At 45.1% G+C, this 60,948-nt stretch overlaps 1 protein-coding gene across 1 annotated transcript; it reads right to left on the bottom strand.

Annotated features, from left to right (window-relative positions):
- Window positions 1-944: 944 nt before the first annotated feature.
- chfr (checkpoint with forkhead and ring finger domains, E3 ubiquitin protein ligase) lies at window positions 945-45,216 on the bottom strand. The gene is made up of 16 exons (XM_072517332.1): window positions 45,150-45,216; window positions 43,623-43,719; window positions 39,765-39,874; window positions 37,456-37,515; window positions 35,951-36,403; window positions 27,960-28,116; window positions 26,622-26,776; window positions 25,020-25,182; window positions 23,205-23,323; window positions 20,239-20,358; window positions 18,872-18,955; window positions 12,731-12,801; window positions 8,235-8,322; window positions 6,750-6,857; window positions 4,387-4,459; window positions 945-1,328 (listed from the first exon to the last, which is right to left on the bottom strand). The coding sequence occupies exons 1-16, from the start codon at window positions 45,214-45,216 to the stop codon at window positions 1,286-1,288; spliced, it is 1,968 nt and encodes a 655-aa protein (XP_072373433.1). The 3' UTR covers window positions 945-1,285.
- Window positions 45,217-60,948: the final 15,732 nt, after the last annotated feature.

Here is a 60,948-nt window from a genome sequence, read left to right as displayed (position 1 = left end):
TTTGAGTGCCCTGCCATTTAAGTTGGCCAGGAGCAGGTTCAGGTATTTGGGTATTCAGGTGGGCCAATTTTCTTTTTTCCAATTAAGGGTCAATTTAACATAGCCAACCGATCTACCTTGCAAATCTTTAGGGTTGTGGGAGTGAGGCCCACGCAGACACAGGGAGATATTCTTGTCTTGTTTGTTGCCAGAGAGTGGGGAGGGTTAAGGGGAGAAAATGTCAAACTGTGGGGATTGTGCTGTGATTCTGAATGATTAATGATTGTGTTTACGTATGCCCTGGTTTGGATGAAAACATTTAAAAAAAATTTTTTAAAGAGTGGATGTTGGACAAGGAATGGTTCAGGGTTGTTCACAATGCTCTCACTGTCCAATAGCATATTGATATTCACTACTAATATGTCTCCTTAAATGAAGGAAAGTCCCTTGATCAAGAAGGTGTAGGGTGTCCAACGGATCATAACTCAGGTAAGGAACCTCAGCAGAGGAGGGGAGAAAATCAAAGAAAGCCCTCCAAACTTTGGAGAAAGCCCTGAAGAAAATCACTCCAAACAATTCAGAACGATCTTTTTCTTTCTGCAGCCAGGCAATGTTTGCATTGGGAGACGTTATGCAGTCAAAAGTAAGAGCAGGCCCCGAATATAAACTTAAGGGAATCTTTCGCTAAAAATTAATCTGTAGTAATTCTAATTTGTACAATGCTTAGCTTCTATAAAAGATACTGTTCAAATATGTTCAGAGGGTCATCTCAGTGGGGAATGCTTGAGAAAGCAGCAAATGTTACTTTGCAACTCAGCATTTTTTCGAAGCTCAAGTCGTTGAGTTTCCCCAGACAATGGTCCAATAAAAGCAATGTTTTTTTAAAAATGTTTCAGCTCCAGTTGTTCCAAGCTTAAATAAAAAATATACTCCTATATTGACTGCACAGCAGTAAGAAAAGAACATCAAGAATAATCAATTTTATGTGGAAAATGTGATATTACAGTAGTTTACAGCAGAGCAAACATTTGCATGCTTTGCTCTGAAACTGCGCACTTTTTTTAATATAGAACTTTTTTTTTTAATAAATGTTTAAGCACAAGATTCCTACCACATGACAGAAAAATGGGTGAACTCCCTGCCAATCGGCTGATCTTGGTCTCATCTTTTAGGTATAATACATTTTACAATGGCCCATAACCTCACAGGTTGATTGTATAAAAAAGATCCCTAAAGACAACTCTTGAAGTTCAAATGCAGTCCACCTTCGCCTCCAGGGGCTGCATGGCTTTGATGTTGAGAGACCTCAGTTCTTGAAACGTGTTTGCTCACAGATGTGGTTAAATTTCCTGGAACGAAAAAGACAAAGGTTTCTGAAAAAGTGGCAAAAGTTCTTTAATTTAACTTATTTCAAAGCAACCTACTTTCCCAGTCAATATTAACTCCAATTTATATTACAAGAATCAATCTATCTATATATATATATATATATATATATATATATACACACATCTTGTGCAACCCGGCTGTTCAATGCAATGGGTATACTTGGTCACAAGTAACAACTGCATTTATAGCACCTTTTAAGTTGCAAAATGTCCGAAGGTGCTTCATCAAACAAAAGACGGCATTAAAATGTGACTAAAAGCTTGGTCGAAGAGGCAAATTTTAAGGATCTTGAAGGCAGTGAGGGAAAAGGATATATTTAGGGAGGGATTCCAGATCTTGGGGTTTGATAAGGTGCCACATAAAAGTCTGATCCAGAGGGCAAGATTACAGGGGATTGGGGGTAGAGTGTTAGATTGGATTGAGGATTGGCTGACTGACAGAAAGCAGAGGGTCGGGACAAATGAGTCTTTCTCTGGCTGGTGAACTGTAACCACCGGGGTGCCACAGGAGTCAGTCCTCGGACCTCAACTGTTTACAATCTACATAAATGATCAGCAAGCAGGAACAGAGTGTAACATAGCAAAATTTGGGGATGATACTAAAATAGGTGGGAAAGCAGGCAGTGGAGAGGAGATAAAGATTTTAGAGACAGATATGGATAGGCTAGGAGATTGGACTAACATTTGGCAGATGGAGTTTAAGTAGTAAGTGTGAGATTATCCATTTTGGCCAAAAAAATAAAAAGTCAAATTATCAAAATGGAGAGCAGATTTAATATGCGCCTTGGCAGAGGGATCTGGGTGTCTTTGTTCGTGAATTGCAGAAAGTTGGTTTGCAGGTACAACATGTAATTAAAAAGGCAAATGGAATGTTAGTGTTTATTGCAAAAGGACTGAAGTATAAAAGTAGAGAAGTGTTGTTGCAATTGTATAGGGTGTTGGTGAGACCACATCTGGAGTATTGTGTCCAGTTTTGGCTCCTTATTTGAGAAAGGATGTGGTGGCTTTGGAGACAGTTCAGAGGAGATTCTTGTAGGTTTTATAGGAGAATGGGGATGAGAAACATATCAGCCATGATTGAATGGCGGAGCAGACTCGATGGGCCGACTGGCCTAATTCTGCTCCTATGTCTTATGGTTTTATTTCGGGAATGAAAGGGTTGACGTACGAGGAGTGATTAAACAGTTTGGGCTCATACTCGCTAGAGTTTAGAAGGATGAGAGGGGATCTAGTTGAGATGTATAAAATACTAGATGGGATTGATAAAGTAAACGTAGACCAAATGCTCCCCCTTGTGGGGCAATCTAGAACAGGAGGTCACAGATACAGGTTGAGAGGCGGTAGATTTAGAACTGAGATGAGGAGGTACTACTTCTCGCAGAGGTTGTGAATTTGTGGAACATAGTGCGGTGGAATCTGAATCATTAAATGGTTTCAAGAAGGAGACAGATATACTTCGGATAAAAACAGGTTAAAGGGATATGGGGAACAGGTAGGGAGGTGGATTTGAGACCAGGAAGAGATCAGCCATGATATGATTGAATGGCGGAGCAGGCTCGAGGGGCTAAATTGCCTACTTCTGCTCAGAATTCCTATGCTCTTACAACATCAATGGCGGAATGAAGAAAATTAGAGTTGACTGAGAAGCCAGAATTGGGGAAAAACAGCATTATAACATGGAAATGCAAACTACAACTGAATAACCTATTCACAAAAACTCTTGGGTTTCCAAAATGGAGGCGTTGAGAATTTTCAATCAGACGTGAATTGGAAGTACCTGGGAAGCCAATCAACCATACTTTTCAGATTAGTCTCAGATTGAGCATTAGCATTTATTGCTGCCTCAAATTTATTTTATTTATAAACATCCCTCAGCAATGAGCTCATTTCAGATCATTCTCCGCAGCAAACCAATATTTGATCAGGCCTCTGCTTTGGTTTGGTGAAACTGAGGCCCTAAATGGACGGGCCATTAAACACAGCTCCTCCACAGCTACAAACAGCGTTCCCTTCTGCCTATTAGACAAGTGTTATCAACATAAACACCCATTTTATTCTATAATATACTGACTGGAACATGGCACAATGATCCTTTTGTAATAACACATCCTCCGACGTATTATGAGCAATGCCACTAGACATCCACTAACTGTGTAACCTTTTTTGTTCAAACTCATAGAGACCCACAAAACCCCTCTTGTATCATCCCTGTCCCACCCATCCCCTCTCTCCATGTCATCCTGTTCCACATTCCACATCTTTCATGCCAGCTCTCTGCCCCCTTGCATAGCCCCTCTCCCCAAGTCATCTCCACATCCACACTTGCTGACCACTTCACCCCCTCCACTCTGTCCAGTTTCTCTTCCCCCTCATTCCAGAGTCGTCACCCATCCCTTCTGTGCCAAGCCCTCCCCCTCAATCCCCACCGCCACCTCACCCCCTCAAAGCTATTCCACTCCCCCCTCCATCCCGTTTCTTCCCCTTCCTGTATCACCCCTCCAGCCCATTCTCTTGTGCTGCCTCCCCCTCACACAGTCCCATGCCTCCCAACACATGCAGCCACCTCTCTTCCCTCAGGCTCTCTCCACCACATACCCCTGCTCTCCGACGCCATGTCCTTGTCGTCAATCATCATGAAGATCCCATAATCAAGGCTGGGGAACATGGAACACCAAGGGCTCGGCGGCAATAAGTAAGGTCACGGAGAAGGGGCGAAGGGCCAATAAGCAAGACCAGGAAGCAGTGAGAGCAGAACCCAGTCACTGAGGCCATGGAATTGCAAGAGCAGACGGCCAGTAAGTCAGCTGGGTGTGCCAGGCTCCACCCATCAAATCAAACCATTGATCAATCAGAAAATGCAGACCGACAAAAACTGTGCATTACTATTATGGATTACTAAGTGGCCGTGGCAGATTTCATTAAATTGTAGCTAGACATTAAGGCAAGCTGTAAAATGATAGGCAAATGTTCACGTTTTTCTCAAGACTAGAGATGAATTTAATCTGTGTTTGGTACTTACATGGCATGATGTGCTTTAACCTGTGTGCGACAGTTTCGACCCCAGTAGCAATTTGGACGTGCAGTTACAGACTCTACAAGATCAATTAGTTGTAATTTAAACCAAAATTTCTTAAAGAGTAGACAAGATAATTTTGAAAGAATCCTACATTTTCACAGTAACATCATTACCTGTGACACTAATAAAGATTATTATTATAGCTCTTTTCACTGCACAGAAAAAACGTGAGAAATAAACACATTCTCCCCGTGTTTGCATGGGTCTCACACCCACAACCCAAAGATGTGTAGAGGCGAAATGGCCACACTAAATCACCCCTTAATTGGAAAAAAAAAAGAATTGGATACTTTAAATTTAAAAAAAACAAAGAGAAATAAGCCTATGAGGGTGTCCTTCTGAAAATCAGTGCACAAACAACAGTGCTCTTTTTAATATACACAGGTCGGGGCACATACTTGTTATGGGCCAGGGTTTAGAAAACTCCAAAGTACATCATGGAGTTCACCTGACCTACAACTGTTTATTAATTTTGGTTACGATGAGCACAAGAGCCTGTCTTTCACGTGTTATCAAACAGAGTTCTTTGGCGCTTTTAATCAAAAAAACAAGCTTTATTCTACAAATTTAGTTAACATTTGTATAAACACCACAGTAAGAATTTTTTTCTCTCCAAATTTAGAGCAGCCAATTCATTTTTCCAATTAAGGGGCAATTTAGTGTGGCCAATCCACCTAGCCTGCACATCTTTGGGTTGTGGGGGCGAAACCCACGCAAACACGGGTTGAATGTGCAAACTCCACACCGACAGTGACCCAGAGCCGGGATCGAACCTGGGACCTCGGCGCTGTAAGGCAGCAGGGCTAACCCACTGCGCCACCGTGCTGCCCCACAGTAAGAATTTTTTATCAACTACAAACATAAAGGCCCCACACAGCTACAGTATTCTTAATGATTCCCTCTTAACTGTTCCAATTCAATAACAAGATCCCATAATCCCAAAAAAATCTTTTTACCAAAACAGTAGGCAAGTATAATCATTGGGTTTCTTCCTTGTTATAACCTTTTTCAAATTGAAAATAGAGAGACACTTCTTTCAACCTGTGCAGTTCAAAACCAGTCCAAACTCAAAGCGAAAGTAAAACCCACAGAGCCACAAACCAGCTCCAAACTCAAAGCGAAAGTAAAAACTCAGAGCCACAGCCCAGCTCCACCCACAAAATGACATCACTGAAGCCATGTGATAAGACAAAAACATTTCTTAAAGGGACACTCCCATGACATATAAAACTATAATACACTGGGACTCAAATTAAATGAAGTACAATTCATGCCGAATTTAGGAATATCTACTTGAGTATTGGTATAAAAGAGACATGAAGTTTTCATTCATCAGGACACTTTGCAAGAATATATATGAGAAACAACAATCCATACTGTATGAGAAGATAATGTTGATTGGTTGACAATTGGACTCTGATGGTAGAGTCGCTGCGATGCAACAGTCGATAGTGACTGACAGATAATTGGCAAGCATCATTTGAAATTTAAACCAGGCAGCTTGCCCCCGACTGATCGAGGCATTGCCCGGAATCAGCAAATGGCTGTTGAAAAACCTGACTTCTTTTGAAAACAAATGTTCTGTTGATTACCTTCAATCTGATCCTTAGAGCCCCGAGGATTTATCCAGCCAGTGCTCTTATTTTCTAACAAATGTTTTGGAAATAAATTCCATTTAGATCAATGCATTAATTTGTCCGATTTGCCAGATGATCCTAAGGCTGTTTAGGAAGATACATTTACTTTCGCTTTGAGTTTGGAACTGGTCTGTGGCTCTATGGGTTTTATTTTCGCTTTGAGTTTGGGCTGGTTTTGAACTGCACAGGTTGAAAGAAGCGTCTCTCTATTTTCAATCTTAAAAGAATTATTACAAGGAGGAAACCCAATGATAAGATGCATTTATTGATAGTTTTCCTCAATGCTCACACTGTGATATTTATCTTCACACAAGTGCGGAACTTCAAAATTTCCAATAAGCAGCAACAGTAAATGCTTCTCATTATGGGCGGCACATTAGCACAGTGGTTAGCACTGTTGCTTCACAGCACCAGGGTCCCGGGTTCGATTCCCGGCTTGGGTCACTGTCTGTGCGGAGTCTGCACGTTCTCCCAGTGTCTGCAAGTAGGGGCTTTTAATAGTAATTTCATTTCAGCATTATTGTAAACCTACTTGTGACGCGAATAAAGATTATTATTATTATGGTCCTCAAGTGCGTCGAGACATCCTGAGGATGGGACTAGGAATGACATAAAATGTGAGCTACAGCTTCTTTACAAACTGCTGACCAGTCTTTAAATGGAACTAACCTGGAAGTTCTGCAGCAGGAATATTCTGCCTGTACTGATAGGCCAGCTCACGGAAGCTGTGCAGTCCACAGCAGTAACAAAGGATAACATTTGTTGTAACATGATAATCTATTTTTTTGAAAAAAAAGATAAAAATAATGCACAGTGCTTGTCGATGGAATTAAAGCCCCCATTGTCTTTAGTTTACAAGTTAAACTTTGTAAATTATTCTGATTATTACGCTTCGCAAAATGTCAAATTTAAAAGAATTGAATATTAGCCAACAGTACTTCCCCCCCCCCCAAGTAAAAGCTCCCATGAGGTCTCTTCATTGTCATTTAAATGTCTATGATGGTTTTGTTTTTTTACCCAATAGACAACATGACTGCCATATAGACAGTAGATAAGCAGCACTGAAGAATTCAAGAGACAATATGCATTGTTATATCAAAGGGCAACCAAATAAAATTTGGCTCTGGCTCCCTGTGTCTCCGTGGGTTTTCTCCGGGTTCTCCGGTTTCCTCCCACAGTCTAAAGACGTGCAGGTTAGGTGGATTGGACATGTTAAATTGCCCTTAGCGTCCAAAAAGATTAGATGGGGTTATTGGGTTATGGGGATAGGGTGGAAGTGAGGGCTTAAAGTGGGTCGGTGCAGACTCGATGGGCCGAATGGCCGCCTTCTGCACTGCATGTTCCATATTCTAATGGAGAGTCACATTACTAGTTCCACTCTTGAGACTTAACCACAAAAGCCGAGGCTGACATTCCAGTGTAATGTACGGTCTTTCGGACTCGCGGCGGCACAGTAGCACAGTGGCTAGCACTGTTGTTTCACAGCACCAGGGTCCCGGATCCGATTCCCAGCTTGGGTCACTGTCTGTGCGGAGTCTGCATGTTCTCCCCGTGTCTGCGTGAGTTTCCTCCGGGTGCTCCTGATGCCTCCCACAAGTCCAGAAAGACGTGCGGTTAGGTAACCTGGACATTCTGAATTCTCCCTCAGTGTACCCGAACAGGCGCCGGAATGTGGCGACTGGGGGCTTTTCACAGTAACGTCATTGCAGTGTTAATGTAAGCCTACTTATGACAATAAAGATTATTATGTTAAACTCATGTCCAGTCAGCCCTGTCAGGTGGAAACAGAAGATCCCATGGCACTATTTTAAAGGGCAAGGTCAGTCTCTTGGTGCCCTGGCCAATATTTACCCCTCATACATCATCACTAAAACAATTATTTGGTCATTATCACATTCCTATTTGTGGGATCTTGCTGTGTGCAAATTGGCTGCCACATTTCAACAGTGGATAAACTTCAGATACTTCAAAACATTTGCAATGACAGTAACATCTTTATTTTAACAGCACTTCTTCCTCAGGTTAATATCACTGACTTCATTGGCTACAAAGCATTCAGCAATTTCCTGTGGTCATGAAAGATGCTTTAGAGAAATGCAACTCTTTCTTTAAATAGTTTTTACCATAAATAGTTTTGGTAGCTTTTACACACACCTGCAAGGGCAAACTTGCCTCTCTGAAGAGCCAAAAGACTTTCTTGCAGCATCTCTTTCCAGGTAAGGCCTCTAGATGCAAGGTAGTTCTGAAAGATAATGCCAAGCCATACAAGATTAAGGTTAAATCAAGTATCATTACATGTAAAGGCATGTCTGGTATCCAGTTCCAAACTTATTCTGCTCCTGAAATCAGTGTCTAGTTTAAAGTTTCACTGGTTCAGCACACACCAGTACACAGAGAGCAATTCTCCAAAAAGATGAAGCTGCTTTTTGATGATGGGGATTAAAGGTTGTTAGGTGTGGGCAGCACGGTGGTGCAGTGGTTAGCACTGGGACTACGGCACGGAGGACCCGGGTTCGAATCCCGACCCGGAGTCACTGTCCGTGTGGAGTTTGCACATTCTCCTCTTGTCTGCGTGGGTTTCACCCCCACAACCCAAAGATGTGCAGGTTAGGTGGCTTGGCCATGCTAAATTGCCCCTTAATTGGAAAAAATGAATTGGGTACTCCAAATTTACATCATAAAAAAAATGTTAGGTAACTCTCATTAGATTACCACAATCTGTTCAAACTTTAAAAAAATTAATTTCTGGGATGTGGGCGTTGCTGGTTAGGCATTTATTATCCATCCCTAGTGAAAAAAATAATTCCTACACTGATGAATCTGATGATAACACTTTAAGGGAATGATAAGCGAAAGGGTTGTTTGTGCAGCCCACAAGACGAGTTGTGATCAGGCAGTTTTACACAATTGAGGGAAGTCATATGGAGCAGAATAGGAGGCCTGGAAGTAGGTAACCTGCCTGTGCCCTCAACCAGGGTAGGTATGTAGTCTCAGGAGAAAACGCTAAAACACACTGACTTACCAAAGTTCTAACTTTCTACTAATTAACCTCACATCTTGGCACATTTGGTATCAGTCTTAACCGCTCAAGTCTTTCTTAAAAAAAATAATTTTTATTAAAGGTTTTCATAAAATATCAATAACAAAATAAGAAAAAAGAACCCAACAGGGTAAAGTACAAAACACAATCTAAAAAAGCAACCCCCCAAACCCCTCCCCCTGTACCTAAATAATAAATTAACATTAACACCCCGACTTAAGACAACAGGTGTATACACCCCCTCAGACCCTCCAGTGTAAATAACATAAACAAAAATAAAGTAACACCCCCCCCCCCCCCCCCGAGCTGCTGCTGCCATTGACCAATGTCTATCGTTCTGCCAGAAAGTCTAAGAACGGTTGCCACCGCCTAAAGAACCATTGTACCGACCCTCTCAAGGCGAATTTCACCCTCTCCAATTTAATGAACCCTGCCATATCACTGATCCAGGATTCCACGCTTAGGGGCCTTGTATCTTTCCACTGAAGAGAATCCTTCGCCGGGCTACCAGGGACGCAAAGGCCAGAATTCCAGCCTCTTTCGCCTCCTGCACTCCCGGCTCCTCTGCAACCCCAAATATTGCGAGCCCCCAGCCCGGTTTGACCCTGGATCCTACCACCCTCGACACCGTCCTTGCTACGCCCTTCCAAAATTCCTCCAGCGCTGGGCATGCCCAGAACATATGGGTGTGATTTGCTGGGCTCCCTGAGCACCTAACACACCTGTCCTCACCCCCAAAGAACCTGCTCATCCTTGTCCCAGTCATGTGTGCCCTGTGCAGCACCTTAAACTGTACAAGGCTGAGCCTCGCGCACGAAGAGGATGGGTTCACCCTCCCTAGGGCATCTTCCCACGTCCCCTCTTCGATCTCCTCTCCCAACTCCTCCTCCCACTTACCTTTCAACTCCACCACCGAGGCCTCCTCCTCCTCCTGCATCACCTGGTAAGTTTCCGAGACCCCCCCCCCCCCCCGAGAGCACCCTGTCCTGTACTGTGTGTGGCAGTAGCCGTGGGAATTCCACCACCTGTCATCTGGCAAATGCCCTTACCTGTAAGTCTTCCCCGGGGGGAGCCCGTACTTCTCCTCTAGCTCACCCAAGCTCGCGAACTTCCCGTCCACAAACAGGTCCCCCAACATTCCTATCCCTGCCCTGTGCCACTCCGAAAACCCTCCACCTGTTCGTCCTCGGGCGAGCCGGTGGTTCCCCCGTGATGGGGTCCACGCCGAGTCCCTAACTTCCCCCCTATGTCGCCTCTACTGCCCCCAGATTTTGAGGGCCGCCACCACCACCGGGCTCGTGGTATACCTCCTTGGAGGGAGCGGCAGCGGCGCCGCTGCCAGCGCCCCCAGACTCGTACCCACACAGGACGCTGTTTCCAGCCTCTTCCATGCAGCCCCCTCCCCCTCCATCACCCACTTGCACACCATTGTCGCATTGGCGGCCCAGTAGTACCCACAGAGGTTGGGCAGCGCCAGCCCCCCCCTATCTCTACTCCGCTCCAGGAACACCCTTCTCACCCTCGGAGTCCCTCGCGCCCACACAAGCCCCATTATACTCCTGTTAACCTGCCTGAAAAAAGCCTTCGGGATAAACACGGGGAGGCACTGGAACAGGAACAAAAACCTTGGGAGCACCATCATTTTGATTGACTGCACCCTACCCGCCAGGGACAGCGGCAACGCGTCCCACCTCTTGAACTCCTCCATTTGCTCCACCAGCCTTGTAAAGTTAAGCCTATGCAGGGCCCCCCAGCTCCTGGCCACCTGGACCCCCAAATATCTGAAGCTCCTCTCCGCCCTTTTTAGTGGGAGCTCACCAATCCCCCTCTCCTGGTCCCCTAGCTGAACTACGAACAGCTCACTCTTCCCCATATTGAGCTTGTACCCCGAAAGTCCCCGAATTCCCTGAGGATCCTCATTACCTCTGGCATTCCTCCCACCGGGTCCGCCACATACAGCAGCAGGTCGTCCGCATAAAGCGACACCCTATGCTCCTCCCCACCCCGCACCAACCCCCTCCAGTTCCTCGACTCTCTCAGTGCCATAGCCAGGGGTTCAATCGCCAGTGCGAAGAGCAGGGTGACAGGGGACACCCCTGTCTCGTCCCTCGGTGCAACTGAAAGTACTCGGACCTCCTCCTGTTTGTGGCCACACTCGCCATCGGGACCTCATACAACAGCCTAACCCACCTGACAAACCCCTCCCCAAACCTGAACCTCTTCAGCACCTCCCACAGGTACCCCCACTCTACCCTATCGAAGACTTTCTCAGCGTCCATCGCCACCACTATCTCCGCCTCCCCCTCCCTCGCCGGCATCATGATAATGTTCAAAAGCCTCCGCACATTCGCGTTCAACTGTCTCCCCTTCACAAACCCCGTCTGGTCTTCATGGATGATCTGCGGCACACAATCCTCGTGGCTAAGACCTTCGCCAGCACCTTGGCATCTACATTTAGCAAGGAAATCGGTCTGTAAGACCCACATTGCAGGGGATCCTTGTCCCACTTCAGGATCAAGGAGATCAGTGCCCGGGACATCGTCGGGGGTAAAGCACCCCCCACCCCCCCCTTTGCCTCATTGAAGGTCCTAACTAACAGTGGGCCCAACAGGTCCATATATTTTTTATAGAACCCGACCGGGAAACCGTCTGGCCCCGGTGCCTTCCCCGCCTGCATGCTTCCTATCCCTTTGATCAGCTCCTCCAGCCCAATCAGGGCCCCCAGTCCCGCCACCCGTCCCTCTTCCACCTTTGGAAACCTCAATTGGTCCAGGAAACGGCCCATCCCTCCCTCCTCCGTGGGGGCTCGGATCGGTACAATTCCTCGTAGAAGTCCCTGAAGACCCCATTCCTTAACCGCTCATGTCTGATGGGTTCAAATCCTACTAAGGGATGCCTGACTGGAATACTCAGGACTTCCCCTGGTGCCTTGGCCAACATTATTTTCTCGACCAACACCATGAACAGATTACACGGCTGATTTGTCTGTTTGGAAGACCACACTCTGCACAAAATGCTGCTGTTTAGTTAGAAACAATAACTTCCTTCAAGAGTGCTTTCAGGTGTTCGATTAAGCACGATCCATTCATCCTTCTTCATATTTTGGGTAATAAATTTCCAAATCATGAAGTGGATAGTGCAGCACATTATCAATGCCTACTCTTCACTGTTGCTTCACAGCGTTTGGGCCACTGTCTGTGCGGAGTCTGCACGTTCTCCCCGTGTCTGCGTGGGTTTCCTCCGGGTGCTCCGGTTTCTTCCCAATAGTCCCGAAAGACGTGCTTGTTAGGTGAATTGGACATTCTGAATTCTCCCTCAGTGTATCTGAACAGGCGCCGGAATGTGGCGACTAGGGGATTTTCACAGTAACCTCACTGCAGTGTTAATGTAAGCCTACTTGTCACACTAATAAAGATTATAATTGAATGGGAAATATTAGAGGCAGTCCAGGTCACTCTTCCACACCTCTCCACAACACCATCAACAAAGGCACGAGAAACAGCAATCCACCTGCCTGGTTGCAGCATGGACACCATGCACTCCAGGGTCAACCAAAGACAGGCATCGAAAATGAAAGCATTTTTTAAAAAATGGAAGCTGGGCATCTTACCTTCAGAATGTCCGATTCGTAGCTATTGCTGTTTAGTATTCCATCCAGACATTTTTCTCCAAAGTTTACATCTGTCAAAAATATATTATCCAGTTAGAACTCTCTCAAAGTTCAGATTGAGAATTCATAAAAGCCACTGAACAAAAGGTTCTTATAAGGTTTGCTCCTCGGAGGGGGCCCCGCATCAGGTTCTGGAAAACCTAACTTGGAATACAGGACAATGGGGCGGTAGGACAGCAAGGCTAGTTTCATTTCGTCCTAGAAAAAACACAGATAGAATGGGGCAAATAGCTCTGCCATACTGTAAACGTCTACGATGGTTAACATTGGGGAAGATTAAACCAGAAGGGAATCCCCCCTGGATACAGATGGAAAAAGGAGAGGAAAGTGGCCGGTTTGCGGTGGATCCTCTAGAGCAGCGGCAAGGAAGGCAAGCAAAAACCAAGATGGCGTCGGAAGGTGGCAGTTTAACATGGGGCCCTGAACAACAAGAGTTCTTGAAACGCTGCGTGGAAGAGCTTAAAAAGGAGATGAAGAAGGAGCTGTTGGCCCCGATATTACAGGCGATTGAAGGGCTAAAAGATGAGCAAAAGACCCAGGAGCGGGAGCTTCGGGTCGTGAAGGCAAAGGCTGCCGAGAACGAGGACGATATACAGGGCCTGGTGGTGAAGACGGAGATCCACGAGGCACACCATAAACGATGTGTGGAAAGGCTGGAGGTGCTGGAGAATAATGCGAGGAGGAAGAATTTAAGGATTCTTGGTCTTCCTGAAGGTGCAGAAGGGGCGGACGTCGGGGCATATGTGAGCACGATGCTGCACTCGTTAATGGGAGCGGAGGCCCCGACGGGTCCGTTGGAGGTGGAGGGAGCATACCGAGTGATGGTGCGAGGACCGAGAGCAGGAGAAATTCCCAGAGCCATAGTGGGGAGATTCCTCCGTTTTAAGGACAGAGAGATGGTCCTCAGATGGGCAAAGAAAACTCGGAGCAGTAGGTGGGAGAACGCGGTGATCCGCGTATATCAAGACTGGAGTGCGGAGGTGGCGAGAAGGAGGGCGAGCTTTAATCGGGCCAAGGCGGTGCTTCATGAAAAAAAGATTAAATTTGGAATGCTGCAGCCGGCAAGACTGTGGGTCACATATCAAGGGAAGCACCACTACTTTGAAACGGCGGATGAGGCGTGGACATTTATTGTTGAAGAGAAATAGGAATAAGCGGGTTATTAAAAAAGAACGTTTGTGACAAAGTGGTGGGGCGAATATGGGGGGCAAAAGGGGGGAAGAGATGATTTTTATGTTGTTAATCCTGCGACCCTGTAACTTTTCTCTCTTCCACAGGTTGTGGGGGAGGGAGGAAGGGAGGTGGAGGAGCTGGGGGCGTTGGCCATTGGGGGCGGGGCCAAAAGGGAAACGCGGGCTTTGTTCCCGCGCTATGATAATTATGGCGGGAATAGGGAAGCAGGAAGGAGGGGGCGTCGCACGGTGCGAGCAGAGGTCACGGGGGGGAAGCCGAGGTCGGCCAGAGTTTGCTGACTTCTGGGAGCAACATGGGGGGTGTAACTACGCTAGTGGGGGATCTAGCGGGGGGGTGGGAGGGGGGATTTACTGGGTTGCTGCTGCTGGGGAGAAGGGGGAGCTGGTATGGGGTGGGGTGGGCGGGGCGGGAGGGCACCGCCTGGGGGGGACACAGCTGCGTGGGAACCGGGTGAGGAGCTGGATATAAGGGGATGGCTAATCGACAAGGGGGGGGGGGTAAAGAGCCCCCCAACCCGGCTGATCACGTGGAATGTGAGTGGGCTGAACGGGCCGATAAAGAGGGCACGGGTACTCGCACACCTTAAGAAACTTAAGGCAGATGTGGTTATGTTACAGGAGACGCATTTGAAACTGATAGACCAGGTTAGACTACGCAAAGGATGGGTGGGGCAGGTGTTTCATTCGGGGCTAGATGCGAAAAACAGGGGGGTGGCTATACTATTGGGGAAGCGGGTAATGTTTGAGGCAAAGACCATAGTGGCGGATAGTGGGGGCAGATACGTGATGGTGAGTGGCAAATTACAGGGAGAGGGTGGTGGTTTTGGTAAACGTATATGCCCCGAACTGGGATGATGCCAACTTTATGAGGCGCATGTTAGGACGTATCCCGGACCTAGAGGTGGGGAAGTTGGTAATGGGTGGAGATTTTAACACGGTGCTGGAACCAGGGCTGGACAGATCGAGGTCCAGGACTGGAAGGAGGCCGGCAGCAGCCAAGGTGCTTAAAGACTTTATGGAGCAGATGGGAGGGGTAGACCCATGGAGATTTAGCAGACCTAGGAGCAAGGAGTTTTCGTTTTTCTCCTATGTCCACAAAGTTTATTCGCGAATAGACTTTTTTGTTTTGGGAAGGGCGTTGATCCCGAAGGTGAGGGGGACGGAGTATACGGCAATAGCTATTTCGGATCACACTCCACACTGGGTGGACTTGGAGATAGGGGAGGAAAAAGAACGGCGTCCACCCTGGAGAATGGACATGGGACTAATGGCGGATGAGGGGGTGTGTCTAAGGGTGAGGGGGTGTATTGAAAAGTACTTGGAACTCAATGATAATGGGGAGGTCCAGGTGGGAGTGGTCTGGGAGGCGCTGAAGGCAGTGGTTAGAGGGGAGCTGATATCAATCAGGGCACATAAAGGAAAGCAGGAGAGTAGGGAACGGGAGCGGTTGCTGCAAGAACTTCTGAGGGTGGACAGGCAATATGCAGAGGCACCGGAGGAGGGACTGTACAGGGAAAGGCAAAGGCTACACGTAGAATTTGATTTGCTGACAACGGGTACTGCAGAGGCACAGTGGAGGAAGGCACAGGGTGTACAGTACGAATATGGGGAGAAGGCGAGCAGGTTGCTGGCCCACCAATTGAGGAAAAGGGGAGCAGCGAGGGAAATAGGGGGAGTGAGGGATGAGGAGGGAGAGATGGATCGGGGAGCGGAGAGAGTGAATGGAGTGTTCAAGGCATTCTATGAAAGATTATATGAAGCTCAGCCCCCGGATGGGAAGGAGAGAATGATGTGTTTTCTGGACCAGCTGGAATTTCCTAAGGTGGAGGAGCAGGAGACGGTGGGACTGGGAGCACAGATCGAAATGGAGGAAGTAGTGAAAGGAATTAGGAGCATGCAGGCGGGGAAGGCCCCGGGACCGGATGGATTCCCAGTTGAATTTTACAGGAAATATGTGGACTTGCTCGCCCCGCTACTGATGAGAACTTTTAATGAGGCGAGGGAAAGGGGACAGCTGCCCCCAACTATGTCTGAGGCAACGATATCGCTTCTCCTAAAGAAGGAAAAAGACCCGCTGCAATGCGGGTCCTATAGGCCAATTTCCCTCCTGAACATAGACGCTAAGATTCTGGCCAAGGTAATGGCAATGAGGATAGAGGATTGTGTCCCGGGGGTGGTCCATGAGGACCAAACTGGGTTTGTGAAGGGGAGACAGCTGAATACGAATATACGGAGGCTGCTAGGGGTAATGATGATGCCCCCACCAGAGGGGGAAGCGGAGATAGTGGTGGCGATGGATGCAGAGAAAGCATTTGATAGAGTGGAGTGGGATTATTTGTGGGAGGTGTTGAGGAGATTTCGCTTTGGAGATGAGCATATTAGATGGGTACAGCTGCTGTATAGGGCCCCGATGGCGAGCGTGGTCACGAATGGACGGGGGTCTGCGTATTTTCGGCTCCATAGAGGGACAAGGCAGGGATGTCCTCTGTCCCCATTATTGTTTGCACTGGCGATTGAGCCCCTGGCAATAGCATTGAGGGGTTCCAGGAAGTGGAGGGGAGTACTCAGGGGAGGAGAAGAACACCGGGTATCTCTGTATGCGGACGATTTGTTGTTGTATGTGTCGGACCCGGCGGAGGGGATGCCAGAGATAATGCGGATACTTGGGGAGTTTGGAGAATTTTCAGGATATAAACTGAACATGGGGAAAAGTGAGTTGTTTGTGGTGCATCCAGGGGAGCAGAGCAGAGAAATAGAGGACTTACCGCTGAGGAAGGTAACAAGGGACTTTCGCTACTTGGGGATCCAGATAGCCAAGAATTGGGGTACATTGCATAGGTTAAATTTAACGCGGTTGGTGGAACAGATGGAGGAGGACTTCAAGAGATGGGACATGGTATCCCTGTCACTGGCAGGGAGGGTGCAGGCGGTTAAAATGGTGGTCCTCCCGAGATTCCTCTTTGTGTTTCAGTGCCAGGTGGTGATCACGAAGGCTTTTTTCAAAAGGATTGAGAAGAGTATAATGAGTTTTGTGTGGGCCGGGAAGACCCCGAGAGTGAGGAAGGGATTTTTACAGCGTAGTAGGGATAGGGGGAGGCTGGCACTACCGAGCCTAAGTGAGTACTACTGGGCCGCCAATATCTCAATGGTATGTAAGTGGATGGGAGAAGAGGAGGGAGCAGCGTGGAAGAGATTGGAGAGGGCGTCCTGCAGGGGGACTAGCCTACAAGCTATGGTGACGGCGCCGTTGCCGTTCTCACCGAAGAAATACACCACAAGCCCGGTGGTGGTGGCTACTCTGAAAATTTGGGGGCAGTGGAGATGGCATAGGGGAAAGACGGGAGCCTCGGTGTGGTCCCCGATAAGAAATAACCATAGGTTTGCTCCGGGGAGAATGGATGGGGGATTTGGAACATGACAAAGAGCAGGCGTAACACAATTGAGAGATGTGTTTGTAGATGGGACGTTTGCAAGTCTGGGAGCGCTGACCGATAAATATGGGTTGCCCCAGGGGAATGCATTCCGGTATATGCAACTGAGGGCTTTTGCGAGGCAACAGGTGAGGGAATTCCCGCAGCTCCCGACGCAGGAGGTGCAGGACAGAGTGATCTCAAAGGCATGGGTGGGGGACGGTAAGGTATCAGACATATATAGGGAAATGAGGGACGAGGGGGAGATTATGGTAGATGAGCTGAAAGGGAAATGGGAAGAGGAGCTGGGGGAGGAGATTGAGGAGGGGCTGTGGGCTGATGCCCTAAGTAGGGTAAACTCATCGTCCTCGTGTGCCAGGCTAAGCCTGATACAATTTAAGGTGTTACACAGGGCGCATATGACTGGAGCACAGCTCAGTAAATTTTTTGGAGTAGAGGATAGTTGTGCGAGGTGCTCGAGAAGCCCAGTGAATCACACCCACATGTTCTGGTCATGTCCGGCACTACAGGGGTTTTGGGTGGGGGTGCCAAAGGTGCTTTCGAAGGTGGTGGGGGTCCAGGTCGAACCAAGCTGGGGGTTGGCTATATTTGGGGTTGCAGAAGAGCCGGGAGTGCAGGAGGCGAAAGAGGCTGATGTTTTGGCCTTTGCGTCCCTAGTAGCCCGGCGCAGGATACTGTTGATGTGGAAGGAAGCCAAGCCCCCAGGTGTGGAGACCTGGATAAATGACATGGCAGGGTTTATAAAGCTGGAACGGATTAAGTTCGTCCTAAGGGGATCGGCTCAAGGGTTCACCAGGCGGTGGCAACCGTTCGTCAAATACCTCACAGAAAGATAGAGGGAATGGAAAAGAAGAAGACAGCAGCAGCAACCCGGGGGGGGGGGGGGGGGGGGGGAACCAGAAGGACTCTCAGGGATGTTAGTGTATAAGTATAATATGTATAGGTTGTTGTTATAGGTAATTGTATACTGGACGGCTGAATTGTATTTTTTGGAGGGTATTTATTTGGGACAAGGCAGTTGCCATTTAGTTTTGTTTTTTTAAATTTTGATGTTGTTTATATATTATTTATTTCTAGTTTAAAAAACTGGCCATTGTTATTTATATTGTTATATTACTGTGTAAAAGATCACAATGTACTGTTATGGTTGGCCAAAAATTTTGAATAAAATATATTTTTTTTAAAAAACATTGGGGAAGATTCCACTCATCAGTACAGATATCTCCCACCGCAGTCATTACTCAAGAATTCCCGGGAGAAAGGGATTAACAAGTTGCCAAGAGTCAAAAATACTGTCGCTGAACTGGAGAATTTATGAACCAGCCAATTACAAACTATCAATCGGGAACCAAGTGGACCTGTAACATCTGTTTAAATAAACTGATCCACATTAGTGACTCACTATTGGAGGAGGCCTTTTTTTGTACAGTACAATGTATAATGGAAAATATATCTACCACAAAATCTCGCCAAGCAGCCAGAGCATCCCACTCGAGAGCAGCCCCAGTACATGTGGCAGAAGGTCCGTAAACAAATTGTGCCTGGAAAGGACACATTTTCAGAATTACTCTACTGTCATCTATCCATAAGACAGGCTAGTAATGATACAAAGAGCTGAACAGAGCATTTTTTAGGCTAAGACAACAGCTGTGTGGAGCAAGGCTCATTTCTGCATTGAGCACTCGCGTTCACAGCAAGTTCTACACAAACTAACATTTTTGGGCAGCACGGTAGCATGGTGGTTAGCACAATTGCTTCTCAGCTCCAGGGTCCCAGGTTCGATTCCCGGCTTGGGTCACTGTCTGTGCGGAGTCTGCACGTGCTCCCCGTGTGTGCGTGGGTTTCCTCTGGGTGCTCCGGTTTCCCCCCACAGTCCAAAGATGTGCAGGTTAGGTGGATTGGCCATGATAAATTGCCCTTAGTGTCCAAAATTGCCCTTAGTGTTGGGTGGGGTTACTGGGTTATGGGGATAGGGTGGAGGTGTGGGCTTGGGTAGAGTGCTCTTTCAAAGAGCCGGTGCTGACTCGATGGGCCGAATGGCTTCCTTCTGCTCTGTAAATTCTATGAAATTTTAAATGTAAATTTGCACCTCTGGTTTTAAAGGAAAAGGCTGATCTCCATTTTTTTCTGTCACTGTTAGAGATCGTAAGTTTTTGAAGGTTTTGAATGGGAACCGCATAGAATACACGTTTCGATTGGACATTAAATAGAACAAGAGTTGAAATGAATTCCACAGAAAGATATAAAATTAATTCAGGGGCGACACGGTGGTGCAGTGGTTAGCACTGCTGCCTCATGATACCGAGGACTCGGGTTCAATCCCAACCCCGGGTCACTGTCTGTGTGGAGTTTGCACGTTCTCCCAGTGTCTTTGTGGGTCTCACCCCCACAACCCAAAGATGTGCAGGGTAGGTGGATTGGCCACGCTAAATTGTCCCTCAATTGGAAGAAAAAGAATTGGGTACTCTAAATTTATATATTAAAAAAAATAATTTCTGCCAGTTTCAATTGGCCCACATTGCAGCAGTCACATGATTATTGGGGACCAATCAGGGTGAACAATTACATTCCAGAACAAAAATAGGCTAATTTTCAGAACAGCGGACAGCTGAAGTGCACAAACAATATCTTTAAATTTCAATATCCAATCAATGATTTATGCAAACTGGAGCTCATGTTCATGCTCATGGTTAAGATCAGCCTTTCCATTGGCAAGGAAGTGGAGTCAGAGATTGCAGTCGCTGAGGTCAACTCAATTTGTCAGGGCAGCCAAGCAGGTGGTTAACCAATAATAAGCTTATAACGTTGCAAAGTTTCCACGTACAATGCTGAGGTGTAATGGTCGGGTTCTGTTCACGCTCTGCCCTCCGGTCTGGCATCGGCTGGAAACAGCAAGTGCAAATCATGTGAGGACCACGAGCAGGACAAGTGTAGTCCTGGACAGCTTTAAAAAAATAAATCAAAAAACAGACAGCAGTGATACAGTTAGCTGGTTTAGAACGTGCACAGAATAATTCACTTGCGAGATCAGAAAATGTCTACAAAATCTGTACATACAAATGGTGTTTTCACTGCTGAATACAATCTAATCTAAAAAACAAATGAGAATCTAGATTTCTTCCTCTGTTATACCGTCAAATGAGTGATCGCAATTCAAAGGTAGAAGACAAAATGCAGGGCAGCACGGTAGCATAGTGGTTAGCACAATTGCTTTACAGCTCCAGGGTCCCAGGTTCGATTCCCCGCTGGGTCACTGTCTGTGCGGAGCCTGCACGTTCTCCCATGTCTGCTCCGGTTTCCTCCAAGTGCTCCGGTTTCCTCCCACAGCCCAAAGATGTGCAGGTTAGGTGGATTTAAAAAAGAAGACAGAATGCGGAGGCGATTGAATTTAAAGCAGTTCATTCGCCGGTGCTACAAAAGGTCGGAAGAGTATTGATTATTCTCATTTGTTATGGGCCAGGGTTTAGAAAACTCCAAAGTATATCATGGAGTTCACGTGAACAACTGTTTATTAATTTTGGTTGTGGGGAGCACAAGGGCCTACCTTTCAGATGTTACTCAACAGAGGCCGTAAGCACTTTTCATCAAAAACGCAGTTTATTCTACGAATTCAGTTAACATTTTTATAAACACACACGGTCAGCATTTTTATGAACTACAAACATAAATACCCCACACAGCTACAGTACTCTATGTATAACCCTTATTAAATTCCCCCTTTAAGCTGTCCCAATTTGATAACAAGATCCCATAAACCAGAAATCGCTTTTCAATACTGTGTGCAGTTCTGGTCGCCTCATTTTAGGAAGGATGTGGAAGCTTTGGCAAAGGTGCAAAGGAGATTTACCAGGATGTTGCCTGGAATGGAGAGTAGGGCTTACAAGGAAAGGTTGAGGGTTGCCTTTTCTCATTAGAACGGAGAAGGATGAGGGGTGACTTGATAGAGGTTTAGAAGATGATCAGGGGAATAGATAGAGTAGACAGCCAGAGACTTTTTCCTCGGGTGGAACAAACCATTACAAGGAGACATAAATTTAAGGTGAATGGTAGAAGATATAGGGGGGATGTCAGAGGTAGGTTCTTTACCCAGAGAGTGGTGGGGGCATGGAATGCACTGCCTGTGGAAGATGTTGAGTCGGAAACATTAGGGACCTTCAAGCGGCTATTGGATAGGTACATGGATTACCGTAGACTAATGGGCTATAATTTGTTCTTAATCTAGGACAACGGTTCGGCACAACATCGCGGGCCGAAGGGCCTGTTCTGTGCTGTATTTTTCTATGTTCTATAGGTGTGGTCCAGCACACAGCACTCCAGACCTGGTACAGGTACTTCTTGTTTCCTGTCCAAAACAGCAGGTTTGAATTGCCTTCCAGAAAAGAGTTAGCACTTTTAAATTATCAAGTGATCTGGAGACACCTGTTAACATGTAGAGAGAAAGAGACAAGACAAGATTTCTCTGTCTGAATCCAACTTCCAAATGTGAAAACAAAAGCAGAAAAATTGAGAGCCACACAACAGCTCCCAGCTCAAAATGAAAGTAAAACTCAGAGCCACAGCCCAGCTCCACCCACACAATGATATCACTTAAGCCATTTGATAAGACAAAACATTTCTTAAAGGGACACTCCCATGACACGTTACAAATATATTAAGCAGCATTACAAATCAGAGGGTAAACTCAATTTGGAGTGCTTATTAAATGTCACTTGGGATCTACGTTTTTATATCTCTAACAGAGTTATGCAAAATGATTTTAAATGCAGCTGATTAACATGTTAAAAAAGGTGCTGGGAAACGGGATCAGAGGAGTTAGCTCCAACATGGGCACGATGGGATAAATGCATTCATTCTGCATTGCTGTTTTCATGGCTTTTTCAGGTCTGACATTTCATTGTGGCCAATTCCTGCTGCGATTTTCAATTCACCAGTCAAATCAGCATTGGGCAGGAGATTACGACTACTGACAAATGGCAGACAAACAAGTATTCAAAAAGATTAAATAATACAATCAAGTTAAATAACTGAGTATTAATCATTGCAACAACTAATTTCTAACTAAATCTTTGGATACACTGCTGTTGAACATGCATTATTTCCCAGAAAAACAGCAGACCCATTCCCAAGATCTTTAAAATACAGTTGTCAGAATCAATGGGTGGCAAAGTGGCAGTGACCAAGGTTCGATTCACAGCGTCAGGGACCCGGGTTCAATTCCGGCCTCGGGAGACTGTGTGGAGTCTGCATGTTCTCCCAGTGTCTGCGTGGCATTCCTCCGGGTGCACTAGTTTTCTCCCACAATCCACAGATGTGCAGGTTAGGTGGATTGGCCATGCTAAATTGCCCCTTAGGGGCTGGTTCAATTCCCGTACCAGCCTCCCAAAACAGGCGTCGGAATGTGGCGACTAGGGGCTTTTCACAGTAACTTCATTTGAAGCCTATTGTGACAATAAGCGATTTTTATTTTTCATTTCAAAAGATTAGGTGCGGTTACTGGGACAGGATGGAGCCGTGGGGTGCTCTTTCGGAGGGTCGCTGCAGACTCAATGGGCTGAATGGCCTCCTTCGCCACTGCAGTGACCCTATGAAATAGAGTTAAAATAGGCCAATACGCAGCCAAAAATACAATTGGTGGGTCTGGTGTGCCATGCCAGTTTGACTCACCAAACACATTCTGGTTCTATCTTCTCCTTTTACATCACATTTAAAGATTTCTCCTCCCTGTTTAGATCTCTGACAGCTACTCTCATGTAATGTCAACATTACTCATGTTGGTATGTGGATACTTACCAACAAGGATACTGGTAGAGGTTGACGGGGCATCACTTGTTCTGATACCTGGCAAGAAAGTAGACGGATTGCTCTCAGGCCGATACCCAGGACACTGTCTGCATACAATATGTGGCTGACTGAAAACAGATAGAAAATATAAAATGTAGTCAACCATGGTGAGACAGCAAATTGTATTTAATCTTACTCTAAAATTTGTGTAACTCTGTAAAGAACAGGAAAATAAATGTAAAGGAACAACTTGATATACCCTATCAATCCGCAATCAGAATCTATTGTATTATATTGCCATTTCCTATTCTGCATCTCACACATTTCATGTTGTCTTTGTTAGGAAGCGGAGTTGAATCATCGCATGCTTAACATGCACTAAAGCAGTACCTCTTTATACATTTTATTCAAACATAGTCGTGGTTCGGTCGGTCGCAATCGCGCCCGAGCTGGAAGGTTACGTCCCACTCCAGAGAACGGAGCAGAGGTTGTCTGTCCAGTGTAGTACTGAGGGAATGCTGCTCTATCCGAGGTGCCGTTCTTCAGAGGTGGTGTCAAACCGACATTCTGTTTGCCCTCAAATAGAAGTAAAAGATTCTATGGCACTACAACAAATTATTCTGGAACTTTGAGACATTATGGTGTGAAAGGTGCTATACAAATGCAAGTTTCACCTTTTTATTTTTCGTTAAGCAGTTGAGCTATTTATCCAAAGAACCCTTTAGTGAATCTCAACCAAGGCACAAAACTGCAGCAATAAAACGAGCTTTAACATCCTGGATATGGGGGTTGGGGGAGGGTAGACAAGATGAAAAAAATAGATCTAAGATTTCTCTTTGCTATACAGTGGCATCCTCTCCCAATGTTGTGAATGCACTGTACAGTGCCCTTTGCACACATTGGGCAAGAACAGGATCAATCTTGACTACACTGCTGCCACGATTGTAGCCTGATGGCACCTAGCGTTGATGTTTAAACTTGAAACAAGAGAAGGCCAGTCAACCCCTTGAGCCTGTTCCATAATTCAATGAGATTTTGGCTGACCTGTAACTGCATTCACCTACCCGACCACGCTGACACGAGGAGAATGTGCAAACTCCACATGGACAGTGACCCGGGATCGAACCCGGGTCCTCAGCGGCGTGAGGCAGCAGTGTTAACCACTGTGCCACCGTGCCGCCCATGTTAGGGTCAAAATTAATTGAACCAACTTGTACTGCTTTTTGCAGGAGTGTCTGCTGAATGGATTGGCTCCGATTTTCAAGTTATATGCCCCTGTCCTAGACTCCACAACAGCAGAAAAAAAAATTCTCTATCTATCCCATAAATTTGTTTCAAAATCCTGAAAAGTTCAATCAAATCACTGCTTAACCGTCTATATCCTACAGGTTACATCGCAGCATCCATTCGCTGTCCTAGCAAAGAACCAACATTGTCAGCACAGTATATCAAGGGAACACATGCAGGTTTTTCCCTCCCCGATTAAAATGCAGTTAGAAGTCAATATTCATGACACTACAGCTGAGGTATTCCAAGAATGTGACCAGTATTATGTTTGGCTCCTTGGCAATAAAGTTCTGCCAGATGTGGACACTTCATTTTCTGTCTGCGCACTTTCAGTTAAGCTCTGTAACGGTCTGATAATTCAATACAAAGTAGGCCACTTAGTGTTGTTCAGTCATTTCTCCAACTAATTTGGCGTTCTTAAAGCTGCTCAAGCTTAAGTTAACCAACAATCACGCACGTTCTTAACGTGCACAAGGACGGTCTGCTCCTCACACATTTATTCCTGCACATCAAAGTTAAGTCTTTCAAAAAACCCACCTAAAATCAGAAGATTCACTGTCGACATCAGACAGTTCCAGAAAATCCTCAGAGCTGACCTCTTCATCGGAGAATGACCGTTTAATCTTCGGTTGTAACATGTCGTGTGTGATTTTATTTCTGGCATCCATGCTTTGCAGTTCATCTCCACTACGGCACTTCTCTGAAATAGAGAATCACACACAAATGTGATCAAAACAAATCATCCAACCAGTACCATAATGTGGCCACAAGTTAGACCGATATCTTGTGTCCTTTACGCTCCCACTTGGAGTGACAAATAAATTAAGATAATTCAAGCAGAAAAGCAGAATTGAGACAGCAAGCGTACCAATCACTGTCAAGTGATATATAACACTCTCGGCAACTTTTCCAACAAGGTAGTAATTTCCATTATTTGTGATTTTATAATTATATTTCTTCTTGTTCATTGCATAAAATCACACCCTATTGTGATGTTAGATATTCCTAGCAGAATTAGGTTCCAAGCTAGTAACTGAAAAGCTGCAAATTGCCCAATGTTCCTACAATATTTAACACTGTTTCCAATTTGGTCAGTATCTTTATCACAGATCCATCTTGCCCAAATAGCCTCAAACTTAATTCTTACTCAGAAGGACAGACTGTGAACTCTCACACAGTATCACTTTGTATTTGAAATGAAATGAAATGAAAATCGCTTATTGTCGCAAGTAGGCTTCAAATGAAGTTACTGTGAAAAGCCCCTAGTCGCCACATTCCGGCGCCTGTTCGGGGAGGCTGGTACGGGAATTGAAGCGTGCTGCTGGCCTGCCTTGGTCTGCTTTAAAAGCCAGCTCTTTAGCCCTGTGCTAAACCAGCCCCTATTTGTCAACAGGGTTCCCATATGAAACACACGTTTCTTCCAGATAGTCTCCAGGAGATAAAATTTATGAATTTAGACTATCAAGGGGCAATTTCAAAGCCTGGAAACTAGGGGCAAGATGTGGATTCACAATTGTGCTATCCATTGATCTCAATAGCCAATCATAAAACTCAAAGCTGCAATTCATGCCCAAAATCACTCCGCAAAACCACATAATACCCAATATATCAATACACAATTATTTTCCCTTGGATGTGCAGTGATCAGCAAGTCAGGCAATAGCCTCCGAAGTGGCTAAACGGAGCTCTCTGAGCCCTCCACTGAATTTTGTCAGAGGTCAGTATACGATGATGAGTCATTGACTGGGGGTGCACCACAGCTGCAAGGAATACGCAATACATGGCCCGTTCTTAGCCACGTAAATGCGTTCAGATGAATTTAATGCAGTAATTAGTTGACTGCGTCTGAGGGGATCGATGCTAGGGTTCGCCTGGAGGTGGCCCGTTTATCGACTTCTTTGGGGAAAATTAAGCTGCCAGCAGAGGGGTGGGGGGAGGAAAGAGGGAGGCACGGGGTTGGATGAGGTGGGAAATAGTTAGTACGAAAGGGGGATTGGGGAATTGTGTATGTAAGCCATGTTGGCTGGGTTTGGTTGTTGGTTGGGTGGGTGTTTTTTACTTTGTTGTTTTTCCTCTTGAAAATTGTTAAAATTATATATACCTTAATAAAAATATTTAAACAAAAAAATAATGACTTGCCTGGGTGTTGCAGTAGATAAGCCTCCACCAGATTATTCACCATGTGGTTCTTGCTGATGCGTTCAACTGGACAACGGCAGGTTGGGCAGAGTGAGGAGCGCTCCATCCAGCCCGAGTAACATGCCGCACAGAAAGAGTGCATACACGGTTGAAGGCTGACAAAGGTTGGAGGGAGAGGGAGGCAGAAAGATGAAAATTAGATCCATGGGGTTTATTGCTGCCATTCAGTTTTTCCATCTTGCTCCGCAACGTTTGAACGCTTAATCACTCATTTTTCACTTCTGAACCAATAAATTAGCAAATATGACCAAGCATGCATGTATACAACAAGATTTCTTAGCCATTAGCCACCACTGATTGTATGTTAAATACACTACTCTTGGGAGAAATGTTGCGTCAGTTTGTTTGTCATTGGGACGAGGCAGGTAATACAGCAGCTGAACCTGTCCTGTCATTTCTTTTTGCATCCCCAACCTCAAACTCCACATCACTTGGAGACTACACCGGGGTTAGCGTACAAGTTTGTCATTGAAGATAGACTTTTAAAAATATTATGTTGCAGTCTTGCAGCATTGGTAAATAATATTTAAATAAACTATTATTTTAAAGCATGTCAAGTGTTCGGAACTGTAGCTTGTGCCTTAGGAAGGCAAATGCAATGTTAGCATTCATGTCGAGAGGGCTAGAATACAAGGCCAGGGATGTACTTCTGAGGCTATGTAAGGCTCTGGTCAGACCCCATTTGGAGTATTGTGAGCAGTTTTGGGCCGCATATCTAAGGAAGGATGTGCTGGCCTTGGGAGAGGGTGCAGAGGAGGTTCACAAGAATGATGCCTGGAATGAAGAACTTGTCGTATGAGGAATGGTTGAGGACTCTGGGTCTGTACCCGTTGGGTGTTTAGAAGGATGGGGGGGGGGGGGGGGGGGATCTTATTGAAACTTACAGGATACTGCGAGGCCTGGATAGAGTAGACGTGGAGAGGATGTTTCCACTTGCAGGAAAATCTAGAACCAGAGGACATAATCACAGACTAAAGGGACGATCCTTTAGAACAGAGATGAGGAGGAATTTCTTCAGCCAGAGGGTGGTGAATCTGTGGAACTCTTTGCCGCAGAAGGCTGTGGAGGCCAAGTGTCTTTAAGATATGAGACGGATAGGTTCTTGATCAGTAGGGTATCAGGGGTTTTGGGGAGAAAGCAGGAGAATGGGGCTGAGAAAAATATCAGCCATGATTGAATGGCGGAGCAGACTCGATGGGCCGAGTGGCCTAATTCTGCTCCTATGTCTTATGGTATTACATAAAGGGCTATTTATAAAGCGTTCACATCTCAATGTACCTGACACAATCATGCAGCAAGTCTTGACAGATGATACAGGTGAGAGTTTCCTCCATTTTGTCTGGCTGCTTTCCTTCCGAGGTCCCTTGATCCTCAGATCTGGCAGTTGAACTTTGACCTTCACTGAGTAGCACTGGATCTGGAATCCCATCATTCTCTATTAAAATATTTTGTATTAAAAAATCTATTTAATAGCAGATGCAAATATTGAAACTCAACTTCTTTGTTGAGTTGGGCAAAAGAAAAACAGAATCTAACCGTTGAATTTAAAAACAATAGTGCAAATAGGCAATATCTGAATCGTGTAGTCTAGCACAGGCACAATGGGCAAATGGCCTCCTTGTGCTGTATGAGTGTGTTAGTGCTGGATGAGTGTGTTAGTGCTGTATGATTGTGTTAGTGCTGGATGAGTGTTAGTGCTGGATGAGTGTTAGTGCTGGATGAGTGTGTTAGTGCTGTATGATTGTGTTAGTGCTGTATGATTGTGTTAGTGCTGGATGAGTGAGTTAGTGCTGGATGATTGTGTTAGTGCTGGATGAGTGTGTTAGTGCTGGATGAGTGTGTTAGTGCTGGATGATTGTGTTAGTGCTGGATGAGTGTTAGTGCTGTATGATTGTGTTAGTGCTGGATGAGTGAGTTAGTGCTGTATGATTGTGTTAGTGCTGTATGATTGTGTTAGTGCTGTATGATTGTGTTAGTGCTGTATGATTGTGTTAGTGCTGTATGATTGTGTTAGTGCTGGATGATTGTGTTAGTGCTGGATGATTGTGTTAGTGCTGTATGATTGTGTTAGTGCTGGATGATTGTGTTAGTGCTGTATGATTGTGTTAGTGCTGGATTGTGTTAGTGCTGGATGAGTGTGTTAGTGCTGTATGATTGTGTTAGTGCTGTATGATTGTGTTAGTGCTGTATGATTGTGTTAGTGCTGTATGATTGTGTTAGTGCTGGATGAGTGTGTTAGTGCTGGATGAGTGTGTTAGTGCTGTATGATTGTGTTAGTGCTGGATTGTGTTAGTGCTGGATGAGTGTGTTAGTGCTGTATGATTGTGTTAGTGCAGGATGAGTGAGTTAGTGCTGGATTGTGTTAGTGCTGGATTGTGTTAGTGCTGTATGATTGTGTTAGTGCTGGATGAGTGTGTTCGTGCTGGATGAGTGTGTTAGTGCTGGATGAGTGAGTTAGTGCTGGATGATTGTGTTAGTGCTGGATGAGTGAGTTAGTGCTGGATGATTGTGTTAGTGCTGTATGAGTGTGTTAGTGCTATATGATTGTGTTAGTGCTGTATGATTGTGTTAGTGCTGTATGATTGTGTTAGTGCTGTATGATTGTGTTAGTGCTGGATTGTGTTAGTGCTGGATGAGTGTGTTAGTGCTGTATGATTGTGTTAGTGCAGGATGAGTGAGTTAGTGCTGGATTGTGTTAGTGCTGGATTGTGTTAGTGCTGTATGATTGTGTTAGTGCTGGATGAGTGTGTTCGTGCTGGATGAGTGTGTTCGTGCTGGATGAGTGTGTTCGTGCTGGATGAGTGTGTTCGTGCTGGATGAGTGTGTTCGTGCTGGATGAGTGTGTTCGTGCTGTATGATTGTGTTAGTGCTGTATGATTGTGTTAGTGCTGGATGAGTGTTAGTGCTGGATGAGTGTGTTAGTGCTGGATGAGTGAGTTAGTGCTGTATGATTGTGTTAGTGCTGGATGAGTGAGTTAGTGCTGGATGAGTGTGTTAGTGCTGGATGAGTGTTAGTGCTGGATGAGTGAGTTAGTGCTGTATGATTGTGTTAGTGCAGGATGAGTGAGTTAGTGCTGGATTGTGTTAGTGCTGGATTGTGTTAGTGCTGGATGAGTGTGTTAGTGCTGTATGATTGTGTTAGTGCAGGATGAGTGAGTTAGTGCTGGATGAGTGTTAGTGCTGGATGAGTGTGTTAGTGCTGGATGAGTGAGTTAGTGCTGGATGAGTGTGTTAGTGCTGTATGATTGTGTTAGTGCTGGATGAGTGTTAGTGCTATATGATTGTGTTAGTGCTGTATGATTGTGTTAGTGCTGTATGATTGTGTTAGTGCTGGATTGTGTTAGTGCTGGATGAGTGTGTTAGTGCTGTATGATTGTGTTAGTGCAGGATGAGTGAGTTAGTGCTGGATTGTGTTAGTGCTGGATTGTGTTAGTGCTGTATGATTGTGTTAGTGCTGGATGAGTGTGTTCGTGCTGGATGAGTGTGTTCGTGCTGGATGAGTGTGTTCGTGCTGGATGAGTGTGTTCGTGCTGGATGAGTGTGTTCGTGCTGTATGATTGTGTTAGTGCTGTATGATTGTGTTAGTGCTGGATGAGTGTTAGTGCTGGATGAGTGTGTTAGTGCTGGATGAGTGAGTTAGTGCTGTATGATTGTGTTAGTGCTGGATGAGTGTTAGTGCTGGATGAGTGTGTTAGTGCTGGATGAGTGAGTTAGTGCTGGATGAGTGTGTTAGTGCTGGATGAGTGTTAGTGCTGGATGAGTGAGTTAGTGCTGTATGATTGTGTTAGTGCTGGATGAGTGTTAGTGCTGGATGAGTGAGTTAGTGCTGGATGAGTGTGTTAGTGCTGTATGATTGTGTTAGTGCTGTATGATTGTGTTAGTGCTGTATGATTGTGTTAGTGCTGTATGATTGTGTTAGTGCTGTATGATTGTGTTAGTGCTGTATGATTGTGTTAGTGCTGTATGATTGTGTTAGTGCTGTATGATTGTGTTAGTGCTGTATGATTGTGTTAGTGCTGGATGAGTGTTAGTGCTGGATGAGTGAGTTAGTGCTGGATGAGTGTGTTAGTGCTGGATGAGTGTTAGTGCTGGATGAGTGAGTTAGTGCTATATGATTGTGTTAGTGCTGTATGATTGTGTTAGTGCTGGATGAGTGTTAGTGCTGGATGAGTGTGTTAGTGCTGGATGAGTGAGTTAGTGCTGTATGATTGTGTTAGTGCTGGATGAGTGTTAGTGCTGGATGAGTGAGTTAGTGCTGGATGAGTGAGTTAGTGCTGTATGATTGTGTTAGTGCTGGATGAGTGTTAGTGCTGGATGAGTGTTAGTGCTGGATGAGTGAGTTAGTGCTGTATGATTGTGTTCGTGCTGTATGATTGTGTTAGTGCTGGATGAGTGTGTTCGTGCTATATGATTGTGTTAGTGCTGGATGATTGTGTTAGTGCTGTATGATTGTGTTAGTGCTGTATGATTGTGTTAGTGCTGGATGATTGTGTTAGTGCTGGATGAGTGAGTTAGTGCTGGATGAGTGAGTTAGTGCTGGATTGTGTTAGTGCTGTATGATTGTGTTAGTGCTGTATGATTGTGTTAGTGCTGTATGATTGTGTTAGTGCTGGATGAGTGTGTTAGTGCTGGATGAGTGAGTTAGTGCTGTATGATAGTGTTAGTGCTGTATGATTGTGTTCGTGCTGGATGAGTGTTAGTGCTGTATGATTGTGTTAGTGCTGGATGAGTGAGTTAGTGCTGTATGATTGTGTTAGTGCTGGATGAGTGTGTTCGTGCTGGATGAGTGAGTTAGTGCTGGATGATTGTGTTAGTGCTGGATGAGTGTGTTAGTGCTATATGATTGTGTTAGTGCTGTATGATTGTGTTAGTGCTGTATGATTGTGTTAGTGCTGTATGATTGTGTTAGTGCTGGATGAGTGAGTTAGTGCTGGATTGTGTTAGTGCTGGATGAGTGTGTTAGTGCTGTATGATTGTGTTAGTGCTGTATGATTGTGTTAGTGCTGTATGATTGTGTTAGTGCTGGATGAGTGTGTTAGTGCTGTATGATTGTGTTAGTGCTGTATGATTGTGTTAGTGCTGGATGATTGTGTTAGTGCTGGATGAGTGAGTTAGTGCTGGATGAGTGAGTTAGTGCTGGATTGTGTTAGTGCTGTATGATTGTGTTAGTGCTGTATGATTGTGTTAGTGCTGTATGATTGTGTTAGTGCTGGATGAGTGTGTTAGTGCTGGATGAGTGAGTTAGTGCTGTATGATAGTGTTAGTGCTGTATGATTGTGTTCGTGCTGGATGAGTGTTAGTGCTGTATGATTGTGTTAGTGCTGGATGAGTGAGTTAGTGCTGTATGATTGTGTTAGTGCTGGATGAGTGTGTTCGTGCTGGATGAGTGAGTTAGTGCTGGATGATTGTGTTAGTGCTGGATGAGTGTGTTAGTGCTATATGATTGTGTTAGTGCTGTATGATTGTGTTAGTGCTGTATGATTGTGTTAGTGCTGTATGATTGTGTTAGTGCTGGATGAGTGAGTTAGTGCTGGATTGTGTTAGTGCTGGATGAGTGTGTTAGTGCTGTATGATTGTGTTAGTGCTGTATGATTGTGTTAGTGCTGTATGATTGTGTTAGTGCTGGATGAGTGTGTTAGTGCTGTATGATTGTGTTCGTGCTGGATGAGTGTGTTCGTGCTGGATGAGTGTGTTCGTGCTGGATGAGTGTGTTCGTGCTGGATGAGTGTGTTCGTGCTGTATGATTGTGTTAGTGCTGTATGATTGTGTTAGTGCTGGATGAGTGTTAGTGCTGGATGAGTGTGTTAGTGCTGTATGATTGTGTTAGTGCTGGATGAGTGTGTTCGTGCTGGATGAGTGTGTTCGTGCTGTATGATTGTGTTAGTGCTGTATGATTGTGTTAGTGCTGGATGAGTGTTAGTGCTGGATGAGTGTGTTAGTGCTGTATGATTGTGTTAGTGCTGGATGAGTGTGTTCGTGCTGGATGAGTGTGTTCGTGCTGTATGATTGTGTTAGTGCTGTATGATTGTGTTAGTGCTGGATGAGTGTTAGTGCTGGATGAGTGTGTTAGTGCTGGATGAGTGAGTTAGTGCTGTATGATTGTGTTAGTGCTGGATGAGTGTGTTCGTGCTGGATGAGTGTGTTAGTGCTGGATTAGTGTGTTAGTGCTGTATGATTGTGCTAGTGCTGGATGAGTGTGTTCGTGCTGGATGAGTGTGTTAGTGCTATATGATTGTGTTAGTGCTGTATGATTGTGTTAGTGCTGGATGAGTGTGTTCGTGCTGGATGAGTGTGTTCGTGCTGGATGAGTGTGTTCGTGCTGGATGAGTGTGTTCGTGCTGGATGAGTGTGTTCGTGCTGTATGATTGTGTTAGTGCTGTATGATTGTGTTAGTGCTGGATGAGTGTTAGTGCTGGATGAGTGTGTTAGTGCTGTATGATTGTGTTAGTGCTGTATGATTGTGTTAGTGCTGTATGATTGTGTTAGTGCTGTATGATTGTGTTAGTGCTGTATGATTGTGTTAGTGCTGTATGAGTGAGTTAGTGCTGTATGATTGTGTTAGTGCTGGATGAGTGTGTTAGTGCTATATGATTGTGTTAGTGCTGTATGATTGTGTTAGTGCTGTATGATTGTGTTAGTGCTGTATGATTGTGTTAGTGCTGTATGATTGTGTTAGTGCTGTATGATTGTGTTAGTGCTGTATGATTGTGTTAGTGCTGGATGATTGTGTTAGTGCTGGATTAGTGTGTTAGTGCTATATGATTGTGTTAGTGCTGTATGATAGTGTTAGTGCTGTATGATTGTGTTAGTGCTGTATGATTGTGTTAGTGCTGTATGATTGTGTTAGTGCTGTATGATTGTGTTAGTGCTGGATGAGTGTGTTAGTGCTGGATGAGTGAGTTAGTGCTGTATGATAGTGTTAGTGCTGTATGATTGTGTTCGTGCTGGATGAGTGTTAGTGCTGTATGATTGTGTTAGTGCTGGATGAGTGAGTTAGTGCTGTATGATTGTGTTAGTGCTGGATGAGTGTGTTCGTGCTGGATGAGTGAGTTAGTGCTGGATGATTGTGTTAGTGCTGGATGAGTGTGTTAGTGCTATATGATTGTGTTAGTGCTGTATGATTGTGTTAGTGCTGTATGATTGTGTTAGTGCTGTATGATTGTGTTAGTGCTGGATGAGTGAGTTAGTGCTGGATTGTGTTAGTGCTGGATGAGTGTGTTAGTGCTGTATGATTGTGTTAGTGCTGTATGATTGTGTTAGTGCTGTATGATTGTGTTAGTGCTGGATGAGTGTGTTAGTGCTGTATGATTGTGTTCGTGCTGGATGAGTGTGTTCGTGCTGGATGAGTGTGTTCGTGCTGGATGAGTGTGTTCGTGCTGGATGAGTGTGTTCGTGCTGTATGATTGTGTTAGTGCTGTATGATTGTGTTAGTGCTGGATGAGTGTTAGTGCTGGATGAGTGTGTTAGTGCTGTATGATTGTGTTAGTGCTGGATGAGTGTGTTCGTGCTGGATGAGTGTGTTCGTGCTGTATGATTGTGTTAGTGCTGTATGATTGTGTTAGTGCTGGATGAGTGTTAGTGCTGGATGAGTGTGTTAGTGCTGTATGATTGTGTTAGTGCTGGATGAGTGTGTTCGTGCTGGATGAGTGTGTTCGTGCTGTATGATTGTGTTAGTGCTGTATGATTGTGTTAGTGCTGGATGAGTGTTAGTGCTGGATGAGTGTGTTAGTGCTGGATGAGTGAGTTAGTGCTGTATGATTGTGTTAGTGCTGGATGAGTGTGTTCGTGCTGGATGAGTGTGTTAGTGCTGGATTAGTGTGTTAGTGCTGTATGATTGTGCTAGTGCTGGATGAGTGTGTTCGTGCTATATGATTGTGTTAGTGCTGTATGATTGTGTTAGTGCTGGATGAGTGTGTTCGTGCTGGATGAGTGTGTTCGTGCTGGATGAGTGTGTTCGTGCTGGATGAGTGTGTTCGTGCTGTATGATTGTGTTAGTGCTGTATGATTGTGTTAGTGCTGGATGAGTGTTAGTGCTGGATGAGTGTGTTAGTGCTGTATGATTGTGTTAGTGCTGTATGATTGTGTTAGTGCTGTATGATTGTGTTAGTGCTGTATGATTGTGTTAGTGCTGTATGATTGTGTTAGTGCTGTATGATTGTGTTAGTGCTGTATGAGTGAGTTAGTGCTGTATGATTGTGTTAGTGCTGGATGAGTGTGTTAGTGCTATATGATTGTGTTAGTGCTGTATGATTGTGTTAGTGCTGTATGATTGTGTTAGTGCTGTATGATTGTGTTAGTGCTGTATGATTGTGTTAGTGCTGGATTGTGTTAGTGCTGGATGATTGTGTTAGTGCTGGATTAGTGTGTTAGTGCTGTATGATTGTGTTAGTGCTGTATGATTGTGTTAGTGCTGTATGATTGTGTTAGTGCTGTATGATTGTGTTAGTGCTGGATGATTGTGTTAGTGCTGGATGAGTGTGTTAGTGCTGGATTAGTGTGTTAGTGCTGGATTAGTGTGTTAGTGCTGGATTAGTGTGTTAGTGCTGGATTAGTGTGTTAGTGCTGGATTAGTGTGTTAGTGCTGGATTAGTGTGTTAGTGCTGGATTAGTGTGTTAGTGCTGGATTAGTGTGTTAGTGCTGTATGATTGTGTTCGTGCTGGATGTGTGTTCGTGCTGGATGAGTGTGTTAGTGCTGTATGATTGTGTTCGTGCTGGATGTGTGTTAGTGCTGGATTTCTGGGTTTTAACCAATTAGAAAAATGATTAGGAGCGAAACATTAAACTGTATTATTACTGCCCAATATATGTTTGTTCCAAGTTTTAAAAAAATGATTGCTCTTCATTTTCTCCTGGGGACAATTATTTACTCGCCTTGCTATTCTTAATTCTTTTTATCCTCTGTCGGAGCAATTGTGCAGAGGTAGGATATAATTCCAGTATCCCTCCTCTACTTCCCCACCGTCCATTCTGCATTAAATTCTACACAGAGCTGGTTGGCTGTTCTGCTCTGGGGGTCGGCATCACAATACTCAACTTGATCGCCACGAATATGCATGGGTTAACTGGAGAGCAATCACTGAAACTCCGTCTGATATTCCCCCTCCCTAGCTCAGACCAGATACCGACAATGAAGATTTGGAGATATTCTTAAAGACAGAATTTGGGGTTGAAATTCTACAGGGGTTATGGAGAGAAGAGTGTTTAATTAGTCAACCCTGCAAATCGAATCCAAATCCTTATTAAATAAACATGCAAGGTCAACACTTGCCCATTTTCAGTTTCTTTTTGGTTGGTTCTAGGTCCTCTTTGGCCAAGACATCTGAAACAGATGACTTTGGGGTTTCAGGTCCTGGTGTGCTTTCTATATTCACCGGAGTCCTTGAAGGTGATATAGCAGGACTAGTTGGCTTTGGACATGAAGTCCAAAATGTTGCCAAGCAACTAGGTCCACGTGCAAGCACTGAAGGTCCAGCAGTGGTGGGCATGAGTCCTGTTGAGGAAGTGCATGACTCCATGGTGGAAGCAGTAGGATGAACAATGTCGGAGATTGCTCCAGAGGTACAGAACGGATCGTAGTACGACGTGCATGGCTGTGGTTCCTCTCGGGAAGGATGTTCAACTTGTTTTGAACAAAATGGAGAGGCGACTGCTGTTTGGTCGGAGCTGCTTTCCAAACTCGAGGTTTCTTTAATAATCTGCTCAACCATACTGCAAGAGGATCCTGTGCATGAAAACAATTGGTAGGTAAATGATAAGCCATTTTCATACTGACATTATAAGTCAATTTATCCCTTATTACAAAGCCTTCTAGTTTATGGAGTACCAATTGTGTACAATTTCATAACCTGTGATATGAACAAAATAGGAAGAAAAATCTAGACAGCTACAGCACGGAAAGTGCCATTCAGCCCATCACATCTGTGCTGCCCACCAGTCCAATTCTTAGCCTTTTCCCCCTACTCTTCATTTCTTAATTTCTCAAATATTTATCCACTTGTCCGTTACAAGCCATTATGGATTCTGATCTTGACTCTGCATTCAATGTCCGACCAACTCTGTGGAAAAAGTAATCACAAATCTTTCAAGTTTCTTTGGTGAATATCTTAAAATTCACGCCCTTTAGTTGTTCATTAGCCAACATAAATAGTTTTCCACAATTTACTTTCATCAAGCTCAATCATTATTAGATCTTTTCAGGGCTGTTTAGCACAGGGCTAAATCGCTGGCTTTGAAAGCAGACCAAAGCAGGCCAGCAGCACGGTTCGATTCCCGTAACAGCCTCCCCGAACAGGCGCCGGAATGTGGCAGCTAGGGGCTTTTCACAGTAACTTCATTTGAAGCCTACTTGTGACAATAAGCGATTTTCATTTCAATTCATTTCATTCTTAACTCTGTGTCCTAATAAAAACAGCTCAGGTTTCTCAAGTTGTGTTCATTTTAAGCAATACTGCAGCACTCGGGTGGGTTCACGTCTCACTGAATTTATAGCACAGTAACAGACCATTTGACTCCATTCCTGTACCGGCTGAGGTTATTCATGGAGGCCCCGCCTTCTCAACCCTTGCCCTTCGCCTGAGGTGTGGTGACCCTCAGATTAAATCACCACCAGTCAGCTGTCGAAGGGGAGAGCAGCCTAGGGTCCTCTGGGACTGGGGCACCTTTTTTTTTTTTTTACATTGCATCTGTTTACATTTTCCTTCACCGTTTGGGTAGGAGCAGAAACTGTTCACGTGAACTACCATGAAAATCTAATCGGAAACAATTCTTAATTACCCAATGGGTCATCCAGGTTTTCCTCTTCAGAATTCAGTGCTTTGTACAAATAGGCAACGTCTAAAAAGATAAAATAAGAAAGAATATGATGGGGGGAAAAAAAATCTACTTTTTGCTGAAAATTACCGCATGCCACTAACCAGGGGAAACGGTACAAAAATGTTTAGCTGTAAAAGATCTGACTGATGAGGGTGTAATATGCTTCAGGAACCTTCTCCTGGCTGATGTAGGGGGTGTTGAATTAGTAAGGGTGATATGGGGGGAAATGATTCAGTAAAATAGCTCATTCCTAATTGCTACGTGTGCGCAGTATATGTACTGCAGGTGCCAATAAAGCGAAGCTCAGCTACAATTTTTCCTCAAAATTAAATGACCTGCTTACACTTGAGTCTACAATTACACAAGGAGCTATTTGAACCCAAGGGTTGACAGGCATCTGTATAACTCTGCTTTAGAAGGGAATATAGGTTATTGGGGAATTTACCAATGCAAGTCATTATGCTGAAATATAATCCCTTTTCTCAATGGTCACCTTAGTGTAGAATAAAATCATTATGATTTTTGTAGCAAAATTTACTATCTGCAATTCACAAGAAGCTTATCCAGGCTGTGTGATTATCCACACTGTACAATCCAATATCTAATCACGCTTCAGAAGTTCTTTCCAGTTTCTGCTCCTTCTGAAGGCATTAGCTCCTTACTGGAGTACAAACCCTGGTGCATTTTCAGGAACATGCACAAAGAGACAGAGGCTGAACACTGATCAGGATCAATGGAGAATAAGGTGCTTGGCACAACAAATTGTATTTATAGTGCACTTTTAACATAATAAAACATCCCCAGGTGCTTCACAGGAGCTTTATAAAATAAAATCTGACACCAAGGTCACATTTAAAAACAAAGATTTAGAGTGCCCAATTATTTTTTTCCAATTAAGGGGTAATTTAGCGTGGTCAATCCACCTAACCTGCACATCTTTGCATTGTGGGGGCGAAACCCACGCAGACACGGGGAGAATGTGCAAACTCCACATGGACAGTGACCCGGGGCCGGGATCGAACCTGGGACCTCAGCGCCATAGGCAGCAGTGCCAACCACTGCACCACCGTGCCACCCTTCCAAGGCCACATAAAGAGGCATTAGAATAGTCTTTTTAAAAAAAAGCTTGGTCAAAGAAATGTCTTAAAGCGAGGCAGAGAGGTTTAAGGAGGACATTCTAGAGCTTAAGACCTAGGTAACTAGGTATCTGCCAATGTTGGGAGTGATGAAAATCGTTGATGCACAAAGCTGTAAACTGTAAACAGTTCCAGTAAACAGCTACGTAGGACGGCATGGCAGCAGAGGTTAGCACTGCTGCCGTACAGCGTGAGGGACTCGGGTTCAATTCCGGACTTGGGTAACTGTCTGTGTGGAGTTTGCACATACTTCCCATATCTGCGTGGGTTTCCACCAGGTGTTCCAGTTTCCTCCCACAGTCCAAAGATGGCAGGTTAGGTGGATTGGCTGTGCTAAATTGCCCCTCAGTGTCCAAAAGGTTAGGTGGGATTACAGGGATTGGGCAATCTTTTGAATGGTCAGTGCAGACTCGATGGGCTAATGGCCTCCTTCCGCACTGTAAGGACGCAGATATCTGGGATGGTTTGATGGTTTTGGGCTGGAGGAGACTACAGAGATTGGGAGGGAAATGCCATTTGTTAACAAGGATGAGAATTTTAAAAACAACTCTGTGCTTGACCAGGAAGCAATGTTGGTAAGTGAACAGAGAGATGGTACGTGAAAGAGGACTTGGCTCAAATTAAGACACAGGCAGATGTGGTAGACCAACCAGGAATGTGTTGGACTAGTCATAAAGGCATGAATGAGGGCTTTGGCAACAGATGAGTTGATGCAGGGGCAGAGTTGGTCAATTTTAGAGGTGAGAACAGATGGTATCAGTGATAGCACTGATAGGTAGTTGGAAGCTTACCTCAAGTACAAATATGACAGCAATGTTGTGAACTGCCTGATTTAGACTCAGGGAGAGGGTTGGAGTCAGTAGCTGGGGATGGAGGTTGGAGTGGGGAACAAAAATAATCTTTAATTAAAGGAAGTTTTTGTTCATTCCGTTCTGGATGTTGGATAAGCAGCCTGATAATTTAGTAACAAATCTTACTTAGCAGTGTACGAGAACAAGCCAAGAACTAACTGCCAAATACAGCTGATTTCTCACGGAGACTGCATAGCAGCTCGCAACGCGATCATGTCCAGACAAATATCAGAAATGGGACATTTCAAATCACAATTAGTACATTTAATCATGCTATCCTTACTCTGATCTGGCTCATTCTTCCTGTAGACAACATAAATGGCATCTCCATTCTGCAACGGGTAAGTCTGTTTCTTCACTACTTTGGATTTGTTGATCACTGTTCCGTTGGTACTGAAAGCATAAAGTGACAGAAGAACATGTCAGGCTGCTTTCCAGTTTCTTGGTGGAGGAGGCACATAAAGCCTACACTTGTAATGTCAAATCGTCAAAACGCATGCCGTTCAACATTAATTGGGAATCATACCATGCCCAGGTTTAAAACACACTTGTTTAAGCAATATAATGAGCGAGTTGACATTATGGTGACAGCATACCCACAAACCACAAATTCTGGTGGCCAAAGTCAAATGCAAAGTAAAACAAGGTGCCACCAGAGTCAGCTTGTGCCTCCGACAGCATCGGACGTGCCAGGACACCCGTGTCTATTAGGCCACAGCAGCGTTGCTCACACACAGCCTGCACACACTGATGTTGTTTCACTAACAATGGTCTGTAAAAAACCTCCTGGCCACACAAAGGTATTAATGCCTCAGGGAAAAGTTGCAACTGGTGACTGAAGCGCAACTTTGAATTGTTTAATTGTAGATCCAACCCTGGAAAAAGCCACATATTGATTCCAGTCTCCCAGGATTTAACCCGCCCAGGGTTCTGCAAGTTTAGCAATTTACAATGCAAAGCAAACCAAATGGAAGAAGGGAACTTTGTAATTGTTGGATTTGATACCATACAAAGTGCAAATCCAGCTGGTGTCAGTGTAATTTAGGAGGTACTCAGCGAGGGTCCACCGAACGCTTTGAAATTAACGTGGACTTGGTTTAAAAAGTTCAGAATTGGACTTCTCCGCTCTCAAACATCTGCATCTCTAATTGTCGGAAAACAGCACATGCACATAACAGCGAGAGGTTTCAACCCGGCAAATATCTACTTTTGTCATGAGCTTCAACTGGACTTTTAATGCATTTTGCTGGCATCTGCTGGCAACACAGAACAATTGCAACAAAGAAAAATCCGCAGGATAAAATCTACTTTAAACAGCAAAGTTAGTCAAGGTGTTTAAGCTGCTTTAAGGAGTCACAGGCCAACCTTTCAGATTCAGCATTGACCTGTTGTTGTGTCTCAGACAATAAACCACACAAATTGTTTACCTCCCCACCCCTTCCCAGTCTTTCCACCATTGGCTAGACTTTGAGTTAATTGGGTTACAGCTAAATCAGGGGTTTCAGCTTCAACATTTTCACATTAGTATTTTAAATTATAAGTGACCTTTAGAGTCACTCAAAACCCAATACCACATTTAACACCACTACTGCCAGGCCCCAAAAATAATCTAACCTATAAATCACATCATCTCACTCAAAAATCGTGCTTCAGACTTTTTGCTCTAATATTTTGCATCTTAAATTTGTGTATTTTTTCCAATTTGGAAGTGTTTGAGTTCACAACATCTGGACCGTTTATCCAATATCAATACCACTAGGCTACCTTATAAAAATTAAGTATCACCAAAAGTATAGTAAAGCGGGCAGCACGGTGGCGCAGTGGTTAGCACTGCAGTCTCACGGCGACGTGGTCCCAGGTTCGATCCCGGCTCTGGGTCACTGTCCGTGTAGAGTTTGCACATTCTTCCGTGTTTGCGTGGGTTTCACCCCCACAGCCTAAAGATGTGCAAGGTAGGTGGATTGAACACGCTAAATTGGCCCTTAATTGGAAAAAATGAATTGGGTACTCTAAATTTATAAAACAAAAGTACAGTAAAGCTCCCTTGACACTCGGGATGAACCTTAACCCCAAGCGCAGTGCAGAACCTACAAATCCATTAAAATATATTTTTTCTATCTTCCACTCAAGCCACCCTTTCTGTCTTGGAGTAAGATTGCCACTTTCATGTCAAATTGCTGACAGTTTGGTTTATTGGCAATAAGAATAGGATTCCCTTCAGCAGGAACCCTGGAAGGTGAAAATTTCATCTCAAGATTTCATCTCGTTACCTAAAGAAAGATATACTTGCCTTATCTCTCCATGGAGTGAGTGCAACAAAGGTTCACCAAACTAATTCCTGGGATGAAGGGATTGGCCAATGGAGGAAAGGTTAAATAGACTTTGGGGGGGGGGGGGGGGGGAGATATTCAGGGATAGTGCAGGAAAATGGTGTTTGAAGTAGAAGGGGCGGCACAGTAACACAGTGGTTAGCACTGTTGCTTCACAGAGCCAGGGTCCCAGGTTCACTTCCCGGCTAGTCTGTGCGGAGTCTGCACGTTCTCCCCATGGCTGCGTGGGTTTCCTACGGGTGCTCCGGTTTCCTCCCACATGTATCGAAAGGTGTGCTTTTTAGGTGAATTGGACATTCTGAATTCTCCCGCTGTGTACCCGAACAGGCGCCGGAGTGTGGCGACTAGGAGATTTTCACAGCAGCGTCATTGCAGTGTTAATGTAAGCCTCCTTGTGACAATATTAGAACATAGAACATAACAGCGTAGTACAGGCCCATCGGCCCTCGATGTTGTGCCGACCTGTGAAACCACTCTAAAGCCCATCTACACTATTCCCTTATCGTCCATATGTCTACCCAATGACCATTTGAATGCCTTTAGTGTTGGCGAGTCCACTAATGTTGCAGGCAGGGCATTCCACGCCCTTACTACTCTCTGAGTAAAGAACCTACCTCTGACATCTGTCTTATATCTATCTCCCCTCAATTTAAAGCTATGTCCCCTCGTGCTAGACATCACCATCCGAGGAAAAAGGCTCTCACTGTCCACCCTATCCAATCCTCTGATCATCTTGTATGCCTCAATTAAGTCGCCTCTTAACCTTCTTCTCTCTAATGAAAACAGCCTCAAGTCTCTCAGCCTTTCCTCATAAGATCTTCCCTCCATACCAGGCAACATTCTAGTAAATCTCCTCTGCACCCTTTCCAATGCTTCCACATCCTTCCTATAATGCGGCGACCAGAATTGCATGCAATACTCCAAATGCGGCCGCACCAGAGTTTTGTACAGCTGCAACATGACCTCATGGCTCCAAAACTCAATCCCTCGACCAATAAAAGCTAACACACCGTACGCCTTCTTAACAACCCTCTCAACCTGGGTGGCAACTTTCAGGGATCTATGTCCATGGACACCGAGATCTCTCTGTTCATCCACACTGCCAAGAATCTTACCATTAGCCCAGTACTCTGTCTTCCTGTTATTCCTTCCAAAATGAATCACCTCACACTTTTCTGCATTAAACTCCATTTGCCACCTCTCAGCCCAGCACTGCAGCTTATCTATGTCCCTCTGTAACTTGTAACCTCCTTCCGCACTGTCCACAACTCCACCGACTTTAGTGTCATCTGCAAATTTACTCACCCATCCTTCTACGCCCTCCTCCAGGTCATTTATAAAAATGACAAACAGCAGTGGCCCCAAAACTGATCCTTGTGGTACACCACTAATATTATTATTAATAATAATAATAATATGGCTCCAAGGGCTAAATGGCCTACTCCTGCTCTTATTTATTTTGTTTAACACCAAAGGCAGGATTTGAATGCACGTCCCAAAGGTTAGAGGACAGCTTGCTGGAATCCACTGCCCCTCCATTCCAGAAACAGCCAGCATTCTCACATGTACACAACTAGAGAGAACAGCAGCACCACAGTCTAACTAATCTTCAGTTTCAGATTAAAAGCAAAATATTGCAGGTGCTGAAAATCTGAAATTAAAAACAGAAAATGCTGGAAAAACCCAAGTCGGTCGGGCTGCATCTGTGAAGAGAGAAACAGGTTAACGCTTTAAATTTGTGTGACTCTTTTGCAGAGTAGTTTTTTAAAAAAAAGAAAACACTCAACCCAGAATATATATGCATGACTTACCTCGTATCCTCTAGCCACACTTGTCCTGTTTTCTCTCGAATTATTTTACAGTGGTCCCCGGAAACGAGTTTATTGCCAGGAAATGACAAATCACAACCTACAGGAGACAGGCGGTTGATTTTTAATATAGATGGTAATTTATTATTAGCTAACTTAGAATTAGTTAGGTATAAAACTTTTCCATTCACAAACGAAAATTAACTTCCAGCACCAATCTACTTCCATTACTGGCTCTGGAGGGTGTGCAGAGGAGATTCACTCGGTTAATCCCAGAGTTGAGGGGGTTGGATTTTAATGAGAGGTTGAGTAGACTGGGACTGTACTTGTTGGAATTTAGAAGGATGCGGGGGGATCTTTTTTATCATCATAGAATTTACAGTGCAGGAGGTGGCCATTCGGCCCATCGAGTCTGCACCGGCTCCTGGAAAGAGCACCCTACCCAATGTCAACATCTCCACCTTATCGCCATAACACAGTAAATCCACCCAACACTAAGGACAATTTTGGACACTAAGGGCAATTTATCATGGCCAATCCACCTAATCTGCACATCTTTGGACTGTGGGAGGAAACCGGAGCACCCGGAGGAAACCCACGTACACACGGGGAGGATGTGCAGACTCCGCACAGACAGTGACCCAAGCCGGAATCGAACCTGGGACCCTGGAGCTGTAAGCAATTGTGCTATCCACAATGCTACCGTGCTGCCATATAGTAACATATAAAATTATGAAGGGAATAGATAGGATAGATGCGGGCAGGTTGTTTCCACTGGCGGGTGAAAGCAGAACTAGGGGGCATAGCCTCAAAATAAGGGGAAGTAGATTTAGGACTGAGCTTAGGAGGAACTTCTTCACCCAAAGGGTTGCGAATCTATGGAATTCCTTGCCCAGTGAAGCAGTTGAGGCTCCTTCATTAAATGTTTTTAAGATAAAGATAGATCGTTTTTTGAAGAATAAAGGGATTAAGGGTAAAGGTGTTCGGGCCGGAAAGTGGAGCCGAGTCCACAAAAGATCAGCCATGATCTCATTGAATGGCGGAACAGGCTCGAGGGGCCAGATGGCCTACTCCTGCTCCTAGTTCTTATTACAAATTGCATTTTCCAAAAGGGTGGTGAAAGCGGATTCAAAAGACAACTGGACAATTACAAGACAAAATAATGATATGGTTGTGAGAAAGAGCAGCAGAGTGGCATTAAGTTGCTTTACCAGTGTTTGCACATGCGCAATGGGCTGAATGGTCTCCTCCTGTGCTGCATTTTATGATTTATTAACATTCTTATTTACGGCTCAATTTCCAATATGAATCTCAGTGACAACTTAAAACAGAATCAGGATATACATATTTGATGTAAAACCCTGCCACGGTTAACTCTTAAATAGAAAGAAATACAGCTCTTGCCAGTCGCAGAGAATTCTCATCCTTAATGGATGTCCAAAGACATGCTCTGTCACCAAGAGGCTCCACGGCACATCCTTTTCCTTGTTTAATCGAATTCAAAGAAGAAATGAATTCCTTGAATAGTACAGGTGAGCAACTGGTTAGCAATAGGCATGGAAGTAATCTCCAAGCTCAACAGGACCTCGGAATACATGGATAATGATCACCATCTTTAAGAGAATTCATCCCTGATACCAACCAACCAGAAATGAAACAACAAATATTAAGTATCTATAGAAGTGGCATGAGTTACAATATAGGAAAGAGAAAGGCCCATTTACCCAACCAACTCTCTTCTCTATGTTAATTCAGGAGTTTATCAAATTTAATTTTAAGTGCTATGCTTTTATGCATTTATCAAAACATTAATATATTTAACCACACAAGATGTCAAACTCCATGACAGACACAAAAGCAATCTTAAGTGTTGGAAGCTTTTGACCTCTGGCCTGAAACAGACCAACTGCACTCAGCCTTCATTTGCTCAACAATCAGACTGTGACCTTAAAAGGACAATGTAACGCCTCAGGTGGCAAAAGAACTCAGGATGTTGCACTCATCTTCAAGTCAGAAGATTGTGGGTTCAAGTCCCACTGCAGGGATTTGCACACAGCTGGAGTTGCTGCATTTCAAATGAAGTATACAATGGAGATGCTGTTTGACTGCTCAGGTGAATGTAAAATATGTGATGGTAATATTCCGAAATAGAGGAGGGGGAGTTATCCTCATTGTCTTAGTTAATAGTTATATCCCTCAATCATTGTCCCAAATCTATATTGCCTAGTTATTATCACGTTGCTGTTTCTGGGAGCTTGCCATGCACAAATCGACTGCTGCAATGCCTACATTAAACTTTCAATTACACTTCAAAAGTACTTCATTGACTGGAAAGCTTGGCAGTGTCCAATGGTTGCAAAAGGCTATGCAGAAATACAGATTTTTCTGAAGTACGATTGTGCACCATGAAATAACCACTAATCAGTTACAAACTGGCACAGTGAGGATCACATCTCCAACATTATAGAAAAGATGTGCTTCACCTTAGGGTCAGCGAGAAAACTACAAGAATAAGAACAAACCAATACTTTGAACCCTAGAATGCTCAATATTTCAAACTGGAGAACCACATTCACAAATCACAACATTGTGTGTCTGGACGGAGCAAAAATAAATCCAAACTGATGAGGAGATTTGGACAGCTACGCTACAAGGAAAAACTAAAGATGTTCCATTAGAAAAAAGGTGTTTCAGAGATAACCTTGTGATGCTTATAGGAAACTGGATCCTAGAAATTAACACAACTTCCAGAATAAAGCAGAGATTCAAATGAGAAAAAATGAGAATATACAGGAAAGATGTTCTTCACACCGAGGGTGTTGTATATATATGGAACAGCCTACACATGTCTATGTTTTATTACGTTAAAGATGTTATGTAAATGTCTTATAGGGCACATAAAGAGAAGAGTGAAAGAGTGGAGGGGCAGATGTTGGTGGATTCCATCCGTGAGGTGGATCGCCAATACTCAATTGCCCCGAAGCCAGGGTTGTTGGCAAGCAGGAAGGAATTGCAGTTGGAATTTGGGCTGCTTTCAAGGGAAGGGGGAAGGGCGGTGCACCAGCTGCGGTGCACGAGGGGGACTTTTTGAGCATGGGGAGAAGGTCTGTCGTCTGTTAATGCATCAGCTGAGGTGGCAGGCGGCCTCTCAGGAAATAGTGCAGGTGAAGGACTCGAGTGCCAGGTTCAATCTACAATCAGTTACAGCTCCTGGTCCATCTCTCAGCATTATATGCACAATGATATAGTAGCTATGCTAACTGACTGGCATCACACCCATTCTTCCCCCTCAGTCATGAATGCCACCATCACAGTGGAACTGAATTCTGGCAAATCTGGTCTATATCTAAGGAAATTCAGCATGTCCACATTGACTCTTACCAATTTTTACAGATGCAACATAGAAAGCATCCTATCGGGCTGCATCACAGCCTGGTACGCCAACGGCTCAGCCCAAGACCGTAAGAAACGACAGAGTCGTGAACACAGCCCAGTCTATCACGCGAACCCGCCTCCCATCCAGTGACTCGGTCTACACCTCCCGCTGCCTAGGGAAAGCGGGCAGCATAATCAAAGACCATTCCCACTCGGGTTATTCTCTCTTCCGCTGGGCAGGAGATACAAAAGTATGAGAACATGTACTAACAGATTGAAAAACAGCTTCTTCCCCGCTGTTACCAGACTCCTGAATGACCCTCTTATGGACTGAACTGATCTCTCCACGCATTTTCTCTACTGAGTCGTGTCATGTGAGAGTACCCTTTAAGAAATGAGTGTTTAAGAAATGTACCTTTAAGTAATGGAGCTGCTCATGTTACTGGAGTGATGTCAGAGTGTGGGTGGAGCTGAGTTCCACTTCTTTTTTAGTTTCAGTTTGAGAAAGCTTGGGTGTCTGTGAGCTGCACTGCTGTTGATCTCTACCATGAAGGACTATCTCAATCATTTGGGTGAATTCAGAAGAGGTATAAATGTTTTCAGTCTTGAATGTAAACCCTAACGTGCTCCTGTTTGAAGGTTTGTTAAGTCTTTTGGATGGTAAAAAGGATAGCATACAGGTTATTTAGTGTTGTATTCTTTGGAGGGTGTATTTGATTTACTGGTTGCTAAGATGTTCACTTTGTTTTAGAAAGGTTAACTTGAGTTCATAGAATAAACATTGTTTTGTTTTAAAAACCACTGGTCCATTTTCTGCTGTGCCACACCTGTAGAGTGAGCCGTGTGCTCCCCATACCACAATCTATTAAACGTTGTGGGTCAGGTGAACTCCATGATACACTTTGGGATTCTCTAAAGCCTGACCCATAACAGTAGTACTACACTCTGTATGCTTCACCCAATGTCTATGTATTTACATTGTGAATTTAGCGTATGTCCTCTGTTTTTCACGCATGGAACAATCTGTCTGGACTGTACGCAGAGCAATACTTTTGACTTGTACCTCGGTACACGTGACAATAAATAAACCAAACTCAAATATTGTGAGACATGCAGGTTCCTGCACTGTCACTTAAAAAACAACCCCCAAGTCATTGAGGGATGGGAATCAATTCACGCTGCCCTCCAGCCAAATCTGGTCTGGACTACAGGTGATTTTAGCTCTACACATGGCCAAATTTTGCAGTGGCAATGACAACAAAACCATGGGCATTCAATATTCGACTGAAACGGATAGCAGCTTTGGGAATTCACACATGTCCAGAATAACTCAGGATTCTAGAATAAATCCAGAAGTTGCTGCCAATTTTCATACATCCATATAAAACTCCGTATAAAAAGCCTTGAATGAGACAGAACTGGGTTTTTTAACAGTGTACCAAGTGTATAATTAGTGCCAAACACCCTCACTCTCTCTGAAGAACTAATTTTATATTTATCAAATGTAAAAAATCAACTTTCTCTGCAATGGTAAAGAAATTCACCACATGTTTCCATCTTTTTAAATCTGTTTTCAAAGTTTTTGATATTTTAGCTTCTATTTTAATCCATTTATTTTTGCCATCTGAAAATTAAATTAAAAGTGGAAGCCAGTGTTTTTAACTTGCTGGTTTATTGTCTGTCAGAATACTTCTATGTAATTGGCTACCAATCCTGTTTGACAGTATCCCTGTTGCTGGATGCTTGCAGGTTCCATTGACTTGATGCCAGGTTCAAACTTTTCTGTTCTATTCATTCATGGGATGTGGACGACGCTGGCTAAGCCAGCATTTATTGCCCTTCAATAATTACGCTTGAACTGAGTGCATTTCGGAGGGCATTTTAAGACTCAACCACATTGCTGTGGATCTGGAGTCACATGTAGGCTAGTCCAGGTAAGGATGGCAGAATTTCCTTCCTTAAGGACATTAGTGAACCAGATGAGTCTTTACGACAATCATCATCGTGAAGAGTTGATCCTGGGTTTGGAGGGATTTTTTTATGGGGAGAAGTTAAGATGGTTGGGCCTATACCCATTGAACGTCAGAAGAATGAGAGGCGACCTTATTGAGACATATGGGATTCTCATGGGCTTGCCAAGGTAGATGCTGCTCCTACATCTTAGAACACAGAACATACAGTGCAGGAGGCCATTCGGCCCATCAAGTCTGCACCGACCCACTTAAGCCCTCACTTCAACTCTATCCCCTTAACCCAATAACCCCTCCTAACGTTTTGGGACACTAAGGGCAATTTAGCATGGCCAATCCACCTAACCTGCACGTCTTTCGAGTGTGCGAAGAAACCGGAGCACCCGGAGGAAACCCATGCAGACTCCGCACAGACGGTGACCAGCAGGGACCCTGGCGCTGTGAAGCCACAATGATAACTACTGTGCTACCGTGCTGCCCATGGTAGAATTAGAATCTTATGGTCTAATTCCAGATTTTGATTTTTAAATTCAAATGTCATCATCTGCAGTGGTGGGATTCTAACCCAGGTTCCTAAAGGACGACTTTGTGTCCCTGGATAGCTAGTCCAGTGACAATACCACACTGCCTCCCCCAAATTAGGGAGACAAGCAATAAATAGAATTTTGGGCAATCTCCCCAAGCCAAGAACAGGTAATCAAGCGCAATGCAATGGGTCTCAGCACCTTAGCTTGGGAAAGGTGCAAAGCAAAAGCTAAAGTTCCTGGTCCTGATTGCCAACAAGATGAAAAATCACATGCACAATAGTTTAGACCATAAGACATAGGAGCGGAAGTAAGGCCCATCGAGTCCACTCCACCATTCAATCATGGCTGATTTCAACTCCATTTACCCGCTCTCTCTCCATAGCCCTTAATTCCTTGAGAAATCAAGAATTTATCAACTTCTGTCTTAAAGACGCTCAACGTGCCGGCCTCCACCGCCCTCTGTGGCAATGAGTTCCACAGACCCACCACTCTCTGGCTGAAGAAATTTCTCCTCATCTCTGTTCTAAAGTGACTCCCTTTTATTCTAAGGCTGTGCCCCCGGGTCCTAGTCTCCCCTGCTAATGGAAACAACTTCCCTACGTCCACCCTATCTAAGCCATTGATTATCTTGTAAGTTTCTATTAGATCGCCCCTCAACCTCCTAAACTCCAATGAATATAATCCCAGGATCCTCAGACGTTCATCGTATGTTAGGCCTACCATTCCTGGGATCATCCGTGTGAAGTTCAATTCCGAGTTTAATTCAAAAGTTTACCAACATTCATCATTTTGGCTCACACACAAACTAAGATGATGTTATCTGAGACAACTGTCTCTTTAACAGTAGCCATTCTTTGGGATAGCCAGAGGGCTTGTTAAGGTGCTGTACAAATACCACAAATCGGTGGTCCATCAAGGATCAAACCTCTTCAGCGAAGGGAAGAGATCAACAATGGTGGTGGGGGGGGGGGGGGGGAAGAGAGAGAGAGAGAGAGAGAGAGAGAGAGAGAGAGAGAGAGAAATCAGGGCAAAAAAAAAAAAACTTTTCAAGAATTTGCTTATAAGTTACATATTGAGAAGGAGCTGAATAATCTTGGTGTTTTGCAACCAGGAAGAAATCTGAATCACAAACCCCAGTGACTCACTCTGGGGATGCGTGCATTGCAATCAGCAGATTAAATACTGCAGCACATACTTTCCACCAGGGAGGGGAGGAACACTGCATTATCTTCAATGATTCGTTTCCATAAAAAGTAGTTGAGGCCAACACCCAAGTAACTCTACAAAGACATCATTTACAACAGGGGGGGGGGGGGGGGGGGGGGGGGGGGGAGAAGAAGTGATAAAATACAGCTCTAAAGCAGAGCAGTCCATTAAACGCCAGCCTCCGACTGAAGTCCAGCATGTCTTTTGCAGCAGAAGATTGCGTTTAATGCCAGTGCAGGCCTTCTTTGAAGGCCAGTTGAAACCTCTAACCAATAAGAACTCTGATCAAATTATGCTGTGGACATGTGTAAGCAGCACCCAAGAATTAGTCACTTGTCTTTCCCGCTGACTCATTTTTTGAAAAATGGGCAACGTTTCTAAACTAAACATAAAGAATAAAATGACAAAAAGCGTGCACCAGTGAAACAGGACAGGAACCACCCATTCCAGTGACTGGAAATTACATGCAGCTGGCTCAGGCAAATGACTTATTTTTACAGCTCCAACTGAACTGATAAACAAAGCAATTCCCCAGCCTTTCGAGTGATACCTGAATGGCTGCCCCAGTAACACCAACACTTCATTACTGCTTTCTCATGCTTATTGCATCTCAACCCCTTCGGGCTGTTGCACACTCCGCTACCCAGCCAATGTTCTAAGTTTTTTTGGCTAATATGTCAAAGTTACACTCACATTTTAATTTGCTTCTGGTAGAATTCCTACTCACTCCCCGATAACTTATACAATGAGCACAGTTCCTAACAAGTATGGTCACATGAAGAGCTGCATATTCAGTCCACGCTTTGCATAATTAAATTTCTTGCTGGTTTAGCTCACTTGGCTAGACAGCTGTATTCAAATCATAGAATTTACAGTGCAGGAGGACATTTGGCCCATCGAGTCTGCACGGCCCTTAGAAAAAGCACCCCACTTAAGCCCGCACCTCCCCCCATCCCCGTAACTCCACCTAATCTTTTTTTGGACACTAAGGGCGATTTATCATGGCCAATCCACCTAACCTGCACATCTTTGGACTGTGGGAGGAAACCGGAGCACCCGGAGGAAACCCACGCACACATGGGGAGAGCGTGCAGACTCAGCACAGACAGTGACCCAAGCCGGGAATCGAACCAGCTCCAGATGTGCTACCGTGCTGCTCCAAAAATGTTGAGGCATACACTGCTCTTGTGCTTTTGGACCCACTGGAAGTCCCGATGCCTACAAAAGTGTTATTGTCCATGAAGTTTAAACCTTCAATGGTATGATTTCCACTGCCCAGAACCTTCATGAATGTCTCTTCACTGGTCTGTGTTGGAGACTTGGGCTGGAAAGCGCAACTTACCCAGATACTTACCATAGATTTACCACACTCTGGTGTAAGGTAAGTAGAATTCACCAAAGTCCCAGGTGACCATAGGCTGCTTTTCCCCTTTAAGGGGGGAGAGCTGACAGGTGGTGATTTAACCTGAGGATCACCACACCTCAAGCGAGGGGCAAGGCTGAGAAGGCAGGACCTCAGCCCGTGCAGGAATTGAACCTGCGCTGTTGGCCTTGCTCTGCATCACAAGCCAACTATCTAGCCAACTGAGCTAACCCGGCCCTTATGATGCAGAGCAAGGCCTGCAGCGCGGGTTCAATTCCCCAACCGGCTGAGGTTATTCATGCCTTCTGAACCCTGCCCCTCACCTGAGGTGTGGTGATCCACAGGTTAATCACCACCAGTCAGCTTCCCCCCCTCAAAAAAGGGAAAGCAGCCTATGGTCATCTGGGAATATGTCAACTTTATCTTTGTCATGGTACGTCACACTGGTGTCTTGAGCCAAAAGGTTAGGTGGGGTTACGGGGATAGAGTGGAGGCATGGGTTTAAGTAGGGTGCTCTTTCCATGGGATGGTGCAGACTCGATGGGCCGAATGGCCTCCTTCTGCACTGTAAATTCTATAATCTATGATTTTACCTTCTCACCCTCCATCTGTATTTTAAATTCCACCATATTGTGATCTCTCCTTCCGAGAGGATCCCTAACTATGAGATCATTAATCAATCCTGTCTCATTACACAGACCCAGATCTAGGACCGCTTCTTCCCTTGTAGGTTCCATTACATACTGTTCCAGGAAACTATCGCGGATACATTCTTCCTCAAGACTGCCTTGACCGACCTGGTTAAACCAATCGACATGTAGATTAAAATCCCCCATGATAACTGCTGTACCATTTCTACATGCATCAGTTATTTCTTTGTTTATTGCCTGCCCCACCGTATTGTTACTATTTGGTGGCCTATAGACTACTCCTATCACACATTAACTGGGACTGCGGCACTGGGGACCAGGGTTCGAATCCCGGCTCTGGGTCACTGTCCGTGTGGAGTTTGCACATTCTCCCCATGTTTGCGTGGGTTTCACTCCCACAACCCAAAGATGTGCTGGTTAGGTGGATTGGCCACAGAATCATAGAATTTACAGTGCAGAAGGAGGCTATTTGGCCCATTGAGTCTGCACCGGCCCTTGGAAAGAGCACCCTACCCACTTAACCAGTAACCCCACCCAAATTTTTTGAATAATCCACCTAACCTGCACATCTTTGGACTGTGAGGGGAAAACGGAGGAAACCCACGCAGACACGAGGAGAACGTACAGACTCCACAGACAGTTAACCCAAGCCGGGAATTCTGGAGCTGTGAAGCAACTGTGCTAACCACTGTGCTACCGTGCTGCCCATTTTCATGAGTTTAAATTCCACTACTTGCTGTGGGATTCAAACCCAGGTCTCCAGACCATTATCCTGGGTCTCTGGATTACTAGCCCAATGACAAAACCACTATGCCGTCGCCTCACCAATATGTTCCAGTTATTCGCTGCTTTTGGTAAAGCTATGACATTTAGAATAGTTAGGGCACAAGACAATCTTGTGCCAGCAACAACAAAAAATAGCAAAACTAAAGTGATGGCGGTCTGGACTGTAACACAGTGGTTAGCACTGTTGCTTCACAGCACCAGGATCCCAGGTTCGATTCCTGGCTTGGGTCACTGTCTGTGTGGAGTCTGCACATTCTCCCCGTGTCTGCGTGGGTTTCCTCCGGGCACTCCTGTTTCCTTCCACAAGTCCGAAAGACTTGCTGTTAGGTGAATTGAACATTCGGAATTCTCCCTCAGTGTACCCGAACAGGTGCCGGAATGTGGTGACTAGGGGCTTTTCACAGTAACCTCATTGCAGTGTTAATGTAAGCCTAATTGTGACAATAAAGATTATTTTAAAAATTACTGGAGGTTCATTCACAAACACCAGAATGGGAATGCAAGTTGTGAGGATGATGCACAAAGGCTTTCAAGTGGACTTGGACAGGCTAAGTGAATGGGATAGAACATAACAGACAGAATATATTGTGAATCAGTGTGAAGTTATCTACTTTGCTAGAACAAAAGCAGAAAGACAGAATATTTCTTAAATATTGAGAGGTTAGGAAGTGTTGGTGTCAAAGGGATCTGGGTGTCCTTGTTCGTGAGTCACTAGAACCAGAATGCAGGTGCAACTATCAAGGCAAATGGGGAGTATGTATATTGGCCTAGATCAGGAGGGGATTTGAGTAGAGGAGCAAAGATGTCTAGCTGCAATTGTGTAGAAGCTTGGTGAGACAGCACCTCGAGTATTGTGTACTGTTTTTGTCTCCTTATCTAAGGACAGATATAGAACATAGAAAAATACAGCTGAAAACAGGTTGAAAAGGGCAGTTTATTCTATGAAAAGATGTAAAGTTACGGGTAAACAGAAGATTACCTTGATCACATCATTCAAACAATCTAACCTAAACTGCAAAATGCCCACGTGGTTTCAAATCCAATTTCACAATTCTTTCAGGACACAGTGTGCATCAGGGAGGCACCAAATGACAGCTAATGTCTCAATCTGCTAATGAACAGAGATTGGAGGCTGTGGCACTTGTGTTGACAGCCCAAGAACATGCTCTGTGTAACTTCTTAAGCAACATTGCTTAAAAAAAAAGGTGAACAGCTTTAAAGCAAATTGGCTGGGAGTGGTAGCGAGGGAGTAAGCTTTCTTTGTTCCTGGGATACAAGACCAGAAAAAGGACAAAAAATAAAGACATTGCATTTCAATTATGCCTTTCACGACTATGGGTTATATAATAGCACGCTATAGTCAACTAAATATTTTAAGATAAAAGCAAATTACTGCGGGTGCTGGAATCGGAAACAAAAACAGAATTTTAAAGAATAATTTAGAATACCCAATTAAGGGACAATTTAGCATGGTCAATCCACCTATCCTGCACATCTTCGGATTATGGGGGGTGAAACCCACGCAGACACGGGGAGAATGTGCAAACTCCACTCGGACAGTGACCCGGGGCGGGATCAAACCCGGGTCCACGGCGTCGTGAGGCAGCAGTGCTAACCACTGCGCCGCCATACTGCCCCACAAAAATAGAAAATACTGGACAATCTCAGCAGGTCTGACTGCGTCTGACAGAGAGAAGGGAGCTAGCTTTAAGTGTAGTCACTGTTGTAATGTAAGAAACTTGGTCGTCAACTTGCACACAGCAAGCTCCCAGAAATAGCAGTGTGATAATGACATGATCATGTATTTTTGTGACACTGATTGAAAAGTAAGTATTGGTCAGGAGACTGGGGAGAGAATCCATAAAGTCATGGGATAGCTTGTGTCCACCTGTGAAAGCAGACGGGCCTCGGTTTGACAGCACCTCTGACAGTTCAGCACTCTCTCAATACTGAATCGGGATGTCAGCCTCGATTTTAATATACCACAAGCGATAAGAGCTGCCGGAGACCATTTGGCCCTTTGAACCTGAACTGCTATTCAACAAGATCACGGACGATCTTTTATCTCAACTCCACCTTCCACACTATCCCCAAATCTCCTAATTCCATTATTGCCCAAAGATCTGTTGACCTGTCTTGATATACTCAAGTACTGAGTCTCCACAGTCCTCAGAGGTAGAAAGTTCCAAAGATTCACAAAAGTTTGAGTGAAGACATTTCTAATTTCATTCCAAAATGGCAGATCCCTTATCCTGAGATCCATGTTGCAGACTCTCCAATCAGCATCACAGTTATGGCATAAAATGGTGGAAAATTTCAGCCGGTCTGGCAGAAGAGTTAACGTTAAGTCCACATGTGCGGCACAGTAGCACAGTGGTTAGCACAGTTGCTTCACAGCGCCAGGGTCCCAGGTTCGATTCTCAGCTTGGGTCACTGTCTGTCCGGCGTCTGCATGTTCTCCCCATGTCTGCGAGGGTTTCCTCCGGGTGTTCCGGATCCCTCCAACTGTGAAAATCTCCCAGTCGCCACACTCCGGTGCCTGTTCGGGCACATGGAAGAATAATTCAGAATGTCCAATTCACCTAACAGCACGTCTTTTGGGACTTGATACAGGTAGTGATGGCACATTTCCAGCTCGTCATAGTGGGATTTGAACGACTGACCTCTGCTAGTCAGGTACCAAAAATACTAACATATCCAACTGAAAAACATTTTGCTAAAACTGCAGGGAAAGCTACAATTCAAGCTTTGCCAAGTAGCTCCAAAAAAGATCAACAAAAAAATCTGAAGGTAAATATATTTAAATTCTTAATGAAGAAATGTGGGGGAACAAGGTCACTGAGAATACAGGAACTCGCAGATCGGAAGAACAACGTGGAAGCAGGAATTGGCACAGCTTTGGACATTAAACAAAGCAGGAAGGAATTCTTCCAGCAAGCAACAGTGGAAGGATTCTTGTCCTAGTTAGAAGGTTGTAGCTTTAGGTCTGGTACCAGAGACTGGGAAACGCAGAACTAAGGGAGTTCTGAACTGTCAGATGTGCCGTCTTATGGATGAGAGCCAAACCAAGATCTCATTGGTCCCCTCAGCCAGGTCAACATAAAATATCTCCGAGCACTATTTGAAGAGCAAGGCAGTTGCTCTGGCGAAGATTTATCTCTCAATCAACACCTCTAAATAACAGATAATCTAGTCATTATCACATTGCTGTTTCTGGGAGCTTGCTGTGCAGAAGTAGGCTGTGGCACTTCCTACATTACAAGAGAGATAACACTTGAGAAAAAGTACTTCATTGGCTGCGAAACACTTTGGGACACCCTGAGGTCTTGATGGTGCTATAAGAAATGCAAATTATTTCTTTATAGACAGAATTAGGGGGACTTCGGTGGCAACATGCAGGTGGAGATCGCATGTTGGGTGGCTCCTGCTAGAGCTTTTGTTTTTTGGTCCTTCGCACCCAGTTTCTGGGGAGAATTATTTGTTGGAAAGTCGAAGGCAACCAAAGGATATCAAAATCCCAGAAAAAGAATCTGTGGAAAAAGGGATTCACCAGCGGGAGGAAAGATGGCGGGAGCAGGCTTGCCGATTGGGGCCGCACCCATCACAGTGGATAAGCCAGCCGAAGTGATGGCAGGGGAGTTTGAGCGGTTGTTTCCCAAGCACTTTGACAAGCATCGCGAGGAGATGGTGACCTCGCTCAAGGAGTGGGTGGATGAGACTCTTGCCCCGATGGAGGCGGCTTTGGCAAAGACGTTGATGGAGGTGCGAGGAAGGAGACGCGTTGAAAGGGGTGGAGGAGGCATTGTTGCAGCACAGCTACACGTTCACCTCGATGGGCGAGGAGCTGTGGAGGGCGGTGGAGAGTATCAAAGGGCTGAGAGCCAAAATGTGGGACCTGGAGACGAGGTCACAAAGGCAGAACCGAAGGATGTTGGGGATGCCTGAGGGGTTGGAGGCCAATGGAGTGCTTTGCGGAGATGTTTGCCAAGTTGATGGGGGAGGAGGCCCACCTCCCCTATATGAGTTGGACAGGGCTCAAATGTCGATCCAGCTGACACCATAGGCGAATGAGCCATCAAGAGTTGTGATAGTCTGCTTCCACAGCTATCAGTTGAAAGAAAAGGTGCTAAGATGGGCAAAGTTAAATTGATGGGCGCGACGTTGGTATTCGTATATACCAGGGTCTCATGGCGGAACTGGTGAGAAGGCAGGCGCGTTGTACAAAAGCAACGTGAGGTTTTGGGTGGACTACCCGGCGAAGCAGAGGCTCACAAAACTCGGAGACTACTACTTTGACTACTACAGAGGGGGTGGAGATGCTCGTGCAAGCTGAAGGACTGGGACTGAAATGAGTTTGGACTTTGGTGGTGTTCATCTGTTCTCTTTTTTTTTCTCAAGTTGAGTTTGGGAAGGGATGGGCTTGGGGCTTCATGGTGATTGGTTGGGTTTGTTTCTTTTGGGTTTGAGGGATTACTGTGTTGGGAGTTTGGGTGTGGGGGTTGTTGATGTTGTTTTTTTTCTAAGTGGGGGAGGGGGCTCTGGCAGGGGCCACCTCGCAACCAAACGCAAGTTGGCTAGTGACAGGAGCAAAGTGGGGGGAGTGGTTGCGGTCGCTGGAAAACGTATGGACAGGTTTTGATGGGCCTGGGAGGTGTGAATGGTGGTGGTGAGGAGGGGGCAGCAGGCGACAGAGTGGTTAGCACTGCAGACATCGGCGCGGACGACCTGAGTTTGAATCCCGGCCCTGGGTCACTGTCCGTGTGTGGAGTTTGCATGTTCTCCCCCACAACCCAAAGATGTGCAAGTTAGGTGGATTGGCCAGGCTAAATTGCCCCGTAATTGGGGGGGGGGGGGGGGGAAGATTGGGTACTCTAAATGTGAATGGTGGGGAGGATGGGACCGATAATGGAAAGGTGCTGTCGAGTGGAAGTGGATGGGGAGTATCTGGGGGGGGGGGGGGGGGGGGCGAGACGGATAGGGCTGGGTCCTTCCAGTTGGGCGGGGCCAGGAGTAGCAATTTTGTCTGATAGGCGGGGAGGGGGGGCGACGCCTGGTCTGGGTGGTGACGTGGATCGTGCGAGGGCTGGGGGGCAGGTGAAGCGAGCGAATCTGCTCACATTTGAAAGGCTTGAAAACCAACATGGTGCTGCAAGAGACCCACATGAGGATAAAGGATCAGGTGAGGCTTCGAAGGGCTGAGTGAGTCAGGTGTTCCACTCGGGCTTTGATAGTAGGACCCGGGGGGTAGCGGTTTTGGTGGGTATGAGGGTGAGGTTCCAGATGGAGAATGTGGTGGCTGACCGGGGGGTAGGTATGTAACAATAACAGTAATGCTTTGGAGGGGTGGTTGGTGGGGCTGGTTAGCGTGTACGCCATGAATTGCGATGACAAAGAGTTTATGAAGAAGATGTTGGCTGCCATACCGAGTTTGGACACGCACCAGTCAATACCGGATGGGGACCTGAATACAGTGCTGAATCCAAACGGATCATGCTCCACAAGGGGTGCGTGTGGTCCTGGAGAAGGGGCCGACACCGAGGTCTGCGTGGAGGTTGGACATGGAGTTGTTGACAAACGCAAACTTTTGTACCAAAATGGGAACGGTGATTGAGGAGTATGTAGGATTGAATAGGAATGGGGAGGTTTCACCATCAGTGGTGTGGGAAGCATTGAAAGCGGTAGTGGGGGCAAGGTCATCTCGTTTAAGGTTCAGGTGGACAGGGAGGCAAGAAAGGAGCGGATGGTAGAGGAGATTCTGGAGGGGGGGGTGGAAGAATGCGGAGGAACCAAGTCCAGATCTTCTGGTGAGGGGAAAGGAATCACAGGCGAGGTTTGACCTTCTGTCCACAGGATGAGTCAGACATGGGGAGTTGGGGTCCCAAGTAGGAGGAGAGGAGAGTGCAGAGCTGGAAGAAGTGCGGCGTTGATAGGGAAGATGCAGACGGGCGGATGGTTTCCTGGTTGGGTTTTATAAAAAGTTGATGGATAGTTGGTGACGCTGTTGGTGGAGATGTTTGAGGACACGGTGGATAAGGCAAAATAGGACAGGCATCCATTTCATTCCTGCTTAAAAAGGACAAGGACCTTGTGGAGTGTGGGCCATATAGGCCAATATCTCGGTTGAGTGTGGATGCCAAGATTTTGGCAAAGGTGCTGCCACTCAGGTTGGAGTGCCTTCCGAAGGTAATTGGGGTGGATAATGCGGGGTTCGTAAAGGGCAGGCAGTTGTCGTCAAATGTGCAGCGTCTGTTGAATGTGATTCTTTCTCCAGCAGAACGGACGGAGTTGGAGGTGGTGGTGGCGCTGGATGCAGAGAAGGCGTTTGATCGTGTGGAATGGAGCTATTTGTTGGCGGTGTTGGAGAGGTTTGGGATTGGGCTTAAGCTTGTGGTTTGGGTAAAGTTGTTGTATAAAGATCGGGTGGTGTGTGCGCACACAAATCAGATGAATTCAGGGTACTTTCCATTGTATAGGGGAACAAGGTAGGGGTGCCCCATGACTCCCCTTCTGTTTGCACTGGCAATAGAGCCCTTGGCCATAACACTGAGGTGAGGTGGGTGCAGCATAGGGTGCCCCTGTGTACCTATGATCTGTTGCTGTATATCGATAACCCGGCTCTTCAATGGGGAATATAATGGGAGTGCTTAGGAGATGACTATGATTTAATCTATTGTCACATGTACCGAGGTACAGTGAAAAGTATTGTTCTGCGTACAGTCTATGCAGATTGTTCATGCATTTAAAAAAAAAAAAATCGGACATGCATAAAGACACAATGTAAATCCATAGACACAGGTATCGAGTGAAGCATACGGAATGTAGTACTACTTAGTCGAGAAGATGTGTCCAGTCCATAAGAGGGTCATTCAGGAATCTGGTAACAGCGGGAATTAAGTTGTTTGAGATTTGGGGCTTCCTTAGGCTACAAGTAAAATTTGGGAAAAAGAGAATGTTTTGTGGTGTCTTCTCCAGGGGCAGGAGTTGTGCGGGAGGGGGGTGCCAATTAGGGTGGCAACAACCCATTTCAGGTAACTGGGAGTACAGGTGGCTCGGGATTGGGTTCGGCTCCGTAAGTTGAACTTTCCGAGTCTGGTGGGCAGGGTTAAGGCAGATTTACTGAGGTGGGATGACCTTTCCCTAACGTTATCAGGCGGCTAAGATGAGCATTTTACTGCGGGTTTTTTTTTCAGTGCCTGCCAGTCTTTTTGCCGTAATTGTTCTTTATAGGGGCAGATAGATAGGTTTTGTTGTTTGTCTGAGCAGGTACGGTGATAAGGATTAGGAGGAATAGAGGGATACAGACCTTGGAGGATGGAGGCAGGCTCTTATAAGGGGTCAGGGTGCAGGCGCTGGCAATGGCGTCCTCCCACTGGCCTCAGGGAAGCACTCGGGTAGCCCTGTGGTGTGGCCATGCTGAACATACGGAGACAATTTCAGCAGCACTTTGGGTTG

This window comes from Scyliorhinus torazame, chromosome 1 (assembly GCF_047496885.1).
Source record: "Scyliorhinus torazame isolate Kashiwa2021f chromosome 1, sScyTor2.1, whole genome shotgun sequence".
NCBI classification, from domain to species: Eukaryota; Metazoa; Chordata; class Chondrichthyes; order Carcharhiniformes; family Scyliorhinidae; genus Scyliorhinus; species Scyliorhinus torazame.
Note: the sequence above shows the minus strand (reverse complement) of the source record. Positions and strands in the feature narration are given on the sequence as shown.

What these genes read in the sequence shown, in the direction of transcription:
- chfr (XM_072517332.1), bottom strand. Translation starts at nt 45,216, where the DNA reads ATGTATTCCGAGGTCCTGTTGAGCTTGGAGATTACTTCCATGCCTATT. An exon ending in GACCATTACACCTCAGCATT is followed by an intron (nt 18,956 to 20,238) that starts GTACGTGGAAAC and finishes TGTCCTTTCCAG; the next exon opens with GCACAATTTGTTTACGGACC. An exon ending in GTTAAAGCACATCATGCCAT is followed by an intron (nt 1,329 to 4,386) that starts GTAAGTACCAAA and finishes TTTTCGTTCCAG; the next exon opens with GAAATTTAACCACATCTGTG.